The sequence below is a fragment of the Balaenoptera ricei genome, chromosome 10, assembly GCF_028023285.1.
Source record: "Balaenoptera ricei isolate mBalRic1 chromosome 10, mBalRic1.hap2, whole genome shotgun sequence".
NCBI lineage: Eukaryota > Metazoa > Chordata > Mammalia > Artiodactyla > Balaenopteridae > Balaenoptera > Balaenoptera ricei.
Genome location: NC_082648.1, coordinates 44733046 through 44793348, shown reverse-complemented (window position 1 = coordinate 44793348; position 60303 = coordinate 44733046). Strand labels below are relative to the sequence as shown.

The 60303-nt window shown below is 43.4% G+C and overlaps 1 protein-coding gene and 1 pseudogene across 5 annotated transcripts; both read right to left on the bottom strand.

The window, feature by feature from the left end:
* Positions 1 to 3931: 3931 nt before the first annotated feature.
* On the bottom strand, positions 3932 to 31599 carry EIF4B (eukaryotic translation initiation factor 4B). Of its 5 annotated transcripts, none has more exons than XM_059935955.1 (15): positions 31495 to 31599; positions 23192 to 23329; positions 21704 to 21912; positions 19596 to 19712; positions 17661 to 17715; positions 16843 to 16977; positions 14006 to 14143; positions 13730 to 13903; positions 10072 to 10300; positions 8591 to 8703; positions 7785 to 7998; positions 7197 to 7252; positions 6515 to 6623; positions 6171 to 6243; positions 3932 to 6030 (listed from the first exon to the last, which is right to left on the bottom strand). In XM_059935955.1, exons 1-15 carry the CDS (start codon positions 31505 to 31507, stop codon positions 5953 to 5955), a joined length of 1851 nt encoding a protein of 616 aa, XP_059791938.1. In that variant the 5' UTR covers positions 31508 to 31599; the 3' UTR covers positions 3932 to 5952. The 5 variants fall into 5 exon arrangements, with proteins under 5 accessions (XP_059791938.1, XP_059791936.1, XP_059791937.1 ...); XM_059935953.1 differs by having other exon boundaries at positions 3932 to 6033; positions 31495 to 31598; XM_059935954.1 differs by having other exon boundaries at positions 3932 to 6033; positions 6515 to 6620; positions 31495 to 31598.
* Positions 31600 to 40822: 9223 nt separating this feature from the next.
* LOC132372539 (proteasome subunit alpha type-3-like) lies at positions 40823 to 41681 on the bottom strand (annotated as a pseudogene).
* Positions 41682 to 60303: the final 18622 nt, after the last annotated feature.

The following is a 60303-nucleotide window of genomic DNA, read 5'->3' as shown; positions in this document are numbered from 1 at the left end:
ACCCAGAGGGACACAGGCAAAAAAACTTACGAGCCAAACAGACGCAGAAGAAAAGGTGGACACAGGTCCAGAAGGCACTAGAAACAAGGGTGCAGAGGACTGCCTCGGCCTCTCTCAGTCCGGCCCCTCCACAGGAATGCATTTGGGAGTGGACCTGACCCCGAAATCAGGGGCCACCTGCGGCCTGGCCTAGTGGGGCTAGCGCCACCTACCCACCGGGGCTTCAAACGAAGGCATCTGGTATCACTTATGTCCCAAGTCGCTGGACGCACTCCTCTGGTCCTCTGCCACGGGAGACTTCTCGAGTGCCACCTAGTCTCCCCCAAAGGACTCAGAGCTGAGCACCTTCAGGTCAAGTTCAACCTCCCAACCCCACGCCTAAGCCGCTCCAGTCAACCCAAACATCACCCTGCTTTGGACCTGGACTGTTATTCCTGTTGCCTAGGATAATTCTATTAAAGTCTTCCTCTCATTTAACTCAAGTTCCAGGCTTCCCACTGGACATGGAAATTTATTCTGCGGTCTAATCTCATTCACTTCTTTTGCAGTGTCTGGATCTGGTACTGGATAGGAATTTCCTGGAGTTGAGTTAATGGGCTGTGGGGCTGGTTTGAGTTGTGCCACCCTGGAGGGGAAGGTAGAGGGAAAGGATGTCTTTCTAGAAGTTCAATCGATCTATTCCCATTCCCAGGTTCCCCAATGTTCTTTAGCAGTGAGCACTTCCTGAAACTTTCTCCCTTCCTCACCCTCCCCACTGGATTTTCCATGAGGAAAACTGGCGGGGGAGGGGGGCAGGCGGATTCTGAGGAGCCGGTGCCCAGGCCTCAATGCCCAATGCCTGCTTAAGGCAGCCAGTATCCCCAGCACTAAGGCCTTCTATCCCTCCCTGTCTCCTCTCTCAGCTGGGTCTTTTCTGTGCTCATCTAGCCTTTGGCAAAGGCTGAGAAGTCTGGTTCTGATTACGAGGGAGTGAGGCACCTGATTCTAATCTGGTGGCAGGGAAGAGGCTGGGAAGCTGCAGATGGTGACAATGCAGGTCCCCCAGAGACTGGCATTTGGGAGGGGTAGGTGTGTCTGGGACCGGGGAGCCTTGATCTTACTGCTCTTGACTGAGTTGGTGTCCAACAGGCAGAGATTAGAGCGGCAGGAGTCACTGGGATCTGGAGGAAGAGCTGGGGGATTGGAATGGAGCGGGGGAGGGAAGAGGTAGGGAGGCACTGGGAGAAGGTGAGAGGCCAGAGTCTGGAGAAGGCCAGAGGAGAGAGGAGAACCACAGGGATCAGAGGCTACTGGCGAAGGGGCAGGGCTGAAGGTCATTCTGTGTATTTTGGCAAGATTTGATTGTGTAATCGAGATAGCCAAGATATGAAAATTCCCTCACTTCTTTGGAGCCTAAGTCTACCTCTTTTAAAATCTTGCTCTTTCCAGAGTTCATTAGGGTCTTTGGCTGGGCCCTGGGATGCACGCCGAAGGGTAGGTTTTAGAGGTACCAAAGGAGAGACTGGGACCCAGAGAAAACGTACTTGACTGGATCCCAGAACGATGGGAGGGCTAGAGCCTCACACTCATGCTGGTATTGCTGCCCCTAAGAGGAATTTTTTTTTTTTTGGCCACACCGCCTGGCTGCGGGATCTTAGTTCCCTGACCAGGGATCAAACCCGGCCCCTCGGCAGTGAAAGCCCCGAGTCCTAACCACTGGACCGTCAGGGAATTCTCGCTAAGAGGAACTTCTGAGGTTCCAAGGAATTGGGGGAGGGTCGTAAGATGGGTAGCTGAACTTCCAGCGCAGACTTGATTCCTGCTCTCAATGTGGGGACGGGAAGTGGGCTGCAGGGGGGAAGCTGATGAGGAAGGTTGAGAGTGAGAAAATATAGAAGGTGGCTTGGAGGGGGTGAAATTATAATGGGTGGCACGTGGCACAAAGGGCCAGGCAGGCATCCTGACTACCAGCTCAGAGCAGAGGGAACTTTAGAAAGGAAGGGGAAAGGGAGGAGAAAACCAGGATCGTGTTAGTGAAGGTGAAACAAGTTGAGGAACACCCTCTGACCCTTCATGCAGGTTTTCTTACCTTAACTACGCAGGGGGCAGCCCATCCTGGCACGGAAGGCTGAACCCCCTCTTCCCTGGTCTGGGGTGATCCCATGCCTGTGACGGAGTGTGCTCAGATCCTGGGGGTGGGGGACTATAGGAGGAGAGCATTGAGGGAGTAGGCTGGTCTGGCTGGAAGAGGTCAGGGGAACTTCAGGGGAGGGTTTGGGCTCTGGGAACCAGGAAGAGTGGGGGAAGGGGAAGAGCTGTCTCCAGAGGCAGATCTCCTAGCTGAGGACAGAGGATATATTGTCCAACTGGGAGGTTGCTGCAGCTGCGCGGGGAGCTGCACAGCTCGCCTCTTCCAAACTCTTTCTTTTTGCTGAGGCTGGGGGGTGAGGGAAGGCAAGTCTTCCCTCCACACTTGTGGCCCTGGGGGCTACAATGGTTGCTGAGAAACAGGGTTTTATTTGAGAAATAATGCTTCCCAGGAGCAGATGTGTAGCTCTCCCACTTCCTGAGAAACCAGATGCTGTGAGCTCGCTTAGCGCTCGAGGTGACGCCCTCAGCACTAACTGGGACCCTGCCTTGGGATCCAGAGCCTAGTGTTTGACTCTGTTTAGAAGAAACTAGGCCATGTGGATTGGAATACACGAGGGACCCGACCAGACTGAAGTTGATGCCAAACCTGCAGCCTCTGGTCGCTCAAGATTTACGTAGGTTGACAGGGCTGACCCATCCTGGGACCTGTTTCCACGGTTGGGCTTCTGAAAGAGTCCACACATTCTTATGACTGAGGCTGGGGGCCATACCGGTGCCTACCTTTCCCTTGAACTTAAGAGTACCCTGTTGGGCCATAGTACAGGGAGTTTTCCTCCCTGCCTTTTCTGTGCACAACCAACATGAACCTCTTTCCGGTCAGCCTTTCCCAGCTTCATCCTTCTTTCCATCATCATTTACCCAGACGTCAGTATTACACAGTGAGGGGAGTGGCTTGAGATGAAGGCTTTGGAGGATGTGACTGAGGCTGCTGCCTGCGGTGGAGCTGCAGTATGCAAGCGCTGCCTTGTAGGCTGTAGGTACAGGCAGCCTGGGCCGGAGCTTTTCCTCCCTACCCACAGGGATCACAGCACACCAAGCCACTTATCGCTCAACTTCAGAAGTCAACGCGCCAGCAATAAACTACAAGAGCAGCTGCTGCTGCAGTCGGCCCAGGAAAGCCACCTGTGTCACTGTGCTTCCATCTCCTTACACCTCCCGCCCCACACTTCCTCTTGGCTCCAAGTCCCCAAAATTGTCGACTGAGGTTTCCGTGGCTTTCTGTGCTCCACCCCCTTGTGACCTTAAGGATTCTCTGCCACTGTTCTAACCTCTTTCCTGCCTTGTAACAATGAACAGTCTGTCCCTAGCTGTTTGGAAAATCCCCACTGTCTGTGCATTAAAAGTGGCCTCAGCTGTAACCCAGACCGTTGTGCCACCCTGTCAACTGTAACTCCACTCTGCCTGTGTGGTGTAGCCTAGGACAGCAGACACATCAGCTCTCCAGACTGAAGGGTGGAGGTTTGTGGAGACACCACCTCAAGGACTTGAGGATTTATCCCTAGAGTTCCCGCTTAATCTTATAACTAAAATAAACAGTACAGGAAATGGAACACAGATACTCTCCAGTATTAAAGGTAAACACCAGGTAAAAATGGAGGGGAGCTGATGCAAATTCCCAGTTCTGGGGCCTCAATCAACAGATTCCTCTTGTAGTCCCACCCTCCACCTGCATGAAATGGTATCCAGTACTGAGAAGGAACTTCAGAAAGGGGTGTGTGTGTGTGTAGAGCAGACTATCAACAGGGAGTCGAATAAAAAACGCAGAATGTGGCACGCACGCCAACACACTTAAGCATTAAAGTGAACTTTAAAGATCAGATTTATTTGGAGAAAACAAAAAACCCCACAACCTAAAGGATGGGATTTTACATCTCAAGACATCTCCCAGGTATTAAGTCTACAGATTACAAATCATTTTCATAGAAGATATTTTTGTACAAATTTTACATGTATTGAGGAGCGGGTCATAAATCCCTGTTTGTTTTAACAGGGTGGCAGGGTAGAGGAATGGGGGAAAAAAAACAGCTTTTTTGGACACATCTATTTGGAAGGAGCAGACATGAAGAGGGCAAACCCTACTTTTTCATCATCTATAGCAAATGGTTAAAAAAAAATACCCTCTCAACCTTGGGTATCTCTAAAAGCCACTTCCTAGCTACTACCCACTCCAAGCCCATTATTTAAAGTTACTTCACTTGGTATGTCTTTTATGTCCACTGGGTAAATGATTCATTATGCTCACTGCTGCAGCACTCATAAACCAACACCCCTGCACGGCTGTAAAGGGTCTAACCTAGGACTGATGCGAGAAGAGGCCAAGATATCTTTTCTCTGCAGGTACCAATATTGCCTGTAAGGACACCATCTGTTGAGCTGACAGTACCAAGGTGCACATAAAAGCAGGCAAGTAAAGCTACTGTGTTGCAAGAGAAGCCAGGACCTTGTGAAATTGTTCTTCTCCATTATCATTTATTCTCTCAAGGGGATGCTAAAAAAACAGAACCAAAGAAACCACACATTGGTCTCAGCCACATTATAAATCCAAACATTGGTGTGGGATTTCACTTAGAGAGAAGGAAACTTTTGTTTTTTAAAAAGCCCCTCAAACCCCAATTAAGGTTGTAAGAAAGGCTCCCAATTTAACCACCCTCGCTCACCACCTAAGACTGGTAATTCTAAAGTTTTCTGAGGTGTAAAAGGGGTCAAAGCAGCAGGAGCACGAATGGCTGGAGGGAAGGAGTGTCAAAACATGAAGGAGCCAAGATTTGCTTGAGAAAAAGCAGTGATGATTCCTCACTGGACAGCTCCCAGGGGCTCTAGAGAATGCTTAGGAAGTCAAGTATGTGACTTAAGTAGAAGCTGCCTGTGGGAAGGTTAACAGGAAAGAGTAGCATGAGGAACATAAGACGATGACAAGAGTCTAAATTTTTAAAGCTTTAAGATTTCAACAGAATGTGGATATATTTGAACTTTCAGAAGGGATAGTGTTTAAGAAAGGGTGAAACCAGGACACATAAAAGACCTGGGAATTCCCACAACCCCTAAGTGCTTCCTGCTCCAGGAGGTAAACGATTATGTGTTTATTGGAGGTCATACCATTTTCCCTGTTACTGGTGCAAAATAATTCATCAAATCCCCAAGCTTCTTTTCAAACCACGATTTCCCCATTTACTTTGGTCACCAAACAGTCCTATTCTTCAGTGGCCTGTAGACTCACTCCCACCTACCCCCCTGGGGGGCACAAATGAAGGAACTCCCCCTTAGGCTGGCCCCAGTAACTCAGAATTAAATAAGAGGTGGGGCTGGCAGCCTCCTGGAGACTAAAACAACATCAGAGACTAAACCTACCTTGCCAAGAATGGAGAATTTATTCAGATACTGTTTGCGAATTCATGTATGCCACAACAGGATAAGAATTAAAGGTAGAAACCTCACACTCTTCCTCATACCTGCCTACTGCCCAACTAGATTCCAGACACTGCATCACTATCACTGCCATCTTGCTAAACGGACGCCCCTAGGCACTAATCACACAGGCAACTGCACGTGTCATAAAAATGCACCACAACTTTAAACTTACAGCATTAAAAGCTGTATGTCTCTCTCTGGCTACATTGGTGATTCTCCAGTTAGTTCAATATTTTAAAGGCTGCAGCAGCATGCAAAAGAATTTCATTTCGTTTCTTTTTTTAAAAAAAAAAAGTTAAGAAAGGTCTCCAGGAGATGGTGAGTTTTATTTTGTCTTGTCTGGATAGAGGTGTGATTTGCTCTCGAATGTTCCAGGGTGGTGAGAGACTAGGAGAAAGCACAGAATGCAGAGGTCTATTCGGTGTAATCTTCTCCCTCATTTTCATCTTCACCATCAACGGCAAGAGCAGCATACTTGCTTGCAGAACTGAACTTCTGTAATAGACAAGATCGATAAGAACAAGCAGCAATGTCTATTTCCAACCACCCTGTTTGCAGCCCCAAATGTACAGGATTTCAATGGCAAAAGTAAGCTACAAGAAGTTGAGGGCAAGCAAGTCTTTGACACTCACAGAGGCTGGACTTTCTTCAGCTTTCTTTGGCTCAGGTGCAGATCTGGAGTCTTGATCCTTTTTGCCATCTTTCCTGCAGAGACATGAACAACTTTAGGAGAGGACTCTCCCAACACTCACAAGCAGTTCTGAGGTACTGAATAGGCACCTCCAATCAACAGTTCTGGCTATCTGGACATTTTGTAATCTAGATTCTCAGAATTGTAACTGACTATATTGGTTGACTTTAATGGGTTCACAGTGGGAGATCTGGCAAGGCTTGGAGAACCAAGAACTTCCTCATACAAAGACACAGGTATCTAGCATCAGATCAAAGATTACAAATGAGGAGGGAACACACGTACCTATCTGACTCCTTCCAGTGGTCTTTGTTCCCTCCATCTCCTGGACCACGGCTGGAATTTCCACTTTGGCCTTTTGGGGCACTCACCCCATCTACTTTATTGTCATCTGCTTGAGTGGAGACACAAAAATAAATGGAAGTCAGTAAAATAAACACTCTCCCTCTCCCAGGTTTCCCTTAAGCTGAAGAGAAGTGTGCCCATATGTACTGAGGGAAATAAAAACTACCCCCAATCCAGATTTCCTTCCTAAGCCCTTCTTCCCTTCTATTATCAGACACAGTCACACACACACACCGCAAACAAGATCCACTAAAAAATTCCACCGTGGGGTTATGCCATCATAAAAAGCAAAGTGGAAATAAGGACTATGATGCTGTGTAGTGACCTTGGCCTTGCAGATGGCAACATTTCTAATCTGGACTGAGCATGTCAATTTCCTTCCGATTCTTTTTTTTTCCCTTTCAAAGAAATGTTCTACCAGGAAAGGGCAGGGCTCTATGTTTTCTCCAAAGAGGCCACTCCTGCCCTCTACTGGCAAGAAAAGGCAGACAATCAAAGAACCTTCAACACAAAAAAATGGGTGCAAAATACAATGATATTCAGTATTTTGTGACTCCTCTATGGGGACTTTTTTATTTAGGCCTCTATCTGGGCGAATAACCTATTCCCCTCTTGGCCTTACCTTTCCTTACTGGTCCTTCCTCAGATGGTTGAGCTGGAACTACTTTCCCTCCACCACTAGAAGGAAAACATGTAATCACATCCATCAGCTATCTTAGGGAAGGAACAGATAAGAAACTTCTACTTCAAGTGAAGTTTTACAGAGAACCAAAAATACATACTTAATGCTGTGAAACATTAAAATATGGGAAAGCAACAATGAAAACAATTATGTGAACTTGACCAAATGTCATGTCCTTTAGAATCATCGTAGTCATGCTAGGTTAATCTTATCCCTCTACTTTACAAATGAGAATCCTAAAACTTAGGGAAGTGACGTGACCCCCAAGGCCGCACTGCCAGAATGTGGCATTGGTGGGTTCCGATTTATAGTGTGTGCAGATTGAGTCACCAAAGTGATGTTAACCAGCTATCAAAACTCCAGAAAACTGAACCACCGGCACACCACAGAATTTGAACTATGACAGCAAAAATGGCAGAACTTATCAGATGCCATAAGGCCAGTACCCCACAGGGCACCGTCCACCATGATAGCACAGCACTGAAGAGTCTATAGCCAACCAACTGCTATGTTTCCAAGCTGACTCACCTTGTAGGGGACTGCTGCTCTGTGTCTGAGCTCTGAGATCGAGCAGGAGGGTTAGAACTTCGCTTCACCCAAGCATTCTCCTTTGGTGGAGGGGCTGGCATTACCTTTAGAGGCTGTTCAGGTTTGGGAGGCTTAGAAGTTGGAGACTGACAGTCTTCCTCTTTATTGGGTGTTTCATTTTCTAGAGACTTCTCACTCTCTCTCCTTCGTGCATCTGTGAAGTCAGAATGGGAAGGTCAGAGCATCAGGAAAAAAGGGCTTATTGGACAACAATCTATTAAGACCTCAACAGAGTGGCAAACGGTCCACATCCGAGTTTACTGCTTTCCATCATTATTCTTAAATACAGACCTGAATTTGATTCCCAATAGATAAAATTATCCCCAAACTGGTTTCCAAATGTCCTCTGGTGAAAATGTTTTACTGATGCAAGAGAAATAGGAAAAATAATGACACTCCAAGGATAGCTATCTGACCTCTCTTAGGAATGAGAATTCTTTACTTTAGGATTATAAACTTTCTGTATTCTCCGTGTTAGAACGTTGGTACTTGGAGAAGGATACATATATGTGTGTGAAGGGGACCTACAATGAAATTGTAAACTCGAGGAACCACTGATCAACTTCCACATAGAGGCTCAACGCACATGTGCACACACACCCATAACAAAAGTCTCTTCTGGTACACATTTCTCAGACTTTTCAAAGCAGATGTGAAAGTCAGATCAATCCATGCTAATACTCCAAAATCTCTGCATAATTTGGTTATGGATAGGTTATGGAAAAGGGCAATAATGAGATACCCACCCTGGTCTGACTTACTTCTGCCAGATGTGGCTGAGGTCCCCGTTTGTGATGACTCACTTCCTGTCCTCGATCGTTCCCGTTCCTGAGTTTCTTCACTTCGCCAGCTTGGGTGTCTGTATAAAAGAGATTTACAAAATACATCACGTCCAGCTCAGTGAAGGCCACCCTGGACCCATGCCGACCCCTCAGGAACTATCGCTTATTAATATTTTATCCTGCTGGCTTTATTTATGTGTGGGTGCACGCACCTGTCTCTTTTGCTCAAACCGTTTGAAAGCGGCAGACATTAACATTCTTTGGTTCTAAATACAGGTATCCCCTGCTTTTCCGAAGTTTCCTTTATGCCACTTCACTTTTACAGAAAGATCCATATATGCTGCTGCTAACCGAAAGAAATCCAAAGAGGATTTCTGCTTTTACAAAAAAAAGATGAAAAGCGAAAATAGCATTCAGCGATTGTTTTGCAGCAAGCTGTTACCTGTTAGCAAGATGTGCCCTAAAATAACTGCTTCTTCACTTTACACCATTTTGGCTTATAAGAGGTTCCGTAGGAATGCTCTACTTTTGGACAGCAGGGAAACAAGTGCCTCAGCAAGTGTCAGCTAGGGTTAAGAACATTCCCCTACATAATCTACGACTCTGCCCTCCCTTAGTGGTAACACAATTCCGCAAATTGCTCAAAACCAGGCCTAGCTTTTCAGCGTATTATAGGAGGTGTCTACCCTATTGGATGTCATGCCATCTTTTTAATAATAAACATTCCTTTACACTATCCTGAAATAACAGATAATATAACCAACATACACACAAATAAAAGTAACTGGAAAATAATTTACAGCCTACACTTAGTATCAGTGAAAACATTTTGTCTACTCCATCCCTAATAACTTGAAAAGGGGTAAATCCATTCACCTCATTATGGTGTTTTACTCTATACAATAAAGCAGCGTTTGGCAAATTTTTTCTTAAAGGGCCAGATAAACTTTATTTATAAAAACAGGTACAGGCCACAATTTGCAGACTCTTGTATTAAAGTACCACCAGGGCCCAGGAGGCCTTTTGAAAATCATGAGGGATAAACAACAACTCTTCATTGGGTAAAGAAACTTTCCCACACGCTGCAGACCACCTAGCAGCCCCACCCCACACGCACTAATGATAAGTGACAACCAGTAACACCCACATGAATTTCCTAAGTGCCCCCTGGGGATGTAAGCCCCCATTAAGAATCACTGGATTGGGGACTTCCCTGGTGGTCCAATGGCTAAGACTCTGCAATCCCAATGCAGGGGGCCCAGGTTCCATCTCTGGTCAGGGAATTCGATCCCACATGCCATGAATAAGAGTTTGTGTGCCGCAACTAAGAGCCGGCACAGCCAAATAAATAAAATAAATAAATGTTAAAATAAAGATTCAGGATTAAAAAAAAAAAGAATCACTGGATTCATGGATGTGAAATCCGTAATACAAGACCACCTCACCTCTCCCGAGGCCGTCGTTCTAGTTTTGGCTCATCCAGCTGACGCTGCAGTTTCTCCTGTTCCTTCTGTAGCCGCTCTTCTACTTCTCGTTCTCTAGCAGCTGTGTCAACAGGCTTTGCCCCTCCAAAGATAGAGGCTGCTCGACTGGACTGGGATGTGCTAGCAGAGGAATCATCTTCCTTAGGAGTACTCCGAGGCTTTAGGTTCAGTTTGGGTCTTTGGGGGGGACCTAAGTTAAATGAAACTCTAAGTAATAGTTTTTGAAAATCATCAGAAGCCGATGGCTGAAAGCCAGATTTCCAGACATACCTCTTACGAAATGCTATTTGGGATTCAGATTAGTGAGTGGCCTAGCCAATCCAGCAAAGGTAAAAAGGGAGATCATTAAAAAATGGGTGGCCCAAAGAACCAAGTCCAATTAATCTTTCCACTACCACATCCATGATGCAGTACCAGACTGAGGGAAAGACTAAAAACAGTAAAAATTTCAATGGTAAATTAAGCATTTATCATGATTACTATTATCTGGGGGAAATTTTTTGACTATGATAACATATTGGATGAAAAGTATCTTGTTAAAAAATGTGGTCTGGAAGATGGATTGCTTCAGTAGGTTAAGACAAACTTGTAACAGTATGATGCGGAAGGCTCTAGTTCTTATATTCTTATCTCTGTGTATAATATAAATTTGATGGTGATTCATAGGGCAAAGCATGCAACACCGAACATTAGAATATAAACTGTAAGGGAGTCTGACTTCTTCCTGGATCCAAGCTGTCAGAATATTTCAAGATAAACCTAAGTGCTTCAAGGATATTGTATTTCTCAAAATCAGTGTTTATCCTAAGTATTTCAGACACAAAATATATAGAAGATATAAAGAAAGCCTGTGTACATCAACCACCTGACACCACAAAAACCACTGAAGCCTCCCGATAACATGCTTAGTGCTGTGCTGTCTTCTCATAACTACTATGCTGAATTTGGTATCTATCATTCTTACGTGTGTCTTTGGTCTTTTACTACATATCTATGTATCTGCAAACAAAGAGGGTATTGTTTAGCAAGATTTAAATTTTCTACAAGGGTTTTAAGTTGGTAGTTTATATAACTTCCAAGATACATTTTTCATCTGTATAACTCTGCGAAGGGGCCATTTCCTATGTGAATAGGGTACAACTGGGGTCAGAAAGAGGAACTCATTGAAGTCACACAGCTAACACCTGGTGGACCAAAGAATGAAATCCATGTTACTGAAGCAACTCCACTGCTCCTCCCACTATGGTACACAATGTCTCCTTCTTCCTTTGGTAATTTCGTTTACCTACTCAACAAGTAATTGGAACACCTATATTTCAGATACCATGCTAACGTCCGGAATATGATGGCTGGGCAGTTTTTGTGGAAGGGATGGAGACAACACTGAAGAGGCAGAGCAGTGAAGGCCCTTGTATGTCAGAGGTACAAAGGGATATCTTTCAGGCCATGAAGAGACAAGACAGGGTTTTAGAAGGAGGAGAATAACCTAATTAGATATTGTTCCAGAAAGACTACTTGGACCAATGTGAAAATGGAGTGAGGCAGGGAAATGTTAGTAACGTGGGCATAGCAATGAAATCTGAACAGAGATAGTGGCAGTGACCCTGAGGACAAGGGGGCACAGATCTTAGAAGGAATGGGGGGTTTGATCATCAGGGGGGAAGGGGGGCTGGAAATCAGGTGTACAGCCATTGGGGGAGGCAAGAAATGGCATGAGAGGCAAAGGTCAGTAGTCAACGAAGACTACATCTGAGCCTCTAGTTTTCTCACAAATGAAGGGAAGATGATAACTGTGTATCTACCACATAGAATACTTAAATAATACCTGTATGAGCACTCAGTTCATTGTTGGTGCAGCGTAAATGCTCAATAAATGTTAGCTATTACTTCCAGGTTTCTTGCATGGAAACAGAGGAAACAGGTATCAGCAATGCTTTTAAGAATAAATTTTAGGGACTTCCCTGGTGGCACAGTGGTTAAGAACCCACCTGCCGGGCTTCCCTGGTGGCGCAGAGGTTGAGAATCTGCCTGCCAATGCAGGGGACACGGGTTCGAGCCCTGGTCTGGGAAGATCCCACGTGCCGCAGAGCAGCTGGGCCCGTGAGCCACAATTTCTGAGCCTGTGCTCTAGAGCCTGAGAGCCACAACTACTGAAGCCCGTGCGCCTAGAGCCCGTGCTCCGCAACAAGAGAAGCCACTGCAATGAGAAGCCCGCGCACCACAACAGAGTAGCCCCCACTCGCCGCAACTGGAGAAAGCCCGTGTGCAGCAACGAAGACCCAACACAGCCAAAAATAAATCAAAAAAAAAAAAAAAAAAAAAAAAAAAGAATAAATTTTAAAACTTTTGTTTAAAAAACTGGAAACGTTACAACTTTTTTGTTTGAGGGAGGAATAAAGACTTTACCACACAATTTCAATATGGCTCTGATGACTTGTGCCACCTCACGGTGTTTTATTAGTTATCTAGGTCTATCTTCCGCAGGGGATTATAGGAGATGCTGGATATAATAAAGCACTTGGGCTAAGACAGGGATATTAAAACACCAGGTTTGCTGTCTAAACATAATTACAGAGAAAAATTCTGGGGCCAAATACCTTACTTTTATTTATTTTATTTTTGGCCACACTGTGTGCCTTGGGGAATCTCAGTTCCCCAACCAGGGATTGAACCCAGGCCACGACAATGAAAGCCCAGAATCCCAACCACTAGGCCACCAGTGAACTCCCAGATACCTTACTTTTAAAATGACATCACTTGGGCTTCCCTGATGGCGCAGTGGTTAAGAATTCGCCTGCCAATGCAGGGGACACGGGTTCAAGCCCTGGTCCGGGAAGATCCCACACGCCACGGAGCAACTGAGCCCGTGCACCACAAGTACTGAAGCCCGCGAGCCTAGAGCCCGTGCTCCGCAACAAGAGAAGCCACTGCAATGAGAAGCCAGCCCACCACAAGGAAGAGTAACCCCCGCTCGACGCAACTAGAGAAAGCCCGCGCGCAGCAACGAATACCCGTTGCAGCCAATAAATAAATACATACATAAAATGGCATCACTCAAGTCAGAACAAATAGTGGCCTTTTATAATACTTTTTGAGAGATCAGAGTTGTAACACAATATATGTTTTATATAAATGATATAATATCAGGGGCATAATTTTAGAATAGGTACACTGACATCTCACCATTAATTAATGAGTATCAACTATTTGGTATCAACGGCATTGAAATAAGCAACACCTGGTTTTTAACGCACAGTGCCAACCAATTACTGGCTATGAGACCATGTTTGAGTCTCATTCCTTCACTTGAAAAATGGGGCTAAAACAGCCTATTTTAAGTGAGATCATACTATAAGAATGTCTGGCAAATGCTTTTTCCTTTGTTTATTCAATTAAATTTTAACTGAAAAAATCTATATGCTAAAACAGGTTAGAACTAGACTTCATTTCCATTATGTCCATTTTTATCTAATGCTCTTTCCATTATGTTCCGATGCAATCTTTACTATGTGTAGGTTCTATCTGTGCCCACTTAAGGGGTTTGAAACATAACTGAAAAATTTCCAACCAGTTACTCTAGTGGTAACGCCCCATTAAGTAAGCAAAAGCAAATGATTACCTCTATCATCACGCCTATAATCATCCCGAGAGTAATCATCTCTGGAGCTCCATGACCGGTCATCTCGTCTGTCATATCTGTCTTCATAGCGGTCCCCACCTCCTCTGAAGTCGTCATCCCTACGGTACCCACTACCAAATGCTCTTCTGCCACTGCCTATCCTGGAATCATAGCCTGTAAACATATCCCAAATTGTGATCATCACACTGGAGGGGAGAAGGCAAGAAAGGAGTTCTTAAAAGAAAGCAATTTAACTTAATTGTGTTTTACAACGACCTCTATCATAGTCTCTGCTGCCTCGGTCATCATAGCGATCTCGGCCCCCGTATCGATCCATGTCCCGGCGTGGTCCATCACGGTAACTGTCCCGATACCCATCACGATATCGGTCTGAATCATAACGATCTCGAAACTCTAGAGAGGAAAGAGACAGGTAACGTCATTCCTTTTTCTTTGACACCTACTGATAAAAACAAACATAGCCCATTAGTCAGTTTGCTTCCATGACTTCATATTCACTGCTGTGTCTGTTTTTATTAAAGAACAAAAAAAAACAATTGCATTATATCCAAGGTAGAAGAATCTGTATTGAATTAAAGTTTCCTTGGTATTTATTTTAAAAAGTTCTCCACTAATTCAATAAATGTTGCCAGGCTAACAATTTAGGAGGGAGTTAGGGGGGAGAAAAATCTCTATACAGTGGTACTGCCTTATGTGTGGTTTCATATATATATATATACATATATATATTTTATGTATGTATGTATGTATGTATGTATGTATGTATGTATGGCTGTGTTGGGTCTTCGTTTCTGTGCGAGGGCTTTCTCTAGTTGCAGCAAGCGGGGGCCACTCTTCATCGCGGTGCGCGCGCCTCTCACTCTCGCGGCCTCTCTTGTTGCAGAGCACAGGCTCCAGACACGCAGGCTCAGTAGTTGTGGCTCACGGGCCTCGTTGCTCCGCGGCATGTGGGATCTTCCCAGACCAGGGCTCGAATCCGTGTCCCCTGCATTGGCAGGCAGACTCTCAACCACTGTGCCACCAGGGAAGCCCTGGTTTCACTTTTTGAAGTTTCAGTTACCTGTGGTCAACCACAGTCCAAAAATTTTAAATGAAAAATTCCAGAAATACACAATTCGTAAGTTTTAAATTGCGTGCTGTTCTGAGTAGCATGATGAAATCTCGTGCCATCTCCCTCCAACCTGCCCGGGACGTGAATCATCCCTTTGTCCAGCATATCCACGCTGTACAGTACAGTACAGTAAGATATTTTGAGAGAGAGAGAGAGATCACATTCATGTAACTTTTATTACAGTATACTGTTATGTATAGGAAAAAACATAGCATAAAACATAGGGTTCAGTAATATCCGAGGTTTCAGGCAACCAGGGGGGTTCTTGGAATGTATCCCCACAAGTGGGGGGGGGGTGGGACTCCTTTATATCCCATAATGAACTTCCAGGATTAAAGATCTGAATACTAAAAATGTAAGCACAAAGCACAAGAAAACGTAGTTGGAATCTTTCATGCCTGATACCAAAGAACCAAAGACTACCTAAAAAGTTTAACATGGAGGGAATTCCCTGGCAGTCCAGTGGTTACGACTTCGTGCTTCCACTGCAGGGGGCATGGGTTCCATCCCTGATAGGGCAAGTAAGATGCCGCAAGCCACGTGGCCCGGCAAACAAACAAAAAGTTTAGCATAGAAAAACAATACACATACCACAAATCTGAGAGGCAAACAAAATGAGAAAAATATATGTAACATATGACAACTGGTTAACTATCTGTTACTGCTTAAGTAACAGAAACTAAAACGGGACATTGTTTTCTACTGCCCAAATGGAAAGGTTAAAATAAATGATACATCTTGTATTGGTGAAGTTTAGCACAATAAGTCAATTCCTACCCTGCTGAGTTAAAAATAGTTCAAAGGTCTTGAAAATTGTTTTGGAACTATGTACTAAAAGATTTAAAAAACATGTATACCCTCTGGGCCAGCAATTTAATTTCTAGGAATTTAACCTGAGCAAGTAACCGGACACATTATACAGATATAAATACAAGAAGGTTCTTTGGATTGTTGTTTATAATATTAAAATCGTTGCATGCTATTTAGCTTCAGGTGACACGTCAGAAACCCAGATTTTTATATGGAAAAAAAAAAAAAAAAAAAAACTCCTCAATGTCTAAACATGAACCAATTAAAAAACAGAACAAAAAAACTTAAAAGACATTTTGAGTTTGTGAGTAGGCCTAAGAAATATCTTAGTTTTATGACAGCTTCCTTTTAAAACAATGGTTTCATTTTGCAAAGGACATCATTTTGTCTACGTGAACATTCATCTGCAGGTAGTTTAAATTTTAAAAATTAAGGGACTTCCCTGGTAGTCCAGAGGTTAAGACTCCGCGCTTCCAGTGCGGGGGCACGGGTTTGATCCCTGGACCGGGGCGGGGGGGACGCAGACGGACAGGGGGACGACACTAAGACCCCACAAGAGGCTTGGCGTAGCCAAACAAAACAGGTCTTGAATTTTATCCTTGTCGTCACATGTATGTTATGCTATCAAGTATTCCATTATATAGACAAACCACTACTTAGTCATTTCTTTACTCAACAGTAGGTTCTTTACATTAAAAAAAGAAATGACAGTGTTGAGTCTTTCTTCATGTATTTCAATAAAGTTGTATCATTTTCTCCACAAACGTTTTACAAAGATTTTATTGGATTTAGGTGGTGTGTGTAAAAGTTGTAATTTATCCCATCTCCTACCCCATGACATTCTCTACTCCCCTTCTCTAAATTACATTTTATTTGCATATTGTTTCTCTCCCCTGGTATAAATAATGTCCAACAAAGACAGTATTTTTGTCTGTTTTGTTCACTGCTGTATCCTGAGCTTACAAAAGTATCTGGCACGTGGCAGACATTTAGTATTTTTGAAGGTAATGAATTTTCTGTTATTTTAAAAGGCATCTTAAATTTTTTTTCTGCATCTACTGCTACCCTCCCCTTTATCTGCTATTGTGATCATCTACATTAACACATTTGTCCTATTACAAAACAACCCCCCAGAATACACAAGAAACTAACTAGATAAAAATGAACTTACTGTCTCCAAAGCTATCATCACCTCTTCTAGGTGGGTAGTCATCAAAGCTGTCTGTAGCAGGACGGGCCCTCCAGTCTGTATCTGTTTTGTCAGAATCCCGATTTCTATCTCGGCCAAAAGAACGATCATCCCTGTCTACAGATATATAAAATGAAAAAACACAGGTTAGCTCACAAAAACTTTTGCCAGATATTTCTCATATGCACAGAGGCCCCCTCCTGCCCCCACATACTGTACTTCTTGATTACACCACAGCGTCATCACGAAGTCGCCCCAGGCCCCATAAGTGTACTCTCCAACTCAACCAAGTGACTCCCTTCCTCACATTTATTCCTACTGCTTTAATGCTTACCTGTCTCATCTTCTGTATAGGCATCTTAAAATTTTTTAAAGATACGCCAGGAACCCCCTGAAATATACATGAATCAGGCTCCTCTTGTGTCCAGTGTGCTGCTAGGTACGTAATCTATTTAGTATGTATTTAATGTTCATCTAGGTCAATCAGGGTTTCTCAGTCTCAACACTACCAACATTTTGGGCTAGACAATTCTTTGTTGGGGCGGCTGTCAAACGCATTATAGGATAGTCCCTGGATACTATTAGACGTTAGGAGCCCTCCCCACAGTTGTGACAACCCAAATGTCTCCCAACGTTGACAAATATCCCCTGTGAAGCAAAACCATCCTCAGTCAAGAACTACTGCTCAAGGTTAAGGTGGCCCCCACTATTTGCCTCTACTACAAGTTACTGGGGAAGGGCACCTCTGCTTTGTCTTCCCAGGACCATGACAAAACAAAACATTCAATCATCTTTCCTACCTTTATCCTGTGCTTGATCAGCAACGTCCACTCGAATTCTCCTGTTACCTAGAGACTGAGAGCATAGGACCATATTAACCAACCTTTTGCCCCATTATGCACAAATCCCATGAGTGACCTTGAACGTCTGGGCATAGCAGAAGCACTGGGGGAAGGAAGATAAAGGAAAAACACTGTAATCTAGCCAACACTACAATCTGTTGGCTAAAGAATCCTTTATAAAGACTTGAATATAAAATAACCCCTTAGAATTAACATTTAAGTTGGGCTTAAATGAATGTTAGGTCAATTATCTTACTATTTTTATAAAGTCAAACCTCACAGAATAGATTTAACTTTTTAACTATCACAGGCAATTTGTCACATGTAATAAATTAAAAACATTTTCTAGACAACTAGCTAAATAAAAGGTATTATTTGGGTCCAGAGCAATTATGCATTCAAACATTTATAGAGTCCCTACTATGCACCAGCAAAGTTGCATAAAGCATGGTCTCTGTTTATAATCTCAAGTTCTTTCACTCAGTATTACCTTAGGATAAATCAGTTCCTCCAGGATACCCTCTGATTTCCCTTTCCCACATCACTATTTATATACTTTGAACCCAATTAATTCTACTGATGATATTTTTCTCATTTCATAGTAGAATCTACAGTTGAAGAAGGGTAACAATGAAATTTAGTTAAGAACACCTGGAATTATATTAAATACCACTACGATGATATCTCTAAATACAAACTAACTCTTAAGTCTGGACCATGACAACATCTTATTTAACAGTCAATTCAGCAAACTTCAGATAATAACAATTGTATGGTATTCTTTTTCTTATTCAGACTGAGAGTTAAAAACTAGTAATGTTAATAAAACCTAAAATGACCTAAGAAAAACTTTCAAACAACTTTTGCTTTCCACATATTTAACTAAATACATGAATTTTATTCCTATTTGACATCTGCTTCAGATTATCATGGTGGTACTCAAGTTATGAGATAGGAAAAATATTTTAAGAGCAGTTGCTTTCAATCACGTCCAATGGCAGACATGGACCATAGAATTATGGCACAAATGGCATTGGAAATTGCCTTCTCAACGAACAATGAGAGGTTTCTGGAATTAAAAGAGAAAAAAACAGCCTTTTTTTTCTTTCGATATATAATCAGTTTGATTTCTAAAGTCACTCACTAGAGATAAAAAAGCAGTTCTTGGATTAGAAACTTCCATCACTAACAAGTAACTAAATGTTTCAATATCCTGCTCTGGCTAGCCTAAGAATCCCTACATGGCACCAATCACTTAAATAACTGTATTTCAATTAGATTTAATCTCCATCCCCCCTCATGTATTAACAGCTAAATCTCCTCTCCCCACTGAACCTCTAGTGTCTGGATTAAAAAACATCTATGGGCAATGTTACAAAGCAGGACTGAATGTTTACTGTCATTCTCCTGTAACAGATTCCCAGGAGCAAGTATTACAAATGACATCTTAGTGAGAAATGTTTCTGAGCCCTCTTAAAAATAAAAAATTACTTCCCTGAAAATGAGGTAATGCCTTTAAATACTAAAATAACATGATATTTCTATTTGCCTTCATCTGGTCATATTATTTTGAAAAAGCAAAGCCACGAAGCTGAGGCAAAGCTGTGAGTGAACTAACGTGAGATTTTATTAAGGACTTCGTGGTGGATTTCTTCACAATTTCCCACCTAAACACATTCCTGAATTACTAGGCCCTGCTGAACTTGCAGAAGGGAGGTGTGACGTGCTAGATGTTGAATGTTAACCGGTATATTGATAAATAATCCAGGCTTTTCTTTGTAGGTATTATGGGAATCTTCGAAATAGCTACTGACCCGGCCTAAAAACTATCAGTTTGATAAACACAAGAGCTGTTAGCTCCCAGCCCTCAACCCCCACTCTTAGTTTATTTACCTCTTCATTGAGGCTCAGAGCACTGAGCAAGGAATCCAGGTCCTCAAACTCAGCGTAACCAAAACCTTTCAACCTCTCAGGATTGCTGGGTTCACGTGGTAAACGCACTGCACTGATCTAAGGAGGAAAGAAACAAAAAATATTTCCTAATTAAATGCTCTTGTTCATTTGTCTTCTTCCTCTTTTTTTTTTTTATACCATTGTGTATGCAGTGAATTTCTCTGAAGAATACCCAAGAACCTGGCTGTCTCCAGGAGAAAAACTGGTACAGAGGGATACAAGAGAGACTTCATCGTATACCCTGTTAAACCTTTTCAATTTGAACAATATGAATTTAACCTTTAAGAAACTAAGGAGTTCAGTGTAACATTTCTAGTTTTTAGTTGTTTTTCAGTTAAGAGGAACTGCCTGTGTTCCACAATTAGTTTATTTCCAATTTTTGTCTCTCAGAAATTTGACACAGTTTCTGCCAAAAAATTTTCTGGGCAGTATATTTTTTGGCAAGCTGACTTACCTGAGAAACATTATTTACTGTCTTCATATATTAATAGCTTGGCTGAATCAAACACTGGATTGTAAATCCTCACCATACTTACCCCTTCTGCCGAATTCTGAGATGGTAAACCACTGAATTGTACTTTTCACTTTTTATGTCTGTTTTCTTACTCTTTTTACTTATTTCTTCATTTCTCCAATATTTTGCATATATTCAAGCTATCTTTTCCATCACTGATTTGATACTTTATTCTGGGCTCCTGAGATATAGATTTTGTCACAGTCACTTTTAAATTCTAGTTTAACTCAACTTATGAGGAGAGCAGGAAAAGGAACAAAATAAAAAGGGAATAAAATAAAAGGGAAGTAGCTACAGACCAATTCTAGAGCATAAAGGTGAAAAGCCTGAACAGGCCAGAGATTATTCAACACTCTACAGAAGAAAGAGGCTACCAGAGAGGAATCGAAAACAGGCCATACTTCTAGATATACTATATAATTAAACAGAGAGTAAAATTTGTAAGTTGTGATCAAAAATAATCACACAAGAAAAGCCAGCTACAGAAGTTGATGGCCCATTGCAGAGAACAGGATCTAGTAAAGAAGTCAACCAACATAGCAAAAGTGAAGGAGGATTGACATATATACACTAATATGTATAAAATAGATAACTAATAAGAACCTGCTGTATTAATAATAAAAAAAAAGCAAATGAGGGAGGGACTTCCCTGGTGGTCCAGTGGTTAAGAATCCACCTTCCAATTCAGGGGACGCGGGTTTGATTCCCAGTTGGGAAAGTAAGATCCCACGTACCGCGGGGCAAATAAGCCTGCGCGCCGCAACTAGACAGCCCAAGCACCCTGGAGCCCACAGCTAGAGAAGCCCACATGCCGCAATGAAGACCCAACGCAGCCAAAATAAAAAAGTGAAAGAGGGAGCAGATTCTTAGAAGAAAACTAGTTTTTAATGTCTTCTCTTCAGCAAAGACTGGAGAAAAACCCAATAGAATTGGAAATTATTACTCATTCTTCCATTTTTGAAATCCTAAGTATCTTTTCATCAAAGTTTAGAAAAAGGATTCTTAGCACCTCATATTCACTTTTTCGTCTTTCTGGAAACTTCTAGGTCAGTGTTTTCAAACATCCTGCCTTAAGCTTTTTAAGCAAGCCTGTGAATTCCATTATATGTGAACAGACTCTGTTAATAAAAACTACACATCTGCTCAGTTCAACGTATTCATATAAAAAATTAAAATGTAATTTTGATATAATCCTGAATGTCAATAACAGAATAGCTGAGTTCAGAGAAACTTTCTTCCACTTTCCAACGTTTACCTGGGTATGTCACCTTTAAATTTCATAGAGAAGGGATATATATTTTTGAGAGATTCTCTCCATATCAATAAGGTATTAAATTTGCTGATAAGACTGTCCGACTGGTTTTGGATGAGAACATTCTCAGCCAAAGGGCCTAAACACCACTAAATTACATACCTGTTTCTTCCAAGTATAGACACAACCTCAGAACCTTTCTCAACACAGAAATTCAGAGACAGTCACTACCCATACTGTACCCTCCATATCTAGTTAATTGCCTAAAACCTTTACACTTACATTTAATCCTCTAAAGAATTCCTTAATGGAGTCTTCTGTCACATCATAGGGCAGGTTCCCTAGAAAAGCAGTGTAGGGTGGTGATTTGGGAAGACGGCTCCGGTCGATATTGGGTTCCCGAGCAGCCCGTGGAGCAGTGGGCAGGATGGAACGGTCAATTGGAGGTGCCCTATACACGTCATCATCATTACTATGCCAAGTGGTTGAAACTAGGATAGAAAAGTAGACAGAAGAAATTAGAAGAAACTTCCCTTACTGTCACTGTAGAATAAGAGGACATATGCTAAGCGCCCAGTATTAAGCAAGCTATATCAGGAAATAAACAGATAAAAAGGGTAGGGGTTCAGCAATAAGGACCCTTTACAGACAAAATGCTTCTGAAATGTCAGAATCAGATAGCAATGCAAAGACTCAGTACTATTTACTGTCTCTTTGTTTCTAAGTATTTCAAGGCCTTTCAAGGCCCAGGCTTTTGTTAACAGAATCATAACTTATTCCTTATGCAGCAGAGAAATGAGAGAATATCAATCACTATTTATGGAATGTTACCATGTGCCAGGTACTTCATATTCATTATATCCCAACTTACCTTTGTAATAATTATGTGAGTTTGTTTCCCATTTTACAGAAAAGGAAACTAAGATTTCAGGAAGGTTTTGTAACTTGCCCAAGGTCACACAGATGGTAGTGCAGTAGGATGGTAATCTTAGTGGAACTAGGAGATACTGTCCATACAGCACTGCCCATGAATTTGTACTTCAGGTATGAACACTTACGGAAGATATGATCTAGATGAAATTTCTTGTTACAAAAGTAGGTCACAAAAGAAAAAGTATTCTTCCGTTTGCAATTAAAGCTTTTAGACAAAAATGATGGGTGATCAGACTTATGTCATACCCAATGATTTTATAACTCCTGCCTGTTCCTCGCTATTCCTTGAAGGCACAGAACTTATTCAAATGATACCCCAGTGACTCTTCTGCATTTTCCCACCATAATTCCTATTCCTATTCCTTTTCCTCAGACCAGTTCTGTTTACCCAGGGACACCCTGACTTCATACTAATAGCTCTTAGAACAAATTATTCCTTGACTCTTGAGTATAAAAGAGCATATAGATTATACTGCATATTACTTTATGAGGACATCACAGAATTTGAGACCTAAAATGAAATAATCTAGTCCTTAACTTTCCAAATGAAGAAAATAAGGCTTAAAAGGATAGTACCCTGAGAAAACCCTGTTACTGCAATAGCCAGAATTAGCACTAAGCTCTCTTGAATCACCACTTTAGCCCCTATCACAAACTCTTATAGCCTAAACCTAAGATTCTACAAAATACATAAACATAAGATTGCAGGTTCTACAAAATTAGTTAAGTTCCTTCCAAATTACAAGTGAGAACCAATACTGTGGAACAGATTTTGTCTAGAAGGTAATGAAAATTCCAAACGTGACAGAAAACAAAAGAAAAGTTAAGAAAAGTTACCATCTCCTTCTAGGTCATCTGTTTCATCAGCCCAGCTGACTGGTTTGGGGACATAGGTGCTTCCTCCACCAGTCCCTCCATCCTCAGCCAGGAAGTCTGTTAGGGAGATAGTCTTCCCCTTCTTATTCTTCTTTTTTGCTATTTTAAAAGGGCCAGAGAAAGATTATTCATCAATACTTGGGTATTTACAGAGCTGTACAATGCACTATTGTTAAATGTATTTATAAAGAAAGCAACAATAAAGGCCCATCAAAGGTTTAGATTGTGGTACATTTCTGTGAAAGAATTCCATGCAGATATTAAGGAGAAAGCACAATGCACTGGCACAGAAAGTCTGAGATGTGAAAAACAAAAAGTTACAGAATACATATTACGTAAGTCCCCCTTTTTTTTTTAAAAAAATTTATTTATTTTTGGCTGTGTTGGGTCTTCGTTGCTGCGCGCAGGCTTTCTCCAGTTGCGGCGAGCAGGGGCTACTCTTTGTTGCAGTGCGCGGGCGTCTCATTGCAGTGGTTTCTCTTTTTGCGTAGCACAGGCCCTAGGTGTGCAGGCTTCAGTAGTTGCGGCATGAGGGTTCAGGAGTTGTGGCGCACAGGCTCTAGGGCACAGGCTCAGTAGTTGTGGTGCACGGGCTTAGTTGCTCTGTGACATGTGGGATGTTCCTGGACCAGGGCTCGAACCCGCGTCCCCTGCATTGGCAGGTGGATTCTTAACCACTGCGTCACCAGGGAAGCCCCTATGTAAGTCTCTCTTGTTTAAATATACATTATGCATACGGATGGAAAGGGGTCTAGAAGGGTTTTCAAACTTACTCTGGGAGTAAAACTGAGGTGGGGGCAACAACCTTTTATTTCCTACTATATTCACTTGTGTATCATTTGAGATTTTGCAGGTTACTACATTTATTGCTCCTGGGACACAAAGAAATAAAACAAAATCCCTATCCCTAATAATATATTCTGTATGACACTTTGGAGAATTGTTTGATACTCCTTAAATAACCACATGAGAAAGGAATCATTACTATCAATTTACAGAGAAGGAAACCAAGTCTCAGAGAGGTTAAATGACCATCCTAAAGTTACAGCGATATTAGATGGCAGAGCTAGAATTAAACCTAAGGTTTTGGATACCAAGTCTAGGGCTCTCCCCCATGGGAGCCCCAGCCCCTAAGAAGCTTGTTATTAGTTCTATGGCAGGTTATCACAACCAGGGCAAATGTACTCACTGTCATTTGAAAGTGTTCAAATTGTAAGACTCATATACACAGCTCGATTTCTCTGCCCTCTAGAAAAAAAAAAAAAAAAGATCTCCTTCCCTACCTTAACACCGCATATGAAGATGAGATATTATACTAAAGGGAAAACATAGGAAATCCCTAAGAACCAACAATTTAAATGTTTCCCATGGTTATGAAATCTATAGGAATCTCTAAATGGCTCCATTTAGTGGCCTGACCTTGGCTCTTTAACTCTCCAGTCCTCAGAACCTCTGAGATGGCACCCATCAGCAGCTAATGCAGAAGAGCTGAAAGGACTAACTGAAGTTCTAGAACTGGCCCCTGAGAATAGCTGCGACATAATTAAGACAAAAAACAAGCAGCTCTGCTGTAACAAAGATCATTTGCATAGCTTTTATAATGATGAGTTCCTCCTCCATGTTCCAATTCTCAACAAATTTTCCATCCAAGAGGATGAAGAATCTGTAACTCGATGCACCATTTGCTTAACTGAATGAAGATTGTTCTCTCACCTGGTACCTGCCTTTCCTTTAAAATACCATTTTCAGGAACTAAAGACCTGCTAGCTACGAATGTTATGAACATTCTGGACACAATATGAATTAAATTCATATATAAAACAAAGGGAAAAGGGATCCCTCAGTCAAACTCTTACTATTCTTATGTTGGACTTGACCTCATTTTGCACCCTGAGATTATGGTCTCAATGTGCAAAACAGACAAACTTGGCTGTAATTACACAGAGAAAAGATGGTCTTGAATGTGAAGTTCCCATGTCTCTCTCAAGTGACTTAACACTAACCCTGCTCCAAAACTATAACTTATGATCACCAGGTTATATTTTGGATCTAGTCTATGCTTTGAAAGAAAGCAGCTATGCAAAGTTTAAGTCCTACAGCACTGATATTGCTCCTAGCTCATATGCAAAGGCCTAGGGGAAATTTTAATTTGAATAAGACATAAAGCATACCTCTGTGGTAGAACGCTTATAATATATAGGCTTATTTTAGTTGTCCAATTTAAAAATAAGTGTCTGGGACTAGTATGATGCTAGCTAGAGATCTTTACCTTCATGGGGCTTAACGTAGTATCATGATCTGTCTGGTCACTGAGAAAATAAAAATAGAATTGGTGGTCAGTCATACAGTGAGGTCAAGTCCAACATAAGAATAGTAAGAGTTTGACTGAGGGATCCCTTTTCCCTTTGTTTTATATATGAATCTAATACCAAAACAGCACAGTCTGGAATTAACCTGCCCTTTGGTCTGATTCTGGCTTACATCAATTTTCTAAATCACAGTTTCTCAACTTTTACCCCTTGACTCTTGACAAACAAGTCTCACACTCTCCTTTAATGTTATTTGAAATTTCAAAATAATAAATAAAGTATTATGACCAAAAAAATATTAAAGCACTGTTTTAGAATGTCTTTTCAAATCATACATCTCCCTCTCCCCTGATTCTGTGACTGGCCCCTCCAAAAACTTCTGGCTGAGAAATCACTGCTGGATGATGGACAGTCTTCAATTAAAGACAGGCTAAAATTCTTTCACAAGATCCCTAACTTCCATTTCTTTAAATCTAGCAGCAGCATTGACTCAATCACAATTAAGCAGCAGATTTAAAGGAACAAGCCTTTAAAAAGTAAAATGAATAAACCTAAGTGTTTGCTCCACTCTATTTTATTTCAGTAACCGAGAAACAATGTTATCTAAATTCTCCTTGTGCTTTGCTCCTTCAATATCTAGGTCCATTTCATGTTTAGGATTTCAACAATGTTCTCTTCTTTATAAGTAAAGCATCATTTAATGTTCTAGGGGTATCAATCCCTTGACACAATGATTGAACTAACTGAACTGAACTGTTTAAAATTAAGCAGGTCCAACTCTTAATTTTCTTTAAATCTTATGTGAATTGGTTAAAGTTAAACCAACCACCTAATAAACAAAACACATTCCAATTACTTAAGACCAAATCCACATGGACTAAGAGGAAAAAAAAAATATGTCCCAGAAATTTTATTAAATCCTCTAATTGCCTGCTTGTCTCATTACGATTGTATTTTATTCACTAAGTACTAGGTACTTGTGAAGGTCTTTATATACTCATCTAGGCTAAAGAAAAGATCTTACAATTGCAGTCTTCTTAATTAAAAAAACAAGCTTTGTTATGACATATAAAAATAAATACTACAACTGATCAGCTTAACTCTTTGTTTCTCAATTTCTGCACCACTGACATTTGAGGTTGGGTAATTCTGTGTTGGGGGGCGGTGGGGTGTCCCGTCCATTGTACGATATTTAACAGCATCTCCAGTCTCGACTTAGATGTCAGTAGCAACCCCCCCACCCCACTGTGACAAAAATGCCTCCAGACATTGCCAAATGTCCTCTGGGATGGGTGAGACAAAACTACCCATGATTGAGCACCACTGCTCTAAGTGGTATTTTCATATCAATAAATAAGTAGACAAACAAAAGGAAACGTTAGCCCTATATGAAGCACATCAGCAGAAAAGTGACTACATTAAACCAAGTCTTCAGGACTATCAGGCTGTAGCAAGTAAAAACGCTTCCTTTATTTTTCTCAGAATGTTTTCCTGTTATAACTCCATTGTATTAGTAATAAAAGCACCAACTGACAGATATTGGAGTGATAAAATCTATGGAAGTGCTGTTTTCCTTAAACAAAACAGAAGACACCTTAAAGTACTTTAACCAATAAAGCTTATTTGCTGTACAATGCAGCCCTACTTCTCCACCTTTCTTAAACTAGTATCTCTTATTTAGGAAGGAGAATTCACACAGCTCTTAACATTCAGATGAGGAGTTGTCAAAAATTTTCTTAATTTTAAATCTTGCCAGACTAAGTCCCACTTATTTTACAAGGTTATCAAGTCTTCTGAATGTGTTAGCAACTACAGACTAGAAGGGCTTCCCTGGTGGCACAGTGGTTAAGAATCTGCCTGCCAATGCAGGGGACATGGGTTCGATCCCTGGTCCGGGAAGATCCCACATGCTGCGGGGCAACTAAGCCCGTGTGCCACAACTACTGAGCCTGCGCTTTAGAGCCCGCGAGCCACAACTACTGAAGCCTGCGCACCTAGAGCCCGTCCTCCGAAACAAGAGAAGCCACTGCGTTGAGAAGCCCGTGCACCACAACGAAGAGTAGCCCCCGCTCACCGCAACCAGAGAAAGCCCACGCACAGCAACCAAGACCCAATGCAGACAAAAATAAATAAATAAGTAAACTTATTAAAAAAAAAAAAAAAAGACTAAGTCAGTCAGAAAGTGTCATAAAAACCCGTACAAAATCACAGCATTATTCATAATAGGCAAAAAACTGGAAACAATCCAAACGCCCACCAACTGAGGAATAGATAAATAAAATGTAAATGTCCATACAATGGATTTGTCAATAAAAAGGAATGAGTATCCATACATCCTACAATATGGATGGATGAACCCTGAAACATGCTAAGTGAAAGAAGCTAGCAACAAAAGTCCACCCACTATATGATTCCATTTATATGAAACGTTCAGGATAAGTAAATACAGAAACCCAGTAAGATTAATGGCTGGTGAGGGGAGAAGAGAAATGACTGCGAATGGGCAAGGTGTTTATTTCTGGGAAGTGAATCCTGCCAGTCTCCAGAATTAAAAACTAATTAACGATCAACAAATATTTCCTTAAAGAAACAATACTGTATAAATGCAATCTACTCAAATACCAGAGTGCCTAGAACTGAACTAATCTGCTGATTAGAGCCCAGCACGAAAAGATGTTTCATACAATGCAGTACAGTATCATGATGTTGAGAGGCTTCAACCTTTACTATGCTGTTTAGCAGAGTAGAGAATAAAGACTAAGTCAGGACCAATAAGCTCCACCACCTTGACTTCTATGTTCAGTTGTTATGGGACCTCTCTTTGTCCAACTTCTTCATCTTGACACAATCTGAGGAAAATGCCACACTGTCTTTTCCTTACCTCTCCACACTACTCAATTTGATCACTTACATAAAATATATAAAATAAGTGTCCAATACAACATCATGCAGATAGATCACTACACAAAGTACTTGCAGCTTTTCTGTAAGAGAGAAGCTATAAAAATTCAAGAATAACTTCTTGCTTTGGGCATTTTCCTACCATTAGGACCACAGCAATATCCATTACAAATCTAAGAAACTGACTTTGGTGTGTGCATTTATAAATGTACATACACATACTTAATTACAAACAAGCAGTTAAAAAAAAAAAACCCCAAAATCCTTAAGTTAATTCTTTCCCCCATGATCAGGAAAACAAATTCTAGGATGTTTTGAGACAAAGACAATGTAGTAGGGTATCCTATCTCAAGCTATACATGGTATGTGACATACCTCAAAGCTGTATAAAAGTATATACATTTTTTTAAAAAGTGACATTATTTAGAAATACGATGTTGTACCTTGGTACTTCTCTCTGTATTTGTACTTGAATTTTCATAAGGAGTTTTAACCTTGGCCTTCTGAATCTGGGTATCTTACTCCCAGAATAACAAACATGATACAGGAAGGAATATAAAAATAGGTAATACGTGAACAGCATATAATAGCAACCACTGAAACTATTTTTCACTATAAGGATCAGAATTGTATAAAAACAACCACTGGACACTATCCTCTCCCCATAAAAAATAATCAAGATGCCACATATAATTCTGGAAAGTGCTATGCAAAAGAAAGGCCTTGTGTGGGCATAGGTACACTATTTACAATCTCAAAGCAGTCTAGTCTCGAAAACTGTTAACCCGTATCAAATACATTTGATCCCCCATAGGTAAGGAGAGTAGATTCAATAGTCAGCTCTGGGACACCTCCTGTTCTTGAAGTTCAATAATGGGTCACACTGGATACTGGTATTACTGCAAAGAATTTTTGGGTCTCACTTAACAGTAAAAGAGGCCTATGAAGTTTTATCATGTATTTTCACCAAAAAAATGTAAGATCTGTTTTTTCAACAAGACACCAGGCACCCTCAAAAAGTATACTGAAAATACACTAATTTTACAGACTCATTAATACAGTCATCTGGGAATACTGGTCACTCAACCAAGTCAATGCAATGGGAAAGGATTCAAAGTGGGGAAAGAAATTTGATAGTTTCTCAAGGGCAGACTGTCAGATGCAACCTTCTGCCTGGATACTAGCATAAGTGTCCCTTACACATACTACACAAGCTAAAAAGATTCATGGAACCGAATGAAATGAGATGAGGGCTTCCAGGCAGGTAAAGTGGAAGAACAGGAGGAGACCTCACTAAGCACATCCAATTTAACCAGTCTGGATTTCACTCAACTCTGTAAAATGAAGGACAGATTGTTAATGGTGTCTTCCACCTCTAAAAATTCCACACAAGTTTTGAGAAAGGGAATACAGGCTTTTCACTAGATTATGACACTAAGCTATCAAGATGGCAAATTCAGGCCAAATAAGTAGTTCAGATGAAGCTCTTGGGCAGCATCCCAAACTTAGGGTGACATGGAAGCCAACCTTGTTAGTTCCAAGTTGATAATGGAGAAGAGTGAGAAGTTTCAAAGATTTCGACCTTACTCTGCCATCAGCATGCAGTGTGACCCTGAACGAATCATTTCATCTTCCTCAGATGGGAGACACCAATATCTGCCTATGTTATCTCACAGAACATCAAATTAGACAACATACATAAAAGTGCTAGGTCCACGTCAAGCGCTACACTAATAAAAGGTATTATGTTCAAATGCACCTCAACTCCCTCAAAGACATACATCTCTATGTAACAGAGGCGAGAAATCCTTGGTGAGAAATGAGTGTCCGGAGATAACAGTTGTTCAATAAATGTTTTGTAGAATGCAGGGTCATGCCAGCGAAAGGAGACCATATCTGCCAAACTAAAATTACTGCTACGAAATGTTGGCACAGCTCACTAAGTCCATCAGAAACGCAAGTAGACTTGCATGTCAGTGATATTCCCTCTCCCAAAGTCTAAAAAAGAAATCAGCTCCAACCACTAATATTCTAGTATTATTCTAAAAGCACCCCCAAGCACTTGTGCAAATATCTTCCAAAAAAAAAAAAACGCCCAACTCCACCACTGGGGCTATCAAAACTCGACCAAAATCAAAATGGAAGTTGTCAAGGAATCAGATCTTGCTCACCATCGTATCTCCAATACCTAGAATCGTGCTTGGCACGTATATAGCTCACACTCAGTAAAAATGTGTTGACTGAATAAGAAAAAAGCCTAGAAGAAATGTAGGTCTCCACCCTGTTTCTCTCCTCCAACACGTGGGCGCCCCACACCGGGTTCCCCATCCCCATCTAACTCCAGTAACTTCAACCTCCAAACCTAACACATTTGCCCTTGTAAAAATATAAGGGCCGAGTCACACTCTAACAGGGGAAGGTCAGAAAGTGGAAGAACCTAAAAAAGGAAGCAACACAGGTGCGTAAACCTTCCCATCTGGGCTCTCGCGCGTGCTTTTAAGGAACGCCCGTCTCCACCACCCTCGTCTCTTCTACCGCGCACGCGCACCGCCGCCTTCCCCGCCCCTCCACCGACTCGCGCTCGCGTTCTAACTGCCCCCCCCTTTATTCCCTGCCCCCACTCCCGTCCGCAAAGGCCTCGCGCCTCGGAGACCTGGTCTAGTGTGCACCCGTCCGCGCGCCAACCGCCTCTTTTCCTCCTCCACGCCTTCACGCGGGCATAGTGCTTCACGTCTATGAGAAGGCCTCACGTCTCCCGCGGCTCTTTCTGCGTCTCCTCCTCACTCCAAGTCAAGCCAGAGTCCACCATTGCTCCCAAGTCCAACCTCGCGCATACGGGGTGAAAAGAGTGTGAGGGGGAGGGGAAGGTGTCCTTCCCCTCCCCCCAAACATCCCGAGGCGATAACCTCACATGGCCTAGCCGCCAGCCTGCCGCAGCCCCAAAATCCGAAGGGAAGCGGTGCCGCCCACCCCCCGACTCCAGAGAACCAATGGATCAGGGTCGGAGAGTCGCTTCGGACCCCGGTCCTTGGCCGCGCTCGGCCGCTCACTCACCTGAGGCCGCCATGTTGGGAGAGGGAGAGAGAACGCAAAAGACCCGGATGAGGCAGTCACGTGATTATAGCGAGCGCGTCGGGCTAGGAGACGCAAAACTGGGAGGGGGCGGGGAGGCGAGGAGGGACACAGGAGGCGGGGCGGCGCTGCTCTAGGTTCGTAAAGCAGCGCGAGGAGGTGGCGCGGCGTCCGACGGGAAGACCTGCGCGACATGTGGCCAAAGAGGTGGGGCCTGGGCTGTCGCGAAACCCCACACGCTTTACGTAGGGCTACGCGCGGACGAGGGGCAGGGTCTGAGCCCGGGGCGGGGTCTCCTGATCCGCAGACTTCCGGCCGGTGCGGAAGGGGCGGGGCCGCGCTTGCAGGTTCTATTTCTCTGGCACCGAATGGCAGCTGGCTCGAACCCAGAATGGGCGTGCCACAGTTGGTTTCCTGAAAGGGAAGATTTTGAGTTTCTTTGTAAATCGCTTTTTGTTAAAGCAAAACAAACCCAGTATTCTGCTTAAGGATGGTTTTAATTGGGCATGTTTAGAAGGAATAAGTAACAAATATTGAACACTTACTTGCCACGGGCTTTTACCTCTTTTAATCCTTCATTTTACCGACTAAATTCAGTCAAACTCAGGCCCTTAGGATTTCACAGCCGAGTGCTATCCATGCTTCCTCTAGCTAATGCTATATTTTTATCATAGATAGTAGTTAATTCAATGAAAATTTTCATTGAGCGCTTACCATGTGTCAGGCACTGTTGTTGGCATTTTGGGTACAACGGAGAACAAAACTGCTCCAAAGGATGTTACAGTTCAGTGAGGGAAAGACAGACAATAAGCAGTGAATAAATAAAATATTAGAAATGATAAGCACTCTGCAGGTAAGTAAGGTGACTTAATAAAAGTGTTTTTGTGCAACTTTAGATTGCATGGTCAGGGAAGTCCTCTGAGGAAGTGACATGTAAACTGAGATCTGAATTACAAAGAGCCAGACCCGTGAAGAGCTTTAGCTGAAGATAGAGGATGCACTACCAGATCAAATGCTTCAGGGCAGGAACATGTTGGCAAGTTGAGGAATTTAAAAGCTGGTAGCTGGAGTTTGGTGAGGGAGGGGGGAGAGTCGTACAAGATGAGGTTTGAGAAATAGGTAGGGGTTGGATCATGTGAGGCTCTGTGAAGCAGGTTTAGGAGTTTGGATTTTATTCCAAGTGGATTGGGAAAGCATGGAAAGATTTTATGCAAGGGAATGTCATGACCTGAATAAAATTTGGAAAAGGATTACTTAGTATTTTGATGTGGGTGGTGGTTACATAAGTGTATATTTATGTACGTCAGGTTGTACACTTAAGGGTTGTGCACTTTACTGTATAGAAGTCATACTTTAATTTAAGCAAGGACAACAAGATTACTCAGTTTACTGAATGGAGAGTGGATTATACACATGCACTAATGGAAGAGAAAGACCAGTTAAAAGGTTCTTGCTGCCAGGATCTCACAATGACTTTTCATGGACTCTAGGTACTTTTGCCTTCATAGGCCCTTTTCTCCAAAAAACAGTATTAAAAATTATATTTTACGATTGTCCTGGTATAAAGACCAATATATTAATATTATACATTTTCTTTGACCTAAACATTTCTTTTTTTAAAAAATATTTATTTATTTATTTTTATTATTATTTTTTTTGGCTGCACCGGGTCTTAGTTGCAACACGTGGAATCTTCATTGCTGTGTGCAGCATCTTTTTTTTTAAAGTTGCGGCATGCGGGATCCAGTTCCCCGACCAGGGATCGAACCCGGGCCCCCTACATTGGGAGCATGTAGTCTTAACCACTGGACCACCAGGGAAGTTCCTATTTTTTTCTTATAATTTAAAAATAAACTAAAATGTTTTTATGGGCCCCTTAAAGTATGGTGGGGCCCAGGCATTGTGCCTGCTGTGCCTACTGGATAAGTCAACCCTGGTGTAATCCTGATGAGAGAAGTTGGTGTTTTAGGCATGAATGAAGAGATGGAAAGGGATAGATGCAGATATATTTTGGAAGTGGACTTCATGATTGATTAGATATGAAGGGCACAGGAGAGGGAACTCTCCCAACTTTTTGACATGAACACTTGGGTGATGCCATTTACTTAGTCTCTGTCTCAGAAAGTCAGGAGGGAATACTGTAAAGAAGAGAGCCTGAATTCTAGTGTTGACTCTGCCCAAGTCTCTGGCTGGTCATTGAAGCGTGAATGCATGAACTGTTCAGCTGAGGAAAGCAAAAAAAAAAAAAAAAGAGAATTGAACTGAGATCTGAGCTGCTGTCTACCTCATGTGAGAGAGAGACTGTGTAGTTTGGGTCCAACCAATTTAATTGCTTGCTAAAATGAAAACATGAACATTTTTGGAGGATGCCTTAGTTCCTTGTTCCTGCTGTAGGAAATTTCCACAAATTTAGGGGCTTAGAAAAACACAAATTTATTCTTTTATGATTCGGGGTCAGAAGTCTGAAATGGGTTTCACTGAGCTAAAATAAAAGTGTTGACAGGACTGCGTTCCTTCTGGAGGCTCTATGGGAGATTCTGTTTCGTTGCCTTTTCCACCTTCTGTATAAATGCCCATGTTCCTTGACTCATGGTCCCCTTCCTACATTTTCAGAGCCAGAAGCATTGGGTTGAATCCTTCTTGTACTGATCACTTTGACTCTGGCTTTTCTTTCTGCTACCCTCTTTCACTATTAAGGACCCCTGTGATACATTGGGCCCACCTGGATAATCCAGTATAATCTTCCTATTTTAAGGTCATCCAGTTTGCAACTGTAATTCCATATGCAGCCTTAATTCCCTTTTGCTGTGTAATATAACATATTCACAGGTTCCAGAAGTTTGGATGTTGTCATCTTTGAGAGGGCCATTATTCTGCTTGCCACAGAGGGATATAACAGAATCTAGAGTCTTCAAAACATAACATTCATGATGTATAGGATATAGTCAAAATTATTCAACATGTGAAGAACATGGAAAACGTGACCCATTCTGGAGGGAAAAGACAACAGAGGCCAACCTTGAGATGAGCCAGATGTTGAAATGATCAGACAAGGACTTTAATGCAGCTATTATAACTGTGCTTGTTGAGTTAAAGTAAAATATACTTGTAATGAATGAAAAGGTAGGAAATTTCACCAGAGAAATAGAAAATATGAAAAGAATGAAATGGAAATTTTCAAATTGAAAAATACAATATCTGAAATAAATTTCATGGATGAGATTAAGAGCAGAAGAGAGATGATAGGAAAGAGTCTCTATACTTGAAGGCAGATCAACAGAAATGATCAAATCTGAAGAGAGGGAAAAAAAGATTGGAAAACAAAAAGTGAACAGAGCCTCAGGGACCTGTGGGCCATATCAAAAGATTGAACATGTTACTGAAGTCTCGAAAGGAGAGGAGAGAAAGAGATAGGATAGTAAATATTTGAAGAAATAATACCCCCAAACTGTAGATTTGGTTAACCACATTTGGTTACGATTCGGGAAGCTCAGTAAACACTGAACAGTGTAAACATAAAGAAAACTGCATTGGCTTATCATAGTCAAAATGCTGAAAACCAGTGATAGCAAGAAAATCTTGAAAGCATTCAGAAAAAAAGTGACATCATATACAGGGGAACAATAATTTGAATGGCGATGGGCTTCCCATGAACTATAGAGTCCTGAAAGCAGAGAAACAAGATTCTTAGAGTGCCAGAAGAAGAAAGCTGAGGGGAATGACACCAGAGGAAATTGAGATCTTCAGGAAAGAATGGAGAGTTTCAGAAATCGTAAATTGCTGCATAAATATAGAAGACTTTTTTCCCTTTTAATTTTTTTTAAAATGCATCTGATTGTTAAAAGCAAATTTTAGAACATTGTGTTGTGGGATTTATGATGTATTTAGGTGTAATGTGTATATTACAACTATAGCGTAAAGGGTGATGGTCCTTCTGTCTGAAGAGATTCAATATTAACTCTAAGTAGGCTATGAAAGGTTAAGGATAGATATTCTAAGCCTTAGAACGGGAACTTTAAAAATAATGCAGAGGGCTTCCCTGGTGGCACAGTGGTTAAGAATCTGCCTGCCAACGCAGGGAACACGGGTTTGAGCCCTGGTGCGGGAAGATCCCACATGCTGCGAAGCAACTAAGCCCATGCACCACAACTACTGAGCCTGTGCTCTAGAGCCCGTGAGCCACAACTACTGAAGCCTGAGCGCCTAGAGCCTGTGCTCTGCAACAAGAGGAGCCACTGCAATGAGAAGCCCGTGCACCGCAACAAAGAGTAGCCCCTACTCACCGCAACTAGGGAAAGCCCGCTCACAGCAACGAAGACCCAATGCAGCCAAAAAAAAAAAAAAAAAAAAGCAGAGAAGTAATACACTACCAAATGTAAAATGGATAGCTAGTGGGAAGCAGCCGCATAGCACAGGGAGATCAGCTTGGTGCTTTGTGTCCACCTAGAGGGGTGGGATAGGGAGGGTGGGAGGGAGCTGCAAGAGGGAGGAGATATGGGGATATATGTATATATATAGCGGGTTCACTTTGTTATATAGCAGAAACTAACACACCATTGTAAAGCAGTTATACTCCAATTAAAAAAAAAAGAAAAAAAAAATGGGTTAGTTGGAAACCTTTAGGGTTTCACAATTGATGGGATGCTTGTGTAAACTATGATAGTGTGCCTAAAGTCAATAAAACTTACTTAAACAACTTAAACATAGACTAGGATTTGGAAATATAAACATCAAGGTTTTATTAGTGGTGGTATCTGGATACATGAAAATATCTGGAGGCATGTGATTTTCCTATGACTTTTTTTCACTTAATTGTATCTTAATTATTCTGTAGTAAGTATTGCATTTGTAATAAGGAAAACTAGAATTAATCTAAAAATAAAATTTACTATAAAAGGAAAATGAGTAGGTTTGGGGGCTCTCAGTGATTAAAAATTATAATTCATTATAAACCAATTATTTCACTTCTTCTGGTTTGCTATGTTTTAATTTTATGCTTAGCTGTGAAAAACAGTTTGTTCCAATTAATTCCTCTTGCTGGACATTTAATTTTACTTCCCAATTAAACCCATATATTGGAAAAAAAATAATGCAAAGAAGTATAGCTAAAAATCCAATAAATTAATTAATGTGGGATTTAAAAAGTTATTTAATCCAAAAGAAGGCAGAAAAGGAGGAACAAATGATAATAATTTTAAAAGCCAGAGGGGAAAAATAAGATCTATAAAGCAAGCACTTTAAAGGGACAGCACATAAATTGTCTTCCTGAATAACGTTTTACATGGGGATTCGTAATTTCTAGAGCCTAGTAGTGCAGGTTCTTGTTGCAGCTCTGTTCCTACTCAGCTCTGCAGAACAAGGGTAAACAGAAAAACGCAATGCAAGGGGAAGTAAAGTGGATAGAATATAGAAGAGTATTCTTGACTATGAGGAATTGGAAATATGCAGTGGCTGGAGCACAAGAACATTTTGAATCCTCATCTCTGGAGAAAAAGCAGGCATCCCTCAGTGGTGTGCCCAGGAAAGTGGGAAAGAGATGGCTAGGTGTGGGTGTGGGTTCTCTCGATAACCAGCTACCTTGGGGAGGAGAGGAAAGGCAGAAAGACACCTGCCAGTGTAGGGTTCTATTGTGAGCTAGCCCCTGGTAGCATTCCACAAGGTTCTCTTCCTGCCCTCCTCTCTTTTTGCCCCAAAGGCTATGGATGCAGATGCCTCCAGGAGTCAGGCGGCTAATGGGAATATTTAAGCAGCCTGGTAGGCATTGTGGCAAACTGCATACAGAGCACATGCTCCCTGTGGCAGAGACATTTACTGCTCACCCCAAATCCATAAGCTCCCCATTTCTCAGCTCCCTACTGGGGGGAATGTGACTAGTTCTGGCAGACAGACTGTCAGAGGAAGGAGCTGTGTCCCATCAAGTAGGAAGCATGTTAAAAGCTATGGAGCAGCTTGATCTGAACAGCTACTGCTCCCTGCTGATCATGGAGACCATAAGTTGAACTAGAGCCATAAGGTGTAAGCAGCCTGGATCCCTGAGTCATTGCCAGGAGGAAAGCTGCTCTGGAGAGTTGCCTGACTGACCCTGGACTTTGAGTGAACAAGAAACAAATCTTCATCCTAAGCTCCTTCTATTTTGTAGCCTAGCCTACCCTATACACTTCCTTTAAAGGCACCAGTCACAACTCAGCTCAGACTCTTATTATCAAGTGAAATGTTAGCCCAGTGTCACCAAATCTTCCAGTTTCTGCAAGATAAACCAGAAATAAGGGTTTTCTGGTGAAAATTCTAACATTTAAAAGTAGATGTGGGGCTTCCCTGGTGGCGCAGTGGTTGAGAATCTGCCTGCCAATGCAGGGGACACGGGTTCGAGCCCTGGTCTGGGAAGATCCCACATGCCGCGGAGTAACTAGGCCCGTGAGCCACAACTACTGAGCCTGCGCGTCTGGAGCCTGTGCTCCGCAACAAGAGAGGCCACGATAGTGAGAGGCCCGCGCACCGCGATGAAGAGTGGCCCCCGCTTGCCACAACTAGAGAAAGCCCTCGCACAGAAACGAAGACCCAACACAGCCAAAAATAAATATAAAAATAAATAAATAAATAAAAGATTACTATTAATTAAAAAAAAAAAGTAGACGTTAGGGGGCTTCGCTGGTGGCGTAGTGCTTAAAAATCCTCCTGTCGATGCAGGGGACACGGGTTTGAGCCCTGGTCTCTGATGTCCCACATGCCGTGGAGCAACTAAGCCTGTGTGCCACAGCTACTGAGCCTGTGCTCTAGAGCCCGCGAGCCACAACTACTGAAGCCCATGTGCCTAGAGCCCATGCTCTACAACAAGAGAAGCCACCGCAATGAGAAGCCCGCACACGGCTATGAAGACCCAACGCAGCCAAAAAAAAAAAAAAAAGAGTAGACGTTAGGGACTTCCCTGGTGGCACAGTGGTTAAGACTCTGCACTCCCAATGCAGGGGGCCAGAGTTTGATCCCTGGTCAGGGAACTAGATCCCACATGCATGCCACAACTAAGGGTTCTCATGCCACAACTAAGGAGCCCGTGAGCCACAACTAAGGAGCCCGCAAGACACAACTAAGGAGCCTGCTGGCTGCAACTAAGACCCGGTGCAACCAAATAAATAAATTAAAAAAAAACCTAGATGTTAATTTGGAAAATAAAACCTTGTGTAGCCCAAATAAAACATTCCTGGGGGTCAGTTTAACCCTGGGGCCACTAGTTGCAACTCGAACTCTGCATTTTCTTCCTTAGTGACTCATCAGTTCCCAAAGCTTCTGTTGTCACTCCTGTTCAGATGGGGCAGAGACCAAATCTTTGTATCACAGCTCCTGATGAGCTCAGTAGATGCCTCCAACTCTGGGTTTCTTGCCCTGGTCTAACTTGTGGAGGGCAGCTCTTGAGTGCTAAGCCATGAGTCCTACCTGGCTCCCTATAGCCAGCACGGATAAATGCAGCCTGTAAAAGGCCTAATGGTTCTTTCTCATGGCCTTGACCCCAATCACCTTTTCCTGACATATTTCATATTCAACCTGAATGTTTCTTTATGGTTTCTGACCTAGTGATTTACTTTCCCATTTATGGCCTTGACCATCTATGGTTGTGCCCTTTGTATCTGACTCTCCATCCTGCTCCTCCTTTCAACCTTTTTCCTCTCAGCTTTTTTTTTTTACTCTTTGGAGATTTGGATTCTGCCTTCCACTTCCCTGCAGGTTTGCTCTGGACTAGTCCTGAATTTTCAATTAATCTCATATATCTCAAATTCAATATGTTCCATGTTGAACAAACATTTTTCTATCCCAACTTTCCTATCTCTGTTAAAGGTACTACTGTCTTGCATGTCACAGTCTCAAACTGTTGATGTCACATTAACCTGCCCATCTAAAACCAATGCAGTTATTTATTGAGTATTCATACTGTGCACCCTATTCTAGGCACTGAGGCTACGATGGTGAACTAAAAAAAATCTGTGCCCTCATGGAGCTTGCACACTATTGGGAATGGGCAGAAAATAAACAAATATATATTAGGTCAGATGGTGATAAGTGCCATGGAGAAAAATAAAGCAAGGTAACAGAACTAGGGAGTGCCATGATGGGGGAAGGGTGCTATTTTATATTTGGTGGTCAAGGGAACTTGAGTAGAAGTGAAAGAATGAGACTTACATACTTCCGGGGAAGACTGTTGCAAAGGCAAAGACACTGTGTGGAGGCATGCCTGGCATATTTGAAGTCCAACAAGGAGACCATTTTGGCTGGAACTTGGTGAGCAAGGGAGAGGGTAATAGGGGTGGTTACCCACCTCTCCCATCTTTGCCTTCTACTCTCTCTCCACCACTTCTGCCCTAGCTGTGACTGTCCTTTCCCCTCTGGACTGCTTCAGGAATTGTCTGACTCTACCCAGCACAAGCTGCCTGGATGAATCTTCCTAAACCTGGGCTCTGTGTTGGTTAATTTTATATATCAACTTGACTGGGCTAAGGGATGACCAGATAGCTGGTAAAACATCATTTCTTGGTGTTTCTGTGAGGGTATCTCTGGAAGAGATTAGCATTTGAATTGGTAAACTGGGTAGAGATAACCTCCACCAATGGTGCTGGTGGGCATCATTCAATCCACTGAAGGCCTGAGTGGAATAAAAAGGCAGAGGTAGGATGAATTTGCTCTCTCTGCTTGTGCTGAGACATCCATCTTCTCCTGACCTCAGACATCTGTGCTTCTGGTTCTCAGGCCTTTGGACTCTGACTGAATTACACTACCAGCTTTCCTGGTTCTCCAGCTTGTACGGAGCAAATCATGGGACTTCTCAACCTCCATAATCATGTGAGCCAATTCCTATTATAAACCTCCTCTTATATTTATCCCTGTGTATCCTATTGGTTCCATTTTCTCTGGAGAACTCTGACTAATACACATCCTGTTTCTTTCCAAGGCACTACTCCCTAGCACTGAAAGCATTTCATAATCTGCCTTCAGCTGGCTTCTCCAACTTTATGTCACCCCCAACTTCTGCCTTGCCCAGAGCAGACGCTGGGCTTTCCCACTGTTACTCACAATTCTCTTCACTTAGAATAGCTTGTACCTTCTCAGTCTCATAGGAGAAGGCTTACCCACCCCAAGACATCGTCCCAAGACTTCTTGGCCTGGTTTCCTATTTAGTTGTGTGCTTGGTTGATTTTATCCTCCTAATTAGATTATAAACCCCAGGACGTATTTTACACATTCGTTTTTCCTCTCCTCCAAAACACATTTGTTTTTCCTCTCCTCCTGTAATTCAGCCTTGTACCCTGTTCTTTTTTTTTTTTTTTACAAGACAAAGATTTAATGAAAGTTGGTCAGTGGGTATGTAATAATCCAAAGGGCTAAATAGTTAAATAGAAGTAAATGAAGTAAATGTTACATGTTATCATCATCTGATTTGTCTTCTTCCTTCAAAGATTCCTTGGCATATTTCTCTGCCTCTTTACTTATATCTTTTGGAACAATTTCATGTCTTCCGTTAGTTATTTCACCAACCCAGCTGAGCTCTAGTTCAAAAGCTTTATCCTTAACTTCACCGTGTACTATGTAAATTAGTTTTGCAACTTCTTTAACAACATCACGGCAGGTCATTTCTTTCATCTGAAGCTTTTGGATTTCTGTCTTCGCAGCTTGCCTGGCTTTGCCAAGGGCATAGCCCCAATAACCATATGAAACACCCGATGGGTCAATCATGTAGAGTTGTGCACCATCATCACACTGTAAGACGCTAACAAGAAACTGCAGCCAAAAGGTCTAACAGCACTGTAGAGTGTATAGGCATGTACATACATGGCCACTCTGTCTGCAAGATGTTTTAGTGGAAGGTTATATCCAAAGTTAGATCTAAAGTTGGAAGCCTCTTCTCTTGCAATGTCTGCTAAACAATGAGCATCTGCCAACAAACCTGCTACTGCCATTCAGACATGCCGATCAACATTAAAAAGTCGTTTGTTAGGACCTTCTTCATAAAGTTTAGAAAGGACTAATTTTTCTACCCCAAAGACAACGCCATCTTTCCATCTGATTCCAATAGCTGTACTTCTATTTTCCACAGCCTTCATAGCATACTCAACTTGAAAAACTCTTGCATCAGGAGAGAATGTAGAGGCTGACAGGTCACACCTGGTGCCGACTGAGCTCATCGTGCTAAAACCACTGGGACGCCTAGGGCTTCAAGGTCTAAAGTGATCCCCCTCACCCTGTTCTCTTTCTGCTTGAGGAGTGTGGGTGGGCTTTTTCTTGCCCAAATCCAGCCTCTGACACCAAAGATGCCATAGTTCCACTTCCTGAATTAGAGATTGTTAATCAAAGGAGGGGCAGGTGAGGGCTTTGGCTAGAGATTTGCCATGTAGTGTTTCAAACTTGAACTCAACTCTGGACTTAGGCAAGAGAGCAGTCGGGTTGCTCATCAGGACAAGCTTGTTTGGCAGCAGCAGGCTCAAGTTCTTCTTCTTTTCCTTCTCACTTACCAGTTCAAACTTTTTAATGCTGAAGTGTGTTTGAGAAACAGCTAAAGGCCTGCCCCCTGCCCCTGAGGAGTTTACAAATCTGTAGTTAATTGTGTGCTCTTGACAGGTATTGATAAGAATATAATTCAGCTGATTAATGTTTTTATGGTATGTCAGTGGAGAAATGAATAGTGAAATATTCTCTAACAGACAAACCAAAGGTAAATGCAACAGGGGAATGAGCTAGGGATGAACCTGTCACAGATCCTGGTCGAGTTATACTCTTTTCCACATTGACCTCGCCTTGCCTTGCCTGGGACCAACTCCTCCACGTTCTCTTTCCTTCCCCAAATCTTGCCCATCCTTCAAGGACCAGTTAGACCACTGCTCCTCCAGGAAGGCTTCCTGGATGACTCCAGACTCCATTAACCTGTTTTGAACACCAGGATTAATAACCTTTGCCACACAGTTTAGAGCTTAATGATGTACTTAAACTCTTTGCTGCTGTTTTGTGTGATTTCCCAACTAAATGATAACTCTTTTGAATAATAATAATAGTAACAACATTAAAGCAGCTAATATTTGTTAAGCATTTATTATGAGCTTGGTACTTTGCTAATATTGGGTTGGCCAAAAAGTTCATTCGGGCTTTTCTGTAACATGAAAAACCCAAAAACTTTTTGGCCAACCCAATATATCCATATATTTTATCTAATTTCATCTGCCCAACAACCCTATGGGGAAGTTCTATTATTATTACCATTTTACAGTTGAGGAAGCTGTGTTGTAGGATAATTTTCAAAAAAGTAAAATAATGACTCACACAAACATGAAGTGAACACATATCAAAGATTTTATTTAACTCACTAATTAAAGAGAAAAACCTGCAATTTGTTAAAACCAACTGAAAGGAGAATCTGAAGAGCAGACATTTATAGGCAATCAGGAATGCTGAAATGAAGTTGCTAATATGTTCAAAACTGGTTAATATTCTATGTGTACTAAAATTTGAAATCATCTTTTCTACTAGGCAGAAACCAATTTTATTTTATTTTTAAATTTATTTTATTATTATTTTGTTGAATGACTATTTAGCAGAGGGAGGAGATGGCCACACTGGAAAGAATTGGTCTTCCGGCATGCAAGGCAGTAGGAGAGTCTGGCTATTAAAGGACTGGAGTAACAGAGCCTCTATCATTCAGCCTGGACCTCTATCAATGATGAACAGGAGTAGCAATGGCATTTTCTCTCCAGCTGCCCCGGTTGGGCCTTACCCCTGGATATTTAGCCATGGAGCGTGTCTCACTGGCCCTCTTAGAAATCTGTGAGCTACTTAAAAGCCCTTAACAAATTTGTTTTCTCTTTTTTAAAAAATTTATTTATTTTATTTACTTATTTTTGGCCGCATTGGGTCTTCATTGCTGCACGCAGGCTTTCTCTAGTTGCGGCGAGCGGAGGCTACTCTTCGTTGCGATGCACGGGCTTCTCATTGCCGTGGCTTCTCTTGTTGCGGAGCACGGGCTCTAGGTGCGCAGGCTTCAGCAGTTGTGGCACGTGGGCTCAGTAGTTGTGGCTCGTGGGCTCCAGAGCGCAGGCTCAGTAGTTGTGGTGCATGGGCTTAGTTGCTCCACGGCATGTGGGATCTTCCCGGACCAGGGCTCAAGCCCGTGTCCCCTGCATTAGCAGGCAGGTTCTTAACCACTGCGCCACCAGGGAAGCCCCTGTTTTCTCTTTTATTCAGAAACCAATTTCATCTCACGTTATCTCAACGTTCATTTGCATTTCTATGGCCCCACATTATCTGCATTACTATCAGTTTTTCCAACTTGCAGAGCTATAAATGAGTCTAGTCAGAAACAATGAAAGGAAAAACAAAACAAAACAAAACAATGAAAGGGGGACTTCCCTGGCGGCTCAGTGGTTAAGAATCCCCCTGCCAATTCAGGGGACATGGGTTCGAGCCCTGGTCCAGGAAGATCCCACATGCCGTGGACGAGCAACTAGAGAAAGCCCACGCGCAGCAACGAAGACCCAACGCAGCCAAAAATAAAAATAATAATAAAGAAAATAAATTTATTATTATTATTTATTTATTATTAATTAATACTGGGTCTTAGAGTTCTTTCATACTTAGGTACTGAGCACAACACCTAGTGCATATTAGGTGTTCCATAAGTGTGGGTTGGTTAATTGATGAGAGTTTTTGAATGATGGATTATAAAGCTTGCGGTAGATTGAACACCGTGACCAAAATATTTTCCATCTCTTTCACCATGAGGGAGAGTCTAATTTCCTACTCCTTGAATCTGGAATTCCCTGTGACTTGCTTTGGCCAGCAAATATGTCAGAAGTGACAATGTGTGACTTCTGGAGCCTAGACTTCCAGAGACCCAGAAGCTTCCACTTTCACTGTCTTGGGACCTGCCCTTACTGAGTAAGAAACCTCTTCTCCAGAAGCTCTTCTTCTGGAGAGTCACATGGAGGAGAACTGAGGCACCCTGGCTGACAGTCCCAGTTAACCGTTGTATATGTGAGTGAGGCCATCTTGGACCATCCTCGTCCAGGTGACTGCAGCCACATGAGCAACTCCAGGTGAGACCAGCAGAAGAACTGCCCAGCTGAGCCCAGCTAAAATTGTGACCTAATAAATTGTTGTTGTTTTAAGCCTCTAAGTCTTGGGGTGTTTTGTTATGTGGTGATGGCTAAACTGATGCAGAGGTGTCAGTGCAGTCATAGAATGTCAGCCGGGAGCAGGGGACAAGTGTTTATTCTTTGGGGATGGAGGCTACTCCCTGTGATTTAATTTCCTGGCTCAGCCGTCCTGCGCCCCAGCTGACTGGGACCCCTGTGCTGCTCCTTGACAGAAGTATCACTATCTGGGTATGTTGTTTGGTCCCAAACCTTGTCCACAGAGCCCCTTTGACAGGCTCATTGTCTGCACTGGGCTGGTGACTCATTAGAGCAGCGGGAGTCCACCCTCTTCAAAAGAAGAGAGGCTGTGATCAAGCGACACTCTTCTAGGAACTTTACATCTAACAAGGACAGTGTGTGTCCATAATAAAGTACAAAGTTAAATCTGTCGTTGATATCTGCCTCCTCCCTTCCCTCATATGTGTCATGTGACACTTTTGCTTTCCAAACATCTTTCTACTTAGCTTGTTTGAGTCCCAACGTAGCCCAGTGAGTGAGAAGGACAGGTGAGGAGATCAAGAGATTTGCCTAGCACCACACAGAGCTTAATCATGGGCCAGGTCCCAGGCCTCCTGCTGCAGTGTCCAGTGGCCCAGTGCTGGGACGGCCTAGAGCTGGTTGCATGTGTAGCCCTGTCTCTCTGAGGGCCCCCAATCCAGGCGGTACATCCAGGACATATGTATGAACTCGAGATGATGTCAGGGTGGCGGTGTGGTGTCAGGGAAGACCTCCATTCAGTTCTGTTAACTCCTTCAGCTGTGTGATCTCAGGCAGTCACTCAGCCTTGCTCAGTCTCAGCTTCTTCATTTGTAAAATAAGATTTAAATTATATCTACCTATACTTAAAAAACCTGTAAATAGTGGTTGCATCTGGAGTAAGGTATGGTGCTGGGCATCTGGGATAGTAGGAAGACCTACTTTTCTTTTTTGTTGTTATATTCACTGGTTTTATTATTATTTTATTTTTTAATTTGTATTTATTTTTTGGCTGCACCTTGCAGCATGCGGGATCTTAGTTCCCCGACCAAGGATCAAACCTGTGACCCCTGCAGTGGAAGCGTGGAGTCTTAACCACTGGACCGTCAGGGAAGTTGTTTTATTTTTTAGATTCCACGTGTAAGTGGTAACATACACTATTTGTGTTTCTCTGTCTGACTTACTTCACTTAGCATAATGTCCTCCAAGTCCATCCATGTTGCTGCAAATGGCAAAATTTCGTTCTTTTTTCTGACTGAGTAGTATTCCATTGTATACACCACATTTTCCTTATCCATTCTTCTGTTTTAATTTTTTTTTTTTTTTTGGCTGTGCCACGTGGCTTGCAGGATCTTACTTTCCTGACCAGGGATCGAACCTGGGCCCTTGGCAGTGAAAGCACTGGGTCCTAACCACTGGACCGCCAGGGAGTTCCCAATCCATTCTTTTGTTGATGGACAGCTTGGCCATTGTAAATAATGCTGCTATGAACACTGGGTTGCATGTACCTTTCGAATTAGTGTTTTCATTTTCTTTGGATATATACCCAGGAGTGGAATTGCTGGATCATATGGTAAGACATACTTTTCATTGTATATCTTTTTTACCATTCAAATTTGTAATTGTGATGATTGAGTTTACGTAACTTGACTGGGCTACGATGTGCCCAGATCAGTAGTAAAACATTATTTTTGGGTGTGTCTGTTAGGGTGTCTTGGGAAGAGATTAGCATTTGAATCAGTAGACTGAGTGAAGAAGATCATCCTCACCAATTTAGGTGAGCGTCATCCAATCTGCTGAGGGCCTGAATAGAACAAAAAGATGTAAGGAAGGGTGAATTTGCTCTTTCTACTTGAGCTGAGACATCCATCTTCTGCCTTCGGACAATGGCGCTTGCATTCAGACCAGGAGTTATACCATTGGGCCCCAATTCTCAGGCCTTTGGACTCAGACTGAATAACACTACTGGCTTTCCTGGGTCTCCAGCTTGCAGGCAGCAGATTGTGGGACTTCTTGGTCTCCATAACCATGTGAGCCAATTTCTATTATAAGTCTTGTCTTGGAAATTCCCTGGTTGTCCAGTTGTTGGGACTCTGCGCTTTCACTGCCAACGGCCCGGGTTCGATCCCTGGTCGGGGAAGTAAGATCCTGCATGCCGCATGGTGTGGTCAAAAAAAAAACCAAAATAAATAAACCTTGTCTTATATATATCTCTATATATCCTATTGGTTCTGTTCCTCTGGAGAACTCTGATACAGTAATCGTAGGGCAAATGTTATTAATTCAGTAACAATGCTAATTAACCAAGAAATAAATTATTAGTTCATAATAATTCTAATTAGCCAATAATAAATATATCTAAAAAATGAAATCATGTCTTTCTCCAGTGGCATACCCAGAAACTCCTTCCTCTACAGGACAAAATTATTTTTAGAAAGAATCATTCTTTTCTTGATCCACTTTTTAGCTTAAGAACAATTAGTAATTTAAAAATATTATTTTAAAAGATATTATTCAAATTCAGTGTAACATATCATGTATGACCTGAAGTTTACACTTACCAAGCAAAAATATTATACCTTGCAGTTTTCAGTCATTATTTTTAATTTTAAACACAAGTAAAAGTTGGAAATGTCCACATAGAATGGCAGAGTTGGAGTTAGCCAAGGGCTGTTTCTTTATAATCACTGTGTGTGGTCGTTGTCTATTTCTCATCTACTATTTAAACCCTGGAAGGTGTATTATCACAAAGGCTGGCTGGGCAAGGGCTTGGACAATTCTGAACTGTTACAAACTTCTCGCCAAATGAACAGGTATCATTGTTGAAAACACTGGGTATCCACTGCATATAGAATACTATGTTCATTGAAAGATAAGTAATGAAAGTGTGTTCATTTGAAGCTTACACATTTATTATCAAAACTCAACAGTCATCACGGCAATTGTTTAGCACTTAGACCAACAAAAGATTTCCTTATGGAATATTTTATCATTGACCTTGTTTATTTTTTATTTTTTGGCTGCGCCACTCGGCTTGCAGGTTCTTAGTTCCCGGACCAGGGATGGAACCCAGGACCCTGGCAGTGAGAGCGCCGAGTCCTAACCACTGGACCACCAGGGAGTTCCCTCACTGACCTTGTTTAGAATTGTCTACGCTTGGGACTTCCCTGGTGGTCCAGTGGTTAATAATCTGCGCTTCCACTGCAGGGGGCGGGGGCTTGATCCCTGGTTGGGGAACTAAGATCCCGCATGCCTCACCCTGCGAGCCCAAAATAAAAAAGAATTGTCTACGCATGAAGATAATAAAAACAGACTTTTAGTCAGTTTTATTGTTTTTAAATTCTCTGCTGACAACGATCCCCCTTGTTGCCTAACTCAGAGTGGACTACTCCCACAGCCCTGCCCTCCTTACAATGTCCTTGTTAAAGATCAAATGAGATAGTATCTTCCCGGGTCTCAAACTCAAATTCAAATGCTGCAGGGTTCAGAGGCACATATGTGAAGTGGTGTAAGTCACATAGCACTGTGCAGTCCATGGAAGACCGTGGAGGGTGTGCCCTGCCTAGAGGCGTTCACTGTCAGTTTTCCTTTCTGAGACATATCGTTCTGTGGCATGGGCTGACACCCTGTGACACCCATGAGTAATAAGCAATTCAGACTGAGGTCTGGGCTGATTTCAAAGCTCTTTCCACTATGCCATGGTAAAAAACACCACCTTACTTTTAAACTAATTCATAGATGCGTACTGATTTATGTCCTAGGTAAGAAAAGTAAGAAACGAGGGAGCCCTGGAGAAGTTGAGACCAGAAGCAGGTGGGATTTAGATGAGAAGTGAGTCTACTGGCCCCTGTGCTTACAGGAGGAGAGGAGGGGATGGACCGCAGTGACTGCAAGTGTGGCTCTGCATGAGGGAAGAAGGTGCGGGGCTGTTCTATCTGTGGGGTCCTCACAGTTTAACAGGGTAAGCATGCCACCCACAGGAGCATTTACAATGCAAAATTATTTTTTAAATGACCAGAGAGATGTTTGTTGCAATTCAGTTTGTGATAGCAGAAAACGAAAAGCAATGTAAATATCCAAAACTAGGGGAATGGTTAAATAAATTATGCTGTATCCATTCATTGAGGGGATACTATTCAATCCTTAAAAATAATATTTATTTGACAGGGGAAGAAAATCCCATTATCTATATGATGTGTAAAGAGGAGATTACAAAACAGTGGGTACAATCCAATCTCACTTTTGTGAAAAAAAAAACAAAAGAAAAGAAAAGAAAAAAAAACCCACAAAAGATCTTGAAGGCTACACATCAAGGTATTAACAATGGCTAGGTGGAGGTATTCTGGCGGTTTAAAATTTTTCTTATTTCTGCTCATCTGTGTTTTCTAATTTTCTACAGTGAACACATCTTGCTTAGGTAATAAGGAAAACCCACATTTATTTATTTATTTAAAAACATTTATTTATTTCTTTGGCTGCACCAGGTCTTAGCTGCCAGCACTCAGGATCTTTGTTGAGGCATGCAGGATCTTTTTATAGTTGTGGCATGTGGGATCTAGTTCCCTGACCAGGGATCAAACCCGGGCCCCCTGCATTGGGAGTGCAGAGTCTCAGCCACTGGACCACCAGGAAAGTCCCCACAATTATTTGTTAAAGTGTGGTGAGAGTCAAGTGGACAGGGTCAAAGTTTGTGTTAATAGGTTAATAGGACTGAGCTAATCCGGAAGAGAACCTCGTAGGAGGCTGATGACTTTCCACCCAGGGTGAAGGAGGGTGAGAGGTGTTTGTGTGTGTGTGTGTGTGTGTGTGTGTGTGTGTGTGTGTGTGTGTGTGTGTCGGGGGCTGGGGGCAGATGGAGGGCAGGACCAGGAAGCCTGGCATAGCTTAGGCACAAAGGAGATGTCAGGGGTTGGGCCCTCACACCTGCCATGCATATTGCCAGTTCCTTGACTGCTGGACTATGGTCATTTGCCACTCTGTCCTCACCTCTAGCATGGCCCTCCAGAATGAACTTCAAGCATAGATGAACTCTGGATGGGACTTTGTCCACTGAGGTCGTTTGCACTCCAAGAGGCCATGATTCTATGAACTCTGCCCAATGAGAAGGTTGAAAAGAAATTGGAGGTGAATGCGGGTGGAGAAACCGACTATCAGCAGCTTTGGCCAGATGGTGGTGCTATAAGGCAGAGAATCAGAGCACAGCACTGTAGTCCCGGGTTAGGCGGGAACAGCCGTCTGCTCCTGGAAGGCCACCAGGGGGCAGAGGAAGGTTAAGAGGGTGCTGCTTCCGGAGGGCCTGCTGGAGTCCCCGGTATACAATGCCATCAGCTGCCATTTGATAAAACGGATCATTATAACAATGAAGTGCCAGGGAAAAAACAGAATAATTCAAACAGGTGCAGATTTGAAACTAAATGCTCGGACTTCCCCGGTGGTGCAGTGGTTAAGAGTCCGCCTGCCAATGCAGGGGACATGGGTTCGAGCCCTGGTCTGGGAAGAACCCACATGCTGTGGAGCAACTAAGCCTGTGTGCCACAACTACTGAGGCTGCGCTCTAGAGTCCGCGAGCCACAACTACTGAAGCCCGCGCGCCTAGAGCCCCTGCTCCACAACAAGAGAAGCCACTGCAATGAGAAGCCCGCGCACCTCAACGAAGAGTGGCCCCTGTTCCCGCAACTAGGGAAAGCCTGCGTGCAGCAATGAAGACCCAGCGCAGTCAAAAATAAAAAATAAATAAATTTATAAAAAAAGAAAGAAAAGAAACTAAATGCTCAAAGGCAGTTCCAAGGACCTGTCTAAACACTGCCCTCAGCCCTCCCCTGCTCCCACATACACCTCCTTGCTGTGAGCCTCACTCACGCACCATGCCTCTTCCTTCCCTCCCTGTGTCTTCCCTTCCTTCCCCATGTTCACTGAGCGCCTTCTGGGTACCAGACCATTTAGCCAGAGCCTGGGGAGGAAGCCAGAGCCTGAGAGATCTTTTGAGCATGAGGTAGGAGGGAGCTAAGTGAGGGACGACGTGTGTGCGTAGGTGGGTGTGTGACTGGCAGAGAGGACCACACTCCCAGGTCCTTGTGCTGGAAAAGTGTGCCTGGTTAGAAGAACCGGGTGAAGCCCAGTGTCGCTGAAGCCTGGTGAACATGGGGGAGACTGGAAAAGATGGGGCTGGAAAGAGTCAGGGGACTGACCATGTAGTTTGCACGTTTCTGAGACCATTGAAGGATTCCAAGTAGGTGACGGATATGATGAGAGTTATTTTTAAAGAATACCACATTGGATGGTGTGTGGAGGAAAGCTAAGGGGTCATAGGCGGCCACGAGAAGGCCTACTGTTAGGGAGATATTGTAGTACAGAGGAGAGATGGCTGCAGCCTAGGCACCATGTGTAGATGAAGAGAAGGGGACAGGTTTGGATTTATTTTGGAAGTAGACTTAGTAATTCATTAGCTGCAGAGGGATGGGGTAAGAGAGAAGGAAAGGTTGAATATGATTCCCAGGTTTCAGGCATGAGCAATTGGATGGATGGAGTGTCATTTACTAAGATGAACAATAATTAAGAAGGTACTGGTGGCGGTTAAGATCAATAGTTCAGTTTTCAGTTTTAAACAGGTTAAATCTGAGATGCCTAAGAGATATCTAAAAGGAGGCATCAGGGACTTCCACAGTGGTCCAGGGGTTAAGACTCCATGCTTCCAGTGCATGGGGCACGGGTTCGATCCCTGGTCAGGGAAGATCCCGCATGCCTCGCGGTATGGCCAAAAACAAAAACAAACAACAACAACCAAAAATAACAAAAACAAAAATGAAAGGAGGCATCAGGTAGAAAGTTCCATAGACTAATCAGGAGCTCTGAAGGAAGATCTGGGTTGGACATCTAAAACCGGGAGCCTTTGGTCTACAGAAGATCAAGTTAAAGCCATGGCAATGGGTGAGATTACTCAAGGAAATAGTACACGGAACAAAAGCAGAGGAACGTTTATAGAGCAGATAAAGGGGGTGAGCTGAGGAAAGAGGCTGAGGAGCTACATCTGGAGGAAAACCTGGAGTGAGGTGTCAAGGAGAAGAGGGAAGGAGAGTGTTCCAAGAAGCAGGGAGTGTTCGTGTCCAGCTACTGAAAGCTAAGAGGTCAAGGAATAGAAGGAATGTCAAGTGTCAACTGATTTTAACAATGTGGTGTCTCTGGGAACCTAGGCTAGTGCAGCTGCCGTGGGGCAATGGAGCCCTGGCCAGCCTGGAGTGGGCTGAGGAGTGAGCGGGGGCAAGGGAGGGGAGAGCCTGTGAAAAGGAGCAGAGAGCTAGGGAAGGAGCTGCTGGGTCAGTGGTCCAGGGAGCTTGTCTTAAGGTGGACAACAGATTTGAATGCCAATGGAAGGACCTAGCAGAGTGAGAAAGAAATCTGACGGAGGAGAGAGAGGAAGGTCAGCTGATGATGTGCGGGAAGGGATGGGGTCCAGACCTTGGCTTATGCTATTCCCTCTGCCTGCAATGCGCTTCCGAGCCTTACCACCGCCTTGCCACCTTGTATGGATCCTTCAAAGACCAGCTCAGATGTCACTGCTTCTGGGACATCTGGAAGACAAAGGTTGTCTCCACCCACTCACAGCATGTTTATAGCTGGATTATAGGTTTTATCATATATTATCGATGACAGAGACTAACTGTCTGTACCCCAGCATTGTGTCTGGCACCTGTATAGGAGGCCCTAATAAATGACTTTGAATAGATGGCCAGGTAAATGAATGGGTGAAGTGTCAGCACCCCATACCATGGTAGTGGGGAAGGGCGATGTTGGGGATGGCACTGATTTTTTTTTTTTTTCTGCAGGATTGGAGTCCTAACAGTTCCCAGACCCTCTCATATTATCTCTCAAGGAATCTAGCTTAAAGGATCTGCCCAATGGAGATGAAGAAACAGAAATCCACACAGCAAGCCTGGAGGTCAGAGGTGAAGGGAGCAGGACTGGGGTGGGGGCAGGGGAGGCGCCTGAATTCCTTTCTCCCAGCACTTAGCGGGGATCCTCAGGTATTTTCTAATTAAGATGAGAAGCAGCAGGGGCCCTCTGGAATGTAAACGTCAGATAAGATCAGCACCCCCTCCCCTCCAGGAAGCTTCCATTTTCTTTCTTCTAGGATGAATAACACATTCTTTCCCAGGAACTAGTTTCTGCCCCCTTTAGTCCCTGCAATTTATCATCTCCCCTGGGGGGAGTGAATCTTTGCGTCCCAAGTGCTTTCCATGCCCCCTACTTCAGCCCTTGCCTCCATCTTTGGGTCTCTTTTCATCCCTTACGGCTTCCTCATCTTATACAGGGCCTGTGCTTCTGAACCTGGAGGGGGACATCTCGCTTTAATCATAATATGAACATCTCTTGGGTTTGGGCTTGGGGGCCAATGACCCCTGCTATGGGCTTCTCTATCCTCTCTCTTCCAGGATGGTAGAACAGGTGCCATCATTGGATCAATACACCTTTCATTCAAATAATCAATTCCAACATATGGGACCAGGCACCCCAAGTACTAAAAGAACAATCTCAATGAATGGTCCTAATGAGAGGGTGCCAGGATCCGGTGCCAGAGCTATGGGGAAGGCTTCAGGGAGGAGGTGTCTTTAGTGCTGAGCCTTGAGGGAAGTGTGGGATGTAGGAAACAGAAGAGTAGGGGGGATTATAGAGGCGTGGGCAGGAGGCAGCTGAGGAAACATTGTTAGCGAGCAAAGAGTTTGGAGAAGGAGGAGACTGGAGAGTTAAGTAGGGAGACAAATACAGGGTGGTAGGAGAGATGGAATGCAAGAATAAGGAGGTGGGATTTTATACTTTCAACAATGAAGGTATTTGTCGGGGGAGGGAGTGGTGATAGGGGACAGGTGGGGATTTACAGATCATTCTGGAAGCAAAGTGTGGACTGTTGTCCAGGGTAGAGAGGTAAGGGTCCCATGCTCTCTTATCTCCCCCACTTCTTACCCTTTGCTGTTGCCACTGTCGCAGCAGGCCCAAGAATGTTTGGAGCAGAGATCCAGGATGCGTGGGACTGAGGGAGCCAGGAGACACACGTTCCCCCATCTCCCAATCCAGGAATTCTCCAGCCCTTGGGTCCATACTTGGCCAGTGGTTCTGTCCACAGTGGAGCTTCCCTGCCTCTCGGGTGGCACAGGACAGGGTGAACTCTTCTGGACCAGAGGGCCTGGCACCATTCAGGGAAGGGTTCAGTTCACTGGTGCCACCTGGCTTCTGCAGGCTCTGACCTCAGTGATGGGGTGGCGGGTGGGAGTGGGGAATGGAGAAGCAAGCGGAGGGAAGAAATTCAAGAGCAAGGGGATGGTTTGGAGCAAGCTCACTGGGTCCGGGAGTACATCCCAGAGGCTCAGTCCAGTCACAGAGGCTCCCCAGATTGTCTCCTTTCTCTCTCGTGACCCCCAGACCCAGGCCTTACCGCCCCCCAGAAGTCAAGTCCTGGGGAGAGAATTGTTCACTGGAACGCAGATCCTGGGTCTAGGAGAATGTCTCCCCAAGACAGGGAATGGAGGCAATGATCTCTCCAGGATTGTTTTGTGGGGGCATTGGCTGGGTTCTTGGACTGCCTTCTGGGATGTCTCTGGGAATCTGGGCCTGGGCCGTTTGCAGCTGCTATTACAGGAAGGGAGAGAACATTCAGCAAGCATGCTGGGATCCCAGACCCTTGGGTTTTCATTCCTCCCTCTCCTTGTCCCAGGGCAGGCCACTCGCCTTTCTTCATGCCATGGCCCCCTTCCCTGACTCCCTGCCCAATGCCCAGTCCCCAGGCTGCCTCACTGGGGTGAGGATGCGGCGGGCATCCTGACTGTGGGAGAGCCCCTTACCAAGTCCTTCACTTTGCTCCCCTGGGAGTTACAAAGACCAGGTCTAATTTCTCTTCTCCTAAGTGACAGGCCTTCAGATACTTGACATCACAGAAAGTAGAAGGGAACTCAGAGGAGACTGAAGGCTAGATGTACATTTTGTCAGTGAGGAAAATGGCCCAGAGAGGAAAGAGCTACGTTAGAGTTGCATAATGAGTCAGCCTGACCCAACCCAGGTCTCCTGACACCGCCCAGGGTGCCTTTCTTGCCTCCCAAGCTTCCTTTTCTCCAGGCCAAACTCTCCTCTCCCTTGAGATCTTACTTTGATCTTCTCAGTCCAATGTCACTCGTAGGTGTGCACATTCTATCTCTCCTTGAGTTCACCCTGTAACTTACACGTTGTCTTGCCCACAGGGGCCTAGCAGTACAGGGCTGTCAAGGAAGACTTTACCCGGTGAAGGAACAATCGAGGTAGCCCATGCTCACTGAGTTCCTTCAGTGTGCTATGCGTTTCATTTACTTTCATCCCCACCCGGTGCTCCTCCAAGGTGGGTTCATTTAAATGATGAAGAAACCCATGTGAGGAAATGAATGTGCTGCTCAAGGTCCGACCGCGGGAAAGGGTGAAGCCATGGCTACTGGGCCGCAGGTATGCCCTGGGCTGCTGCGTGACTGGTAAAGCATGGAAACATTGCACTTGTGTTCCATTTGGGAAATAGTTACTGCCTGAGCTGTCCGCGTCCCCCCACCCTGCCTTGTCTTCCTGGGATCCCTCCCCGCCATCAGCTCTAAGGAGGAGGCGTTCAAGCTTGGAACGTGTTCGCTCTAAATTTAAGCCTGGGCCGATGCTGCAAGTCCACAACCCCTGAAACCCAACCCTGAGGTCCAGGTGACTCTTGGGATTCAGAATCTTTTAGATTTTAGAAAGGAAATGTAGTGCATATAATGTATAAGGAAAACCCCAGTGAGGTTTGAGGTGGCCCCTGGAATCACGGAATCAGATTCTTTACTATTTATGCAGTGAGACGCAGAAACATTCGTCCTAGGCGGAATATATAAAACCTAGATGTTTCTAGGTTAGGTTTTGCAGGTGAGTGAATTACAAAAAAAAACCCTTCTGGGTCCAGTGGTTAAGATTCCGTGCTTCCACTGCAGGGGGCGCAGTTTCAATCCCCAGTCCCTTGTTGGGGAACGGAAGAGAAACTTCTGGTCTTCAGAGCTTTCTGGAGTTTGAAATTGTTAGATAAGGGCTTGATATTGCCTTTTAAGGATGATTGTACATGACTTAGTGGGAGCTTGAACAAGCCAGAGAACTTGCTGGGGAGGGCTGGGGAGGGGTGATAGAGGCCTGGAAGTGGGTGGCACGTGAGAGAGAGCTCCAGGGCACCCCAGCAAGGCTTTGCTTTGACCAGGGCTGTCACAGTCCAGCCACCCTTAGCCCTGCCAACAGAAGGATCTGAGAGCTCTGCGGAGCAGAGCGTGGCTGGGCCTGGTGCCAGACAGGCTCAAAGCAGCGCTAAGGTGGGCAGCAGGCCTTTGAGACCCTGGCTGGGCAGAGCCAGGTTCGACAGGCAGGATGTCACCTCCTTATTTAGGCCCGAGGTCTTGGGGCAGCTAGGGGGCTGGCATCCTAGATAGTAGCTGCAGGGAAAAGACCTTTTCGTCTGTGCTTTTTGGCTCAGCTCAGCCCCACTGTATGCTCCTGCCAGTCCGAGGTTATCTCCCTGGTGATGGACTGACTGCCTGAGACCTGGCGTTTGCCCACCCATGCTCTCTTGCCATTGCTACAGCCAAGAGCAGACTCAGATTCTCTGGGACCCTATGAACATGTATTTATTGAATACCTACTATGTGCCAGGCACACAGTGGACCTTGGGGACCGTGTTCTCATTATTCTCTCAGCTGGAATGCACACCTCTCCCAGTGCACAAGCCCTAGCATCCCTTGGGTTCCACTTGTGCATGAATCATGATCACCGTCTTTCCTCTGAACTCCTGTAGTGTTTACTGCCCTGCCATTCCTTGGCTCTGAATTTAGCTCATGACCTTTCTTGAATCCTTGTCTCAAACTTTGTTGCTTGAATTTTTATTTGAACACTTTCTTGTTTTGAATCAGTTAGGGCTAAGGTCTCCACCTGGCTTCAAGCTATCCCCAAAGTAGGAACCTGCCCCTCCTTCCCTGAACACGTGTGGAATGCAGGATTGACCCCAGAGGAGAACTGCAAAGCCCTTCAAAGGAGAGGTGGAAAATGGTGCCTGGGGCCTATAAACATTTGCACTGAGCATTCCTAAACGATAGCAAGATTTATAGTTTTAGCACTTCCTATTACAAAGGCTGTTTAAGTGACTCAGGGAGGCTGTGTAATTTCTGTACCTGGAAATTTAAAAAAATGGTAGCAACTACCTTACATGAGCTTATATTCATTCCCCATGCTTTAATATTCACTCTATAGCTTTTGTAACATACAGGATTTTCCTCTGGCTAGGATGGCTTAGGTTGGGGCCTGTTGGAAAGCCCTTGAGGTTTCCTGAGAGTCTGTGGCTGTGAAGTGGGGCCACAGACTGAGGAAGTTCAACTATTCTCACACTGCATTCTATTTCTTTGTACAAAGAGGAGCTACAAAGGGAGAAAGATGACTGTTAACAACTTAAAAGATCCCCCTATTCTCCTTATTACTCTTTCCCTTGAGTGTTCTGCCTGTAGAGTCCCATCTTGGTAGGTTATTCACTCATTTATTTGTTCATTCATTCACTCATTCATTCAAAAGGTAGTGAGAGGGAAATACTGGATCATTTGGGTGTGTGTTATGGATGCAGAATCTGAGGGGGAAGCTGGCCTTGGGGCTTTTTCATCTCACAGCATTTTACTCTAATCACATATCCACACAAGTGCTTCTCTTGAAATATCTCGAAAATGGGAAAAGAATAAAATTGTTTATCCTCCACAACTGCCTGGAGAAGCTCAGAGATCAGCTGGACTTCCTTGGTGGTGCAGTGGTTAAGAGTCTGCCTGCCACTGCAGGGGACATGGGTTCGAGCCCTGGTCTGGGAAGATCCCATATGCCGTGGAGCAACTAAGCCCGTGCGCCACGACTACTGAGCCTGTGCTCTAGAGCCGGCGAGCCACAGCTACTGAGCCCGCATGCTGCAACTATTGAAACCCGTGTGCCTAGAGCCCGTGCTCCATAATGGGAGAAGCCACTGCAATGAGAAGCCCACGCACCACAAGGAAGAGTAGTCCCCACTCGCCGCAACTAGAGAAAGCCCGCGCACAGCAATGAAGACCCAACGCAGCCAAAAATAAATAAAATTTAAAAATACTGAACTCCAGATTGTTTAAAAAACAAAACAAAAAAATAAATAAATTTAAATTAATGGAATTAAATATAATAAAAAATATAATTTCCTCAGTCACATTAGCTATATTTCAAGTGTTCAGTAGCCCCGTGTGGTTAGTGGCTACAATAGTGGACAACACAGATATAGTATACTTCCGTTACTGCAGAAAGTTCTCTTGGATACTGTCTAGAGGCAGAAGGTGGAAGAGGGATGGGTAAGGCAGACGGGTCATATATCCAGACCCAGATATATGTCATCAAAATGACAGAACCAACTGCTCTAGACTGTGGCTTTTTAACTTTTTTGATTAAAATCCACAGTAATATATATAACATCTCTCCCTCTGTCTCTCTCCACATATACATCAAGTTTCATGAAACGGTATAACAGTATTCACCCTTACCACATGGGATGCACTCTGATTTAGTTTTTTACCCTATTCTATTAATTTTATTTTAAAAATATAGTTAGACTTCCCTGGTAGTGCAGTGGTTAAGAATCCGCCTGCCAATGCAGGGGACATGGGTTCGAGCCCTGGTTCTGGAAGATCCCACATGCCACAGAGCAACTAAGCCCGTGCGCCACAACTACTGAGCCTGCGCTCTAGAGGCCGCGATCCACAACTACTGAAGCCCGTGCGCCTAGAGCCCCTGCTCTGCAGCAAGAGAAGCCACTGCAATGAGAAACCGGCACACTGCAAGGAAGAGTAGACCCTGCTTGCCGCAACTAGAGAAAGCCCGCGTGCAGCAACGAAGATCCAACACAGCCAAAAATAGATAAATAAATAAATTTAAAAAATATATATATTTATATGCTGGTTAGTCAACTCTTCTGCTCATACCCCTCCATTTGAAAAATACTGCTTTAGACATTAGTGAGGGTAGGGCAGGGTGATGGGGATAGAGAAGTTTAGACATTAGTGAGGGTAGGGCAGGGTGATGGGGATAGAGAAGAGTGAGGAAGGTTTCCTGGAAGAGACTGTAGTGGCTTTTGGAAGAAGAGGGAAAGGAACGATATGCCTGGCCAAGGGAACTAACTTGGGGTGGAGGACATGGGCCACAAGGGACTATAATTCATTCCCCAAACCTAGGAGGCTTCAAAGCCTCTCCCTGCTTCCCTCCCTCCCCCCTGGGCTCCCAAGCCCTTTCATCTGGCCTTGAGTGTAAATCATTAGCTCTAGCTGGGGACACAAAGCAGGACTCTAACACAGGTATGTGTGGGAAGGGCCTGGAGGAAGTTCAACAGTGTAAATGAATGTCTTCAGATCCTGAGGGGTTGGGTGGTGGAGAAAGGTCAGTTAATTTGGCAGGCGCCCACTCAACCCTGCTGCTTGGGGTGGGGTGGGGGAGAGCTCTGTGTGCTTTAGGCCCAGGGCATTGCAACGCCTGAGAATCCCTAGAAGCTTACCCTAAATCCCTCCTGTTGCAGCACCAGCCATTTTATCATGTTCTGATCAGGGCCTTTGGAAGAAACAGCTTCCCAAGACCTGAGGATCACTAAAACCATTCATTCATTCATTCATTCATTCAAATCCCTTGAGTTGTTCTTTTGTAGAGCAGTGCTTCCCCAGCTGAGCCCCAGGCAGGTGGGGCTGAGGCCAGCAGTGGAGCTAAATCTGTACACAGTGCTTGGGGCTCCCTCTACATAGGTTAAGAGAATAATAATCACTCCCAGATAAAATCTCACGGAGACTTCAGCGGGCAGAGCTGTGTCTAGAAAGTTGGAAGGAGGTAGATTTCAGCCCAGTATAAGTAGAAATAATGTTTTAGTAATTAGAGTGCGCAGTGGGGGCACTATCTTAACGTCACTTACAGGCTATCTTTAAAAAAATTTTTTAAATTGAAGTATAGTTGATTTACAATATTGTGTTATTTTCAGGTATACAGCAAAGTGGTTCAGTTATATATATATATATATATATATTTTTTTTTTTTCAGATACTTATAGGCTATCTTAAAGTCTTCACACCGAAGCCAGATGTCAGGAGGGCTACAAAGAAGATTCCTACCCTGAGAGACCAAATTTGAACATTCATTCATTCATTCATTCAAACATTTATTGGCCACCTATTATGTGCACTGTGCTAGGTGCTGGGGTCATTTCTGAGGACAAAGCAGATCAAAATCCCTTATCTCCTGGAGCTGACATGGCTGGGAGGTGGGAGGAGTGGGAAGTCAGGCACTGTGTGACCTGGCAGGCCTCCTATAATTCCAAGACTGTGGAATGTGTGGAACTCTGTGAAACTTCATGCCTCACTTCCACCTGTATCATTTCAGGTAATCCTCACAACAACCCTTAAAGTTGTTAGGGCAGGCCAGGCCAGTGTCTACACCTAATAAATGTGTACTCAAAAAAGCAATATCTTTATTCCACTCAGGAAAAAAATCAGGCCCAGAGGGTGGCTGACTCAAGGTCATGGAGGTAATTTGTTTGGGACAAGGATTCAGATTTTAGAGCTTCCCAGCTTTTCACACTCTGGTCTGTGACCCAGCCCAGGTG

Coding starts and splice junctions, on each gene's coding strand:
- EIF4B (XM_059935953.1), bottom strand. Junction 21,913..23,191: donor AGATGACCTAGAAGGAGATG/GTAACTTTTCTT, acceptor TTTCTATCCTAG/TTTCAACCACTTGGCATAGT. Junction 6,034..6,170: donor CTGAAGAAAGTCCAGCCTCT/GTGAGTGTCAAA, acceptor TGTCTATTACAG/AAGTTCAGTTCTGCAAGCAA.